The sequence below is a fragment of the Entelurus aequoreus genome, linkage group LG07 (assembly GCF_033978785.1).
Source record: "Entelurus aequoreus isolate RoL-2023_Sb linkage group LG07, RoL_Eaeq_v1.1, whole genome shotgun sequence".
Taxonomy (NCBI): domain Eukaryota; kingdom Metazoa; phylum Chordata; class Actinopteri; order Syngnathiformes; family Syngnathidae; genus Entelurus; species Entelurus aequoreus.
The window spans coordinates 77,414,817-77,486,905 of record NC_084737.1 but is presented as its reverse complement, the minus strand read 5'-3'; positions in this window follow the sequence as shown (position 1 = coordinate 77,486,905).

Here is a 72,089-nt window from a genome sequence, read left to right as displayed (position 1 = left end):
AGTTTTTCGCTAAGTAGAATCACAGCGGACCTGGACATTGGAAAGTTCTCTTGCCGTCTGAGAAGTGTTGTATCCCAAATAGCTGCAATCGCTTTCTCTTAAGGTATTCATGTGGGATTTCCACAAGCGTTTGTACATGCAGAAGAATGAGAAACACGGGCATGCCTGGATGACTCGCTTTCATATTTCCAGTGTTTACCTCCGAGTTACGAAACCGCTTTATTATGAAGCTGACGTCACTTCCTGTGTGGGGCTCGGTCTTTCTGGCGTCACTTCCTCTCCGAACTCAGTTTGTAAACGATCAATGAGTCCATACAAAGCTAAGACCCGGAGATTCAAGAAATACACGGCACACTTAGCCGTGTAAAAATTTGTCCGAGGAGGGGGACCTTGAATGCTGCTTTAGTGTGGCTGAAACGGGGCTTAGGCTAAATAATTATTCGTTTTAGGGGTTGACGACTTAGTGTAGACATAGTCAGAGAGTCCAGCGCCTCCTTAGTGTAGACATAGTCTGAGAGTCCAGAGCCTCCTTAGTGTAGACATAGTCTGAGAGTCCAGAGCCTCCTTAGTGTAGACATAGTCTGAGAGTCCAGAGCCTCCTTAGTGTAGACATAGTCTGAGAGTCCAGAGCCTCACGTTGAACATGACATTTACGCGTCCTGTGATTGGATACTTATGGAGACTGTTAGCGGATGAATTTGAGAACACAGAGTTGAGAGACAGTTGCGATAGCCAATCAGATCTCAAGTTGTTGACAGTAACCTACCTAAGTAGCCTGATGTTAATGATACTGTGATTGGATACTCACTTTAGGGGTTGACGACTTAGTGTAGACATAGTCAGAGAGTCCAGAGCCTCCTTAGTGTAGACATAGTCTGAGAGTCCAGAGCCTCACGTTGAACATGACATTTACGCGTTCTGTGATTGGATACTTATGGAGACTGTTAGCGGATGAATTTGAGAACACAGAGTTGAGAGACAGTTGCGATAGCCAATCAGATCTCAAGTTGTTGACAGTAACCTACCTAAGTAGCCTGATGTTAATGAGACTGTGATTGGATACTCACTTTAGCAGGAAGCGGGAAGTTTTTGCGCCATAGCCCGGGGGTTTGACCACCGGCGGGCCCCGGGGCCTTAATTTCCCCAGATCTGGACTCGAGGCATACACAACTCACATTTGTTTTTCTGCATTTTGAAGCTCTACTTAGAACATTCTTAAGATCAAACAGTGAAAAATGTGAAAAATTAGCATTTTTTCAACTGGTCTGAAAAGTGAGATCAGGGTTGTTAAACATGATATCGCACAGCCCAAGTAGTCAAAGTCTCAGACTGACCCAGATACCGATCCGAGCATATCCGATTCCTTTCCTCTTCAAGCTGCCATGACAATACTTGAACAAGACATACAGTCAATTTGCACTATGACTGTAGTTTCTCCTGCCTGTAAATTCTATGTTATTTGCAGTTTAATCTATCTTTCTATGTCTATCAAAAAACAACAACATTCATCTATTCTGCCACAGTCCATTTTCTGTCCTTCACGGAGTGTACAATCATGTCTTCCACGACCTCTGCTATTGTCTGGCAAAGAAAATGTCACTCCTGTTTTCTCACCAGACACGTTTTTTTCCCGGAGTGGGCGTACAAGCGATGTGTATTTGACCCCGGTAAACATAAACTGAGGCTAACCTCCATTATGCAAGCTTCTAAAAGATCGCAGCGTTTAGTGTCATTCCTTCTGCTAAGTGAACGTCCTCAGACGCCAGCTTTCTTCAGGCCTCTGCCATTTCTCTCCAAGTATTACTTTGAAGTTCTTTCCTCACGCACAACCCGGCTTTCCGCTGTCAAGCGGGATTTGCATTTATGATGAGAATAATTTTGCTTCCTTCCTCTTCATTCTTTAGTGGGGGCACTAAAAAACAATCTAACCCCTTTATTAAGTTCTTCCAGTTTTTTAGTGTTCTTTTACACTAAAGTTTTGTCTTGTCAGTTTTGTACCGTTTATCCATTAAGAAACACGTGAAACCTGATTGATAAAATAGTACAAAATAACTAGAAATGGTGCCTGAATGCTGAAATACGCAAGCTGAACTGAAATATATGTACCAAGTTATATGACTTGTCCAAAACTGGCCAAAAAGTTAGCATGCTAACAGTTAGATTGTGTCAAGTACCAAGTTACCGTATTTTTCGGACTATAAGTCGCAGTTTTTTTCATAGTCGGGGGTGCGACTTATACTCAGGAGCGACTTATGTGTCAAATTATTAACACATTGCCGTAAAATATCAAATAATATTATTTAGCTCATTCACGGAAGAGACTAGACGTATAAGACTTCATGGGATTTAGCGATTAGGAGTGACAGATTGTTTGGTAAACGTATAGCATGTTCTATATGTTATAGTTATTTGAATGACTCTTACCATAATATGTTACGTTAACATACCAGGCACGTTCTCAGTTGGTTATTTATGCGTCATATAACGTACACTTATTCAGCCTGTTGTTCACTATTCTTAATTCATTTTAAATTGCCTTTCAAAATACTCCTGAGCGACTTATACTCCGAAAAATACGGTATATGACATTAATGTGTACGCACACAAAATTGGCTAACGTTACAATGTGTCACGTACCAAATTATATAACTCTAGCTGGCTAGAAAAGATAGCATGCTAACAACAGTTTGCATGTGTCAAGTAGCAAGTTTTATGACTAGCGTGTTAACGCGAGCGTGCTAACAGTTAACATGCGTCAAGTACCTCGCTATATGACTATGAGGTGTATGCCTACGGGATTAGCTAATAAAACAAACAAAAGAATGCTAAAAAAGTTAGCATGCTAACATAACAGTTTGAATGTGTCAAGTACCAAGTTTTATGACTCTTAGATGTAGGCCTGTAAAATTTGTCAAAAAAGTTAGTGGCCTAATGTTGGCATACTAGCATGTTAACGCGAACATGCTAACAGTTAACATGTGTCAAGTACCTAGCTATATGACTATGAGGTGTATCGGTTAAGAAATGTGTAAGCATTAATACTTTTAATTGACTCCAAGCATTACGGAAACTTCTCCAGAATAAAAAAGAAGATAGCCCATTTGTCCCGACAAAGAAGAATGTTTTGATGGTAAATGGTACCAAGTTCAAGTGCCAAGTTCAATGATTTTGAGGTGTATGCCTGTAAAATTTGCCAAACAAGTTAGTTTTCTCATTTTAGCATACTAGCGTGTTAACGCGAGCATGCTAACAGTTAACATGTGTCAAGGACGTAGCTATATGACTATGAGGTGTATGCCTACGGGATTAGCTAGAAAAAATAATAAAATACTAAAAAAGTTAGCACGCTAATGTTAGCATACTAGAATGTTAATGTACACATGCTAACAGTTAGCATGTGTCAAGTACTAAGTTATATGACTCTAAGCAGTATGCCTATAAAAATGTTCCAAAAAAGTTAGAATGCCAACATTAGCATTAGCAAGGTGGAACTATTCCAATCGGTTGAGAAATGTGTAAGCAGTAACACTTTTAATTGACTCTATTAAGGAAACTTCTCCAGAATAAAAAAGTAGATAGCCTATTTGTCCTGACTAAGGGAAGAATGAGTGAGAAATGTGGGAATTGCACAAGTTTTAAAAGTAGCCCATTCATTTTTAATGGGAAAAATGTCCCAAAAAATGTGGAATCTGAGAACACTGGAAATTTTGGGAAGAAAAACAAGTAGCACACCTCTTTTGAATGAGTTGAAAGTTTTGTAAATCAGTTTCAAAATAATCGAATTTTCAGCTTTTAACACAAGGCCCATTTTATTCGTAGAGCACGATTCGTACACAAGGCAATTTAAAGTGCAACAATGATGTGGTATGCCTTGGATCACGGGCTGTCCCTTCTCCATACATTTCCTACACAATTTGATGTTGGTTTCATCCGTCCAAAGAATTTGATTGCAGAAAATTTTTAGACATTTTGGGCGAGGTTCATGAATATTACCAGTAGGTCGTAAACCATGAGACACAATGGCGTCTTTGGATTGTAGATCCATACCATAATCCTATTCTTGACATACAATGACCTTTCTTTCAGGTTTTCGCCAATGGTTTTCCTCTACCTCAGCTCTGTGGTCCCCTCCATTTGGTACCTAGAGCTGGACCTGGTGCAGGCCCATCAACAGGAACACAACATCAGCATTTCACCTATTATTCCGTTATTTGATCAAAGTATGCACATCACTAAGGTAGGTGCCTTGCCACAAAACACATTTTTTGTGACCTGGCTAACAATAGGATAACTCAGCAGCATACCTTTCCTGGGTGTGCCTTATCAACACATCGAGATTATGTTCAAATATGCTGCACGGTATAAGGAAACTAGAACTCTTTGATGTCCAGTTCTTTATGCAGATTTGGGATTTTTTAATAATTTTATTTGCAGTGTTAGTTACTATTAAAAAGCAATTCATTACAGTAACTTTTTACTGCCCTAACAAGTAATAGATTACTAACATAATTACTAATGTAATTAATACAATTAATTACTAGGGAAAGCAATTATAGTGTTACTTATTTTAAACCTTCAAATATCTTGCGTGTGCAGTTTTTCGTTAGAGATGCAACAATTAACGTTATTATTGATAAACCGCCTCTAAACTTTTATAAAAGTTAGTATTACAGTTTCAAACTAAAGTTAGCGTAAAACTTGCACTTGGACAAACTCACAAAGGTGATACGGCTCATCTCCTGAAAAGGAAAGCTGGCGTACCAATGAGCTTAAATACTAGCATGAATACTAGACACGTTACCAGCTTTCTCCATTTTAATCTTACTAAATAAAAAGATTTAAACATTAATATAATTGGTGTCTGTTTAATTGTTTTATTTAAAAAGAAATCAGAATAAAACTTGGTTAAAATATTTCATCCCGATGAATTTGGTTGGTTTAACGACAACGTCGTTAGCAAGAACATTTGTATCCTTTTCAAGAGGAGTCAGCAGTCAGAAGGACGACAACTATAGTCCTGTTCTGAAGAAAACCTGCAGGTGGAATGGGACTTCGTGGAGCTGCCTTGGACCTCGAATCTTTTTGTAAATAAATAAAAAAACTAAATACAATTTTAAAAAGAGGTTTGTCAGGTCAATGCTGCGCATAGAGGATAAGTCATGCATCAGCAGTCAAGGGAAGCTTTTGTAACCTGTAACCTGTTTTGAAAAGGTTTTATTATAATTAATATAACAAATAATACATTGGAAGAACCGTGTTGAATCGATTCTGAATCGAATCGTCACCCCAGATATCGGAATCGAATCGGATTATGAGGAGCCCGAACATTCCCACCTCTACGATTTTGGGGGGAATTTTGTCTGTAGACATATTTTTTAGGTTTTAAAACTGATAGTTGCCAATGTTGTTAGCATAGATTGCGACGTGACCGCAGACTTGCAGAGACGGCAGTCGGAATGAAGGTACAAGTATACAAATTGATGGCGAGTGCAGCTAGTGAATGCACAAGACACAACAAGAGGAAAATAAACACAGAGAACATTGGGTACAGGGGACAATGATCCAACCATGTCTAGAAGACAGGTTAGGCATAAATAGGGGCCTGATTGGCAACCAAGAACAGGTGTGTCCCGGTTGCCAATTCAGACAGGTGTGGAAGTCAGTAGCAGAGAGGGGAAGTGAACTTACAAAATAAGAGCACTGGACAGGAGCACAGTCCAACAACTGTCACAGAGGTCTTGACAACAAATACTGATTCCAGTGACTGTCCCATGTTTACTTTTATTTTTGCTTTTTCCTCCTTGAAGGCTTTTAATGGGCTGGATGCAGAGATTTGGGTGGCCGGTCTAGAACAGACCATGCTCATCGTGTTGGTGATCGGTCGCTGGCTGATGCCCAAAGGCGACATGTCCCGTGACCAACTCTCCCAGCTCCTCTTGGTCTATGTGGGTCTGGGTGCAGATATTCTGGACATCTTTGACACTTTCAAGGAACCTGAGGTGAACGAGAACCAAATGGTGGTCATTGTTGGCTTGGGCCTCTTCACGTGGGCTCTCATGCAGTTCCCCTTGGTGCTTACCCAAAAGAGCACCAACGCCCGGATTAGCAGGGGACGCATCGTCTGCTGTACCGATACCAAGTCCTGTTTAATTTCCCTCTGCCCCAGCGAAGTGTGGAGCTTGCTGCTCACGGTGGGATTCCAAGATGGACCCTTCATGCTCTACCGCGTTTACTTGATGGTGGAAGAAAAAGTACTCAACCAGCTCATGATTTATTTCACCTGCAAGAACATCCTCATCGTCCTCATTGAGGTCTACCGGATGTTTGTGGTCAAGTGGGAGCATCAGGCTGCCCAAGGGGAAGGCATGTTCGAATTGTGCGGATCCATGTGTTGTCAAAAGTCAAGTAGGCAGGTGGAGGAGGGTCTGCAGGAGTACAGGGTGGAGGAGAGTGATGACGAGGAGGAACTGGGGAGATGGGCAGGACGGGGACCATGGGACGGGGAGGACGAGAGCATACAAGAGGAGGACTGGGGGAATGACCTGGACGTGGGCCCAAGTGCAGGGGAGGTGGTCGAAGAGGAAGAACAGGCGGGACAAGGGCCACAGGAGAGGAGGGGGGAGAGGGTAGAAGAGCAGGAACAGGCGGGACGGAGGACACGGGAAAGGAGAGGGGAGAGGGTAGAAGAGCAGGAACAGGCGGGACGGAGGACATGGGAGAGGAAGGGGGAGAGGGTAGAAGAACGGGAACAGGCGGGGCAGAGGGCACGGGAGGGGAGGTGGGAGAGGGAGGAAGAGCAGGAACAGGCAGGACGAGCGCCACGGGAGAGGAGGGGGGAGAGGGTAGAAGAGCAGGAACAGGCGGGACGAGCGTCAAGGGAGAGGAGGGGGGAGAGGGTAGAAGAGCAGGAACAGGCGGGACGAGCGTCAAGGGAGAGGAGGGGGAAGAGGGTAGAAGACCAGGAACAGGCGGGACCAGGGCCACGGGAGAGGAGGGGGGAAAGGGTAGAAGAGCAGGAACAGGTGGGACGAGCGTCAAGGGAGAGGAGGGGGAAGAGGGTAGAAGAGCAGGAACAGGCGGGACCAGGGCCACGGGAGAGGAGGGGGGAGAGGGTAGAAGAGCAGGAGCAGGCGGGACGGAGGACACGGGAGGGGAGGGGGGAGAGGGTAGAAGAGCAGGAACAGGCGGGACGGGGGCCACGGGAGGGGAGAGTGGAGAGAGTAGAAGAGCAGGAACAGGCGGGACGGGGGCCACGGGATGGGAGTGGGGAAAGGGTAGAAGAGCAGGAACAGGCGGGTCAGAGGGGACAGGCGGGACGGGGTGCACAGGTAAGACGGGGGGCCTCATGGGCCAAAGTGAGAGACCATGTCAATAGAACAAACACCACAAGGACAGGGAGAAAGCCTTCACTTGGAACTGGAACTGGGAAACCTCATGCTTTAAAAAACCTCTCCAAAAAAACACGCTTTGTTTGATTCACCCACACTGTTTGGTATTTATGTATAGTGTGAATAAAAATACAACTTTTTGTTTGAATATTTAAAAAAAAAAAACAGTTATTGAATGTATTATTATTATTGTACTGTATTGCTCTTTTTTTGTATGTTAGTTAACAATAATTTTGGGTATTAGTATTACCACTTGTAAATACAAAAACATTTAAATGATTATAATATTTGTTTTGTCTTGAAAAAAATCTCCAATCGTGAATAAAACAAATCGAATTGATGTATTTTGATGTCTGCTGGAATTTTTTTTTGTTGATTGTTTTTTTATGTTTCTGAAAAAACTTCTTGCAAAGTGCATTTTCTTGCCTCTGGAACATTCCAGCGCACGCTCGTACATAGTCCCAGTCTCTCCCAGAGCGCACCTAAAAAAGTGGTTTCCGCTGTAGATCGCATTGCAGGACTGCTTTTAAAATGAGAAAAAAAGGAAGACAGAGGGGGGAAATGTGGGGACAAGAGGGGGAGATATTTATAAAACAATCTTGCCTTTCTATCTACTTCTTCCAAACGAATCGTTTGAAATGTGCACAATTGTCGACATAGTGCTGAAATATATTGTGTACAATTTTCTTATATGATTGTGAGCTAGCATGTGTTTGTGTTTGGTCACAGAATCATTTAGAGGACTATTCTACTAAGGTCAAAAGTGCACATGTCCATCACAAACTCTCCAGAGAGCCGTGGCTCTCACCCCCAGGAAATTGGAACCCTAAAGGAATGCAGGTTTGGATTTTAGGAGTGATAATAAAAACATTAGCAACATCTGGTAGGAAACCCCCACAGGTAGGAGTAGAGGATAGGGGTCTGAGGTCACCCGACTCAAACTGATCAGAGAAATAATGTCAAGGAAAGATTGACTGACCAGACTGACCGGCCCTAGAACAACAAAGAGTAAGGGTCTTCGTGCAAAAGGTAGTTAAGGACAGTTGTCCAAGAAGACAGTAGAAGAGTGATCAGGCTCATACTCTTTCTCCTGGAGCTGCAGCTCCAGTCTGAGGCTCTCTGAAACAAATAAAGCTTTTTGTTCGACGATTCCTCGTTGGCGTCTACTTGGCTCATCACCCCATCGCATTTTCTTGCCTCTGGAACATTCCAGCGCACGCTCGTACTTAGTCCCAGTCTCTCCCAGAGCGCACCTAAAAAAGTGGGTTCCGCTGTAGATCGCATTGCAGGACTGCTTTTAAAATGGCTGATGGAAGTTGTTCATGTCTGCTCCGGGATTCAAAACACAGCCAAACGCCACAGGTAGGACCAAGATAACATTAATGTGCAGTCAATGAGTGCCTCTATGGTGAAAGCCTCATTTAAACAGGGCGGTCTGCACCATTTTATCAATTGTACACAGTCTTAGTAGATCACACGCTACATGCCCACTAATAATACTAAATACACACAATCTTAGCTTGCACACACTCTTCAGCACGTGGTATGTGGATCTTAGTAGATCCGGCTCCAACGTATGTTAAATACATATACATATCTTCTTACTGTTAATATAGAAAAACTGGGCATATTTCAGACATGCAAATAGTGATTATTCACGATTAATTACTATGTTAATTGTAATTAATGTGATTGAAAATGTTAAGCCTTTAAAATCAAAATACAATTATACAACATTCTTCTTACAAATGGCAATTAATCATGATGAATTAATTTGTAAACTGATTAATCAGCTAAGTTCCATTAAAGCTGCGAGCCCTCGCCCCCGTTGCACCGCGAGGTTCACGCAAGTCGACCGGCGTGGATATCACCACATGGGCCCAGGAACACTTCAGAAAATCGCTGTCAGTAACTACAGTTCGTCGCAACATCTGTAAGTGCAAGTTAAAACTCTACTATGCAAGGCGAAAGCCATTTATCAACAACACCCAGAAACGCCGCCAGCTTCGCTGTGCTCGAGCCCAACATTTTGGCATCCCAAAATTTTTGGTGGTGGGTCAGGGCATCGGGAAGGACGTGACCGCGAGCGTCATGCGTGCCGGCCGACTTGCGCAAACTCTGCGGTGCAACGGTCGCGAGTGCCCGTTTAATGCTGCTTGCAGCTTTAATCTGAATTTTTAAAAATCTTTTGACAGCCCTAAAAATTATTTTAAAAAATAAAAATATTGCACATAATTATAGATGCAAATGGTGAATAATCATGATGAATACATTTGTAGACTGTAATTCATGTGATACATTTTTTTATCATTTGACAGCCATAAAAAATTTAAACCAAAGAAAAATGTAACTCCATTCTAGTTGCAAATGGTGATTAATCATGATTAATCAAATTGTAGACTGTGATTAATCCAATTTTTATTTAAATATATATTTTTACATCCCTAAAAATAATCAAATGAAACATAAAACTGCATTATATTTGCAAATGGCGATTAATTATAGTTTGTTTACTTTAGGTAATGTAATGAAACAATTGATTGTAATCATTTATCAACCCTCAAAATAATAACACAATGACAAATATTACACCAGCATTCTAGTTACAAATGGTGATTAATCATGATTAGTTAATTTCAATAATTGGTAGATGGTGATTAAGCTGATAAAACAGTTGAATCATTTGATAGCCATAACAATAATACAATAATGAAGAATATTACACTGCATTTTAGTTGCAAATGGTGATAAATCATTATTAATTAATTTATAGACTGATAAATCTGATGAAAAATTGTAATCATTTAACATCCTGAAAATTAATAACAAATATTATAATATTGGTAATTAACCATGATTGATTAATTTATAGGCTGTGATTAATGTCATAAGTTTTTGTTATCATTTGCCAGCCACAAAAATTATAAACAAGAGAAAAAACTAAGCCCATTATAGTTGGAAATGGTGATTAATCATGATTAATCAAATTGTAGACTGTAATTATTCCAATTTAAAAAAAATAAAATACAATTTACATCTCTTAATATAATAAAATGAAACATAAAACGGTGGTGATTAATCTAAAGGATATTGTTTACTGTGATGAAACGTTGATTGTAATCATTTATCAACCCTAAAAATAATAAAATGATGACAATTATTACAACAGAACTACCAGTTACAAATGGTGATTAATCATGATTAGTTAATTTCAATAATTGGTAGATGGTAATCAAGTTGATAAAACAGTTTAATCATTTGATATCCATAGTAATACAATACTGAAGAATATTACACTGCATTTTAGTTGGAAATGGTGATTAATCATTATGAATTAATTTATAAACTGATAAATCTGATAAAAGTGTGTAATCATTTAACAACCGGTAAAATAATAAAAAATATTATAGTATTGGTAATTAATCATGATTAATTAATTTATAGGCTGTGATTAATTTGATAGGAATATAATTTGACAGCCCCTAAAATAATAAAGTAATGAAAAATATTACACAGGATTCTAGTTGCAAGCAGTGATTAATCATCCATCCATCCATCCATTTTCTACTGCTTGTCCCTTTTTGAGGTCACGGGGGGTGCTGGAACCTATCTCAGCTACAATCGGGTGATTAATCATGATACCTTAGTTTGTAAACTGTGAACAAATTGATAAACAATAGTATTATTTCAAGCCATAAAAAAATACAATAATGAGTATTATATTGCATTCTAGTTGCAAATGGTGATTGACCATGGTTAATTAATGTGTAGACTGTGAATATTGTGATAACAGTGTGAAAAAAGCCTACAGTGATGATGCATTTTCTAGCTATTTTAGCTGACCATGTTGAGGAGAGAGCAAGTGGATCACCATGAGATGGCAGTGTTGCCAAGACAACCGCAGCATCACACGCATGCAGGCTGCAGTGTTTGAGCACAAGGCTAGGAAGGAGAAGACAAACCAGTAAGACAGTAGCAGCATGGCAACGTTTCCGCTGTATATAGCGGGACTTGGGAGGAAAAAAAGTCTCCTGTGGGCGATGACACAAAGCACGGGCGGAAGATAGTTGTCCATTAAAGATGTAATCACCTGTAGGCAATGAATGAATGTAATCAACAGACTGGAGACACTTTAAACCAGGGGTCACCAACCTTTTTGAAACCAAGAGCTACTTCTTGGGTGCTGATTAGTGCGAAGGGCTACCAGTTTGATACACACTTAAATAAATTGCCAGAAATAGCCAATTTGCTCAATTTACCTTTCACTCTATGTTATTATTAATAATGAATGATATTTACACTTAATTGAACGGTTTAAAAGAGGAGAAAACACGAAAAAAATGATAATTAAATTTTGAAACAGTTTATCTGCAATTTCGACTCTTTAAAATTCAAAATTCAACCGAAAAAAAGAAGAGAAAAACTTAAAAAAAAGAATTTATGGAACATCATTAGTAATTTTTCCTGATTAAGATTAATTTTAGAATTTTGATGACATGTTTCTACACTTTGTTAGAATATATAACAAATTGGACCAAGCTATATTTCTAACAAAGACAAATCATTATTTCTTCTAGATTTTCCAGAACAAAAATTTTAAAAGAAATTCAAAAGACTTTGAAATAAGATTTAAATTTGATTCTACAGTTTTTCTAGATTTGCCAGAATAATTTTTTTGAATTTTAATCATCATAAGTTTGAAGAAATATTTCACAAATATTCTTCGTCGAAAAAACAGAAGCTAAAATGAAGAATTAAATTAATTTATGTATTATTCTTTACAATAAAAAAAAAAAAAATACTTGAACATTGATTTAAATTGTCAGGAAAGAAGAGGAAGGAATTTAAAAGGTAAAAAGGTATATGTGTTTAAAAATCCTAAAATCATTTTTAAGGTTGTATTTTTTCTCTAAAATTGTCTTTTTGAAAGTTATAAGAAGCAAAGTAAAAAAAAACAATGAATTTATTTAAACAAGTGAAGACCAAGTCTTTAAAATATTTTCTTGGATTTTCAAATTCTATTTGAGTTTTGTCTCTCTTAGAATTAAAAATGTCGGGCAAAGCGAGACCAGCTTGCTAGTAAATAAATAAAATTTAAAAAATAGAGGCAGCTCACTGGTAAGTGCTGCTATTTGAGCTATTTTTAGAACAGGCCGGCGGGCTACTCATCTGGTCCTTACGGGCTACCTGGTGCCCGCGGGCACCGCGTTGGTGACCCCTGCTTTAAACAGAAGTAACAAGTAGAAGGAGAGCAAAAACTACATTTTTCCAAGGCTGGCTTCCCTCTCGAGCTCCGTCCGCATGTTTCAGAGCATTTGTATGCAGTCTGAAAAGACATTCTGGTGATTATGCGGGGGAGTTGTTTAAGTTTAACGTGATCAGCTCCTAAAATGCAAGCCGGGGGGGATGCCTTTGAGAGCCTACAAGGACAGATAAGTGTTGCGGTCTTAAGGTTTTGAGCCAGTTTAGCAGGATAAGAGCTTATAGCACAAACCTCCTCCTCACACCAGACAATACCTCTCCTTTCAAAAAAAAGGAGGGCCGGGACACAAAACCTCCCACGCTTATGGATGACACTCGCCGAGCGGGGTGGGCATGAAATGAAGAACAGCGGTGGCGCTGAGTGGCTCTTCAGCCGTCAGATGGCCTCTCCGGCGTTGCTCTGCATTCCTGTGTGTCAAATTCATGTACTTCACCTCTGCAAAACGATGAAGGAACCAATGTTCTCAATGAGGTACTCAGCACACTGCAAAAACTAAAATCTAAGTAAGATTAGATATCTCAAATAAGGGTGATATTTGCTTATTTTCTGTCTGATAAGATAATTCTTCTCACTAAGCGGATTTTGTGTTAGAGTGTTTTACTTGTTTTAAGGGTTTTGGTCCTAAATGATCTCAGTAAGATATTACAGCTTGTTGCTGAGATTTGATGACCTATATTGAGTAAAACATGCTTGAAACTAGAATGTCAACTGTTGCAAAGCTGTGTCATCAACACTCACAAGTTTAAAAGTGCTTTTTTAAAGTAATCATTTCTTAATTCAAGCATGAAAAAAAAAAATCATGACTTTGACACAATTGTGTCTCATATTAAAACGGATGACAGCCAAATGGACTTTGCTGTTTTATTTTCAATGAAACAATAGAAAAACGTACTCATATAATAATACCGATATTATTAGTGAGAATATACTTATTTTAAGGTATTTTTGGGTTCATCAAGGTTAATTTGACTTGTTTTGGAAAGTCTTGACAAGCCAAATTTTCTTGTTCTATTGGCAGATAATTTTGCTTATTTCAAATAAAATACCTCTAATTTTTGTATCTTTTATTCTTGTTTTTAAACACTGACTTTTTGCAGTGCAGCCGCAGTTCTTCCCTGGGAACTGATACGATTAGGAGATATAGTTCCTAAACTTCAGGAGAATAACAATTATCGTTTCAATATGGTAAATGGTAAATGGTAAATGGGTCGTACTTGTATAGCGCTTTTCTACCTTTTTAAGGAACTCAAAGCGCTTTGACACTATTTTCCACATTCACCCATTCACACACACACAGTCACACATTCACACACTGATGAATATAGTGACTTAAAATGGCTCTATCATCTAAAACCAACTTTTCGCACATATTGGTTCCTGCTTTTGTGCATTCGGGATATGCATTAGTCCCAAAACGTTGAAATTAAACTGTGGAGGCATTGCAGAGATATTTATTTATTTATTTATTTATTTATTTATTTTTGTCCTGTCCAGCTTCTCAGGCAAATCATATAGCAGATGTAGATGCCCATATCGGCTGTTCAGATTTACTTTACAAAAGAGAAGTGTAGGATACTTCTCTTGTTGCCTTATTTGTATTTGACTTTACTAAATGTATTTATATTATCATTTGGTGCAGCCGGGCCGGAGCAGGAGGGGATAGAAAGAGAAAAAAAGGAAGACAGAGGGGGGACATGTGGGGACAAGAGGGGGAGATATTTATAAAACAATCTTGCCTTTCTATCTACTTCTTCCAAACGAATCGTTTGAAATGTGCACAATTGTCGACATGGTGCTGAAATATATTGTGCACAATTTTCTTATATGATTGTGAGCTAGCATGTGTTTGTGTTTGGTCACAGAATCATTTAGAGGACTATTCTACTAAGGTCAAAAGTGCACATGTCCATCACAAACTCTCCAGGGAGCGGTGGCTCTCACCCCCAGGAAATTGGAACCCTAAAGGAATGCAGGTTTGGATTTTAGGAGTGATAATAAAAACATTAGCAACATCTGGTAGGAAGCCCCCACAGGTAGGAGTAGAGGATAGGGGTCTGAGGTCACCCGACTCAAACTAATCAGAGAAATAATGTCAAGGAAAGATTGACTGACCAGACTGACCGGCCCTAGAACAACAAAGAGTAAGGGTCTTCGTGCAAAAGGTATTTAAGGACAGTTGTCCAAGAAGACAGTTGAAGAGTGATCAGGCTCATACTCTTTCTCCTGGAGCTGCAGCTCCAGTCTGAGGCTCTCTGAAACAAATAAAGCTTTTTGTTCGACGATTCCTCGTTGGCGTCTACTTGGCTCATCACCCCATCACACGACCATCAAATATAAAACAACATCACCAATTGGGAACATCATCGCCGTATTATCCATATATGGCATAAATATACCCAGACTGCCTTGCGTGCGTCCGCCACTTTCAGTTTAGACGACAAAATGCCCAAGATTCCACTCGAAGATCAAAAATGCTGTTGTTGGTTGAATTACCCAACACAGGACACTATTCAAACCTTCAGTCTCATCTGAAGAAGTAAGACGTCCCTGGCTAACTTTTTTGTTTCGTGGCAATGTGCCTTTAAGAGGTCGCTTAAAGAAAAGTCTTGCTTCAACCGCAGGCCTTCAAAAAAAGATGGATTTTACCTTTAATGGCGGGCTCGGGGACGGCTATCTATGGCAATGGAGCAGACAATGAAATGGTAAGTAATAACAGTAGGTTATACATTTGTTAGATACTTTAGCAATGTTAGCTGGGTTTGTTGTGTAGCTGGCTTAGCTTTCTAATGTAAGACAACTGAGTCTTACAAAATAAAGAATAACTTTTAATTGGATCAGTGCCTACTGATTTTGGCAATGGACCAGTTAGCGTTGTATGATGTTATTACGTTGCATGCATACCTTATGTACTTCTTAAAGGCCTACTGAAATGCGATTTTCTTATTTAAACGGGGATAGCAGGTCCATTCTATGTGTCATACTTGATCATTTCGCGATATTGCCATATTTTTGCTGAAAGGATTAAGTAGAGAACATCGACGTTAAAGTTCGCAACTTTTGGTCGCTGATAAAAAAAGCCTTGCCTGTACCGGAAGTAGCGTGACGTGACAGGTTGTGGAGCTCCTCACAACTGCACATTGTTTACAATCATGGCCACCAGCAGCGAGAGCGATTCGGACTGAGAAAGCGCCAATTTCCCCATTAATTTGAGCGAGGATGAAAGATTTGTGGATGAGGAAAGTGAGAGTAAAGGACTAGAGGGCAGTGGAAGCGATTCAGATAGTGAAGATGCTGTGAGAGGCGGGTGGGACCTGATATTCAGCTGGGAATGACTAAAACAGTAAATAAACACAAGACATATATATACTCTATTAGCCACAACACAACCAGGCTTATATTTAATATGCCACGAATTAATCCAGCTAAACAAACACCTCCCCTCTCCCGTCCATATAACCCGCCAATACAACTCAAACACCCGCACAACACACTCAATCCCACAGCCCAAAGTACCGTTCACCTCCCCAAAGTTCATACAGCACATATATTTCCCCAAAGTTACGTACGTGACATGCACATAGCGGCACGCACGTACGGGCAAGCGATCAAATGTTTGGAAGCCGCAGCTGCGTACTGCTTTACACATACAAATTAAACAAGATGCTTATGGCAACATTCTGGGTGCGTACTCACGGTACCGCGTCTGCGTATCCAACTCAAAGTCCTCCTGGTAAGAGTCTCTGTAGTCCCAGTTCTCCACAGGCCAATGGTAAAGCTTGACTGTCATCTTTCGGGAATGTAAACAATGAAACACCGGCTACGTGTTTGTGTTGCTGCAGCCGGCCGCTAATACACCGCTTCCCACCTACAGCTTTCTTCTTTGCTGTCTCCATTGTTCATTGAACAAATTGCAAAAGATTCACCAACACAGAATACTGTGGAATTTTGCGATGAAAACAGACGACTTAATAGCTGGCCACAATGCTGTCCCAAAATGTCCTCTACAATCTGTGACGTCACGCGCAGGCGTCATCATACCGAGACGTTTTCAGCAGGATATTTCGCGCAAAATTTAAAATTGCACTTTAGTAATCTAACCCGGCCGTATTGGCATGTGTTGCAATGTTAAGATTTCATCATTGATATATAAACTATCAGACTGCGTGGTCGGTAGTAGTGGCTTTTTCAGTAGGCCTTTAAGCCTCTGTTGTTTACAATTTAAAGTAGCTGCGCAGCGTAGTTGTTTACATAATCTAGAATATAATTTATTGTTAATATACACATGTATACGTCCAGGATCTAGCATTAGAAAGTTGAACTTGGTAGAAGTTCAACCATAGCCAGCGTGTATAGTTGCAGACTTGTACGTCAGCCGGGCTTTCTTCCTCTCTCTCGTCCGCCAGCATCTTCGCCGCCTTCCTTGGTGTCGACAACAAAACTCACGGTGAGCCGCTGGATCTCGCCATATCATTTGGGATGTCGTGCCACTTCAAATTTTTCAAATAGGGTGCACCAACAATTGAAGTTTTGCCATTAATAGCATGAAAAAGCAATTTTACAACACATAGCACCCGTACAACAGACATCTGTAGAGGTGACATTAACGAAGCAGCATGTGGAAGAAAACATGGTTTTTGTGTCCAAGCTGCTTCTTTCCAAGTCACTGGCGAGTGTGAGTGACAGGAAGAAAAGCTGTTGCTCGCTTGTAGATGAGTCTTTTGGCACCACCTGCTGGTTTGATTGTGTGAATCTACAATAATTTCGGAACTGTAAGCCTCTACTTTTTTCCCATGCTTTGAACCCTGTACTTTATACAACACTGCAGCTAATATATGGATTTATTAGCGGGCTCCACGCGCCGCTAATAAATATAGCCTCGTCACATCAGACCAATGAAATCACCGAACAACGGGTCACTGTGGACCAATGAAATTCTTCACATACACCACCGTTCAAAAGTTTGGGGTCACCCAAACAATTTTGTGGAATAGCCTTCATTTCTAAGAACAAGAATAGACTGTCGAGTTTCAGATGAAAGTTCTCTTTTTTCTGGCCATTTTGAGCCTTTAATTGACCCCACAAATGTGATGCTCCAGAAACTCAATCTGCTCAAGGGAAGGTCAGTTTTGTAGCTTCTGTAACGAGCTAAACTGTTTTCAGATGTGTGAACATGATTGCACAAGGGTTTTCTAATCATCAATTAGCCTTCTGAGCCAATGAGCAAACACATTGTACCATTAGAACACTGGAGTGATAGTTGCTGGAAATGGGCCTCTATACACCTATGTAGATATTGCACCAAAAACCAGACATTTGCAGCTAGAATAGTCATTTACCACATTAGCAATGTATAGAGTGTATTTCTTTGAAGTTAAGACTAGTTTAAAGTTATCTTCATTGAAAAGTACAGTGCTTTTCCTTCAAAAATAAGGACATTTCAATGTGACCCCAAACTTTTGAACGGTAGTGTAAGTCAAAGGCACTCTCACACAATAATTCAGTCAGCCATTTAGCGCGTTATGGACTCACCTCTGTCATGGAGAAGAAACAACAGAATTCACAAGACGCAGACGCAAAGCCAAAGGCGACTTAGCAGGCCATAGAAAAAGGAAATAGCCGGCTGTCCACAAGGTTGCAGAGTGTGTTTATAGGAATTTTCGACCATTCTTCCAAAAGCGCATTGGTTTGGTTACACACTGATGTTGGTCGAGAAGGCCTAGCTCTCAGTCTCCGTTCTAATTCATCCCAAAGGTGTTCTATCGAGTTCAGGTCAGGACTCTGTGGGGACCAGTCAAGTTCATCCACACCAGTCTCTGTCATCCATGTCTTTATGGACCTTGCTTTGTGCACTTGTGCACAGTCATGTTGGAAGAGGAAGGTTGGGAGCATGGAATTGTCCAAACTTTTTAGGTATCCTGGAGCATTCAACGTTTCTTTCACTGGAACTAAGGGGCCAAGCCTTGAAAAACAACCCCACACCATAATTCCTCCTCCACCAAATGTCACACTCGGCACAATGCAGTCCGAAATGTACAATTCTCCTGGCAACCTCCAAACCCAGCCTCGTCCATCAGATTTCCAGATGTAAAAGTGTGATTCATCACTCCAGAGAAGGCGTCTCCACTGCTCTAGAGTCCAGTGGTGACATGCTTTACACCACTGCATCCCACGCTTTGCATTGGTCTTGGTGATGTATGGCTTAGATGCAGCTGCTCGGCCATGGACGCCCATTCCATGAAGCTCTCTGCGTATTATACATGGCCTAATTGGAAGGTCACATGCAGTTTGGAGCTGTGTAGCAACTGACTGTGCAGAAAGTCGGCGACCTCTTTGCACTATATATATATATATATATATATATATATATATATATATATATATATATATATATATATATATATATATATATATATATATATATATATATATATATATATATATATAAGGGGTGTGGGAAAAAAATCGATTCTCATTTTTTAAAAATCGATTTAAAAAAAAAAAAAATTTCATTGTATTTCTTTTTATTCTTTTATTTCTTTTATTTTTTTATTTTTTTTTATTTTTTAAATCAATTAATCCAACAAAACAATACACAGCAATACCATAACAATGCAATCCAATTCCAAAACCAAACCCGACCCAGCAACACTCAGAACTGCAATAAACAGAGCAATTGAGAGGAGACACAAACACGACACAGAACAATCCAATAACAGTGAAACAAAAATGAATATTATCAACAACAGTATCAATATTAGTTACAATTTCAACATAGCAGTGATTAAAAATCCCTCATTGACAATACATTAGACATTTACAAAAAAACGAAAAAAACAAAAACAATAGTGTCACAGTGGCTTACACTTGCATCGCATCTCATAAGCTTGACAACACACTGTGACCAATATTTTCACAAAGATACAAAAAGTCATATTTTTGGTTCATTTAATAGTTGAAACAAATTTACATTATTGCAATCAGTTGATAAAACATTGTCCTTTACAATTATAAAAGCTTTTTACAAAAATCTACTACTCCGCTTGCATGTCAGCAGACTGGGGTAGATCCTGCTGAAATCCTATGTATTGAATGAGTAGAGAATCCTTTTGAATCGGAAAAATATCGTTCTTGAATCGAGAATCGCGTTGAATCGAAAAAGTAGTAGATCTTGCTTTGGTTTTTGGCTGAGACCAGGAATCTTGGGTTTGAAAAGGTTGGTGATCACTGGTCTACTGTATCAAAAGCCAGTGCTTAGATCCATGAGAACCAACTCTGAGAGATTGTTATCATCTAAATTTCACCTGATATCGTTTAAAATCTTTAAAAGTGTTGTGTTGGTACTGCAGTTCATCCTAAAACCAGTCTGAAGTATTTCTAAAATATAAAATCCGTTTAAAAATGCCATTGACATAATTAAACAATTTTTTTACTCAGGTAATTTCGATAAACACGGGAAGTTATTAAAAAAATTTGGCTTTACAGACTTGTGCAGCCAACATATGTATAAAATAAACAATTTCCAAAAATTAGGTGGGTGCTGTTCTATTATATCTATGTTATATTCCGGAAATTACACTTTTATAGGCTTTTTCATGGGAAAATCGTATATTCGGCGAACACGGTTATACTTTTAACTTTCGACAAGCTACACACTGCCGCCCCCCGCTGTTAGACTTAATCACTGCAGCCTAAATCATTGGCCTTATAAAGTTGTGTTTACATAAGTCAAAACCTGTACCTTCTACACAAAGTCATGCCAGAGTCCCAGGGGGTTAAGAATCTTCCCCAGCACCTGCGCTTTGGCGCCAATGTCAAATCTTTTGTGACAACGTGATGAAGGCAACACAATGGTATGATGAAAAAGGCACTTTGCTTGCGAAGAGAGCCCTTTTCCTCTTCAGATTAACGGCATGCTTTAACAAGATTGTGTGGGCATGTGGGAGGATGGGGATGTCAGCTGATCCACGGGCTGCCCTACATAGATAGAGTGAGTGAGAGGAGGAGAGCGTGGAAACTGAAACCCTGCGACTCGCCTGCACATGGATTTAAAAAAAAAAAAAAAAAAAAAAAAAAAAAAAAAAAAAATTCTTTAGCCTTCTGTCTGTTCACACGAAGAGAGTGATGGTGCCTTCAGGTGCTCCTCTGTGCATATTTTTGATTGCATAAATGAATAAAACCCTGCGGAAAGCTCAGGTTTTCCATATGATGCACACAAATACATTCAAAAATGGTGTGCATGGACAATATTTTATTTCAAGATTAGTGAGAGTGTGCTGTTTTTTGTTTTTTTTTTAGAATTAGCAGAATATGCCAAATCTTCACTGTGCTATTATGCTAAGCTGCACTGATAAGTGACTACTTTTGGTGGAGATATCGTGATGCTGTGGGGCCGTACCTCCATGACTGAAAAAACAAACAACAACACTCGTCGTCATTTTAGACCATCTCAATGCAGGGACGTATGGAGATGAGACTGTGCGACCGGTAGCAATCTAATATCTCCACGGTCTGAGACGGAACTCCATCTTACAAGATGACAAGGCTCACGCCCCGCAGGGTGGTGTTAATCAAAGGCTACCCCGAGAGCGGTGGTTCTCCAACTTTTTTCACCAAGTACCACTTCAGAAAACACTTGTCTCTCCGAGTACCACCATAATGACCAACATTAAAATATAGTAGCGTAACAGGCCTAAGCATTCATTATAAACAACACACCCAATTTGAACAGTAACACTGTTTATAGGAAAATAAAACACTGTACTTTAATAAAATGATTCGCGCCCCCAGGAAATTGGAATCCTACAGGAATGCAGGTTTGGATTGTAGGAGTGATAATAAAAACATTAGCAACATCTGGTAGGAAGCCCCCACAGGTAGGAGTAGAGGATAGGGGTCTGAGGTCACCCGACTCAAACTGATCAGAGGAATAATGTCAAGGAAAGATTGACTGACCGGCCCCAAGGCTAGAACAACAAAGAGTAAGGGTCTTTGTGCAAAAGGTATTTTTGATTTGATTGATTGATTGAAACTTTTATTAGTAGATTGCACATATTCCGTACAATTGACCACTAAATGGTAACACCCGAATAAGTTTTTCAACTCGTTTAAGTCGGGGTCCATTTACGGACAGTTGTCCAAGAAGACAGTAGAAGAGTGATCAGGCTCATACTCTTTCTCCACCCAGAATGTTGAAAGAGCCATATTGGACCAAAAATACAAAAAAGTAATCGGTCTAGAGCCACAAAAAATTCAAAGACTTATATAAGTCTTATAAAGATGGCAACGCATGATGTAAGTGTCTATATTAGCTATATTAGCCTACTATCAAAATGACTATATGTCGCAGGCTGACGCAAATCTTCTTTGACAGGAATGTTGAAATGTAGTATTTATTCTACACTTTTTTACAACATTGGAAAACATTAGTAAACTTCTCAAAAGGTTAAATAACTCCTGGAAATGACTGTCTTAAATTTGCCAAAGGTATAGATATGTGTGTCCAAGTTAAAGGAAACGGCAGGCTGTCTTCTTCTAATGGATTTATTACAATCTTTGCAAGCTGGCTAACGTTTGCTGTGGTCTGGAACAACATGGTAAAGTTTGCTGTGGTCTGGAACAACATGGCACACTAACAACTATCAGAAATGCAGCCAATATTTGTCAGGTTCAAACACTGATGACATCTATTAAACAACACAAGAAGCAAGAAATTAAACAGAGACAGAATTAAATTTGGCTCAGTTGAGGAGAGACGTCTGGACTGTACTCTTGCACAGTCTCACCACGCTCTGACGAAAGATTGTACGCCTCCTCTTTTATTTGGACTTTCCCTGATTACATGGCAACAGCTGTTTCTAAGGGAGGGGGGTCGTAAACAGCCATCGCCTTTGATTACAAACACTTCAAAGAAAAGGTCGTAAAACAGTTCAAAGAAACGGTGCCTGGAAAGGAGTCTGGTCCTCTCCGCTTTGTAGTTCTCTGGTCAAGACAATATCTTTCTGTTGATTACAATACATCAAAGAAACAGAACACCTTCATGTTGCTTCCCATCCTACACAGTGGAGTTTTACAAGCCTTCTTCTTGGTAGGATCAAAGACAGCTTTTGTCTTCTCGCCGGGAACTCATGGCAACACAAAGTTTTGTGATAACTTAGATACAATTATTCTGACAATATTACATACAGATAATGTGTCATGACACATGCACATATAAATTAACATCAGTAAAGGAAATTAAATGAGCTCAAATATACCTACATCAGTGTTTCCCATAAACTGCCAAGATACCTGTGGCGGTGGGGGCGTGGCCATGGGCGTGGTTATGGGCGTGGTCACCATGACATCATCGAATAATTTGCATAATTTACTACAATGATATGATTTTCTCTAAAAAGGCTAAAAAAATGTATACTTACTAATTAATAATAACAGTTTTGTTTTAAACGTGCATCCATCCATCCATCCATCCATCCATCCATCCATCCATCCATTTTACAATATAATTACAACACTTTATGTACATATTTATATACAGATTTGAATAATAAGTTATTCACTGAAATATATTTATTAATTGTGGTTCTTACAAAAAATATATCTTATAAAATATAAAAGCTAAAATGTCTCTTAAAGCTCTGCCCCTTTAATTAGTGCATACTAAATAATTTAACTTTAGCCAACTACTACAACCATATTATTTACCAGCAACATAAAGTGAAACAGAGGCAGAGGTGTCCTGCCACAGTCAGTAACAAATAAACAGAAAACAGTAGTGGTCAAATACAAATAAGGCAACAAGAGAAGTATCCTACACTTCTCTTTTGTAAAGTAAATCTGAACAGCCTATATGGGCATCTACATCAACTATATGATTTGCCTGAGAAGCTGGACAGGACAAAAAAAAACAAAACAAAAAAATAAAAAACATTTTTTATTAATTTTTTTAAATTTGTGGCGGACGTAATTCTTTCGTGGTGGGCCGCCACAAATAAATGAATGTGTGGGAAACACTGTACATACGAGGCATATGATTAGCACTCCATAACAAGTCCATAACATCAACTAAGCTCACTTTTGTGCATTCACGCACAGTGTAAAACGTTTGGTGGACAAAATGAGACAAAGAAGGAGTGGCATAAAACACGTCTTTCTGTGGCGGCGTCGGAGAAAGCTATACATGTAAACAAACTGTTGAGTCACAGTCCACACAACGGTGAGTTCAAGGGCCGCTGAAATTTGGTAGGACAAAACGGCGCTCGCCAAATCCTCTCATCAGTGAAGCATAAACACAAACATATCAAATAGTGGGCTTTCTAACAATTAGGAAGGTTTGTGTCCTGTTTCTCCTCCTACAGAGGAGTATTTTTCACCCCATTTTTTTTCCCATTCATTTTTGAAAAAGCTCCATGGAGCCACCAGGGCGCCGCCCAAGAGCCGCATGTGGCCCTTGAGCCGCAGGTTGTGGTACAGCACAGGTACCCCAGTTTGAGAATCCATGCTGTAGAATATGGTGAGTCCAAAGGACTGAGCGCGTGTAACAGCGACCAATACATAAACCTCGGCTGACTTGTTGAGGAGGGGGTTGCCGTCCCACAGCAGTGTGAGGCCGGGCTGTTGTCGCTGTTTTTAAAAAATGACTCAATTATACAGTTGTGTCCTCCTTCATTCCATCGATCGTCCCTCAAATGCAAAAATCCTCACAAATCAGGTTTTATTGATAAAAGGGGGACAAAGACACGATAAGACATAAGCGGTTTCATGCAGGTTTGAATCATATCTAGCAGGCTTTGACTTAATTCTTGTCTTAGACGCACAAACTACCCATTGGGTACGACAAAGATAGCGCTCAAAATCCAAACAAAGGCTGAGATCCTGCAGCTGTGACACGCGAGCCACTTAAACCCCCCCCCCCCACTCATGACAACGTGAAGTGTTGTCTCCACAGGCCACCAATTTCCCTATTGTGTGTCAACCAGACAAATAGTCCAAACATGCCAAGCTCATCGGCCTTATGTCTAGGAGATAAACTCATTAAAACGGAAATGTTGGAAAGCGGGAGATCAATGTGTCACCTGAGATTAGAAATTTGTTTAGCATGTAAACACTTTGTGTAACGTATGAAAGAGCATATGAATTATAGGGTTGCCATGTATGGAAATTCCTGTATACATAAGACCACCTCATTTCTAAGACCCGTTTTCGTGAACAAAAAGAAAAAAAGGAATGCTGTACATCTTCGCTGTTACGATTAGTGCATGGTTACTGTCGGCGCAACCCCAGGATGCAGACATGGCAGGCAATGTGCATGCAAGAGGGCCCTTGACAATGAGGCAATGCACTAAAAATGCAGGGACACAGATTAATAGCGGCGTCCGTCTGTCGACATTGGGCATAATGAATAGCTCCTGATTAGTGTAGTAGAATTTCTGACCTTTGAACTATATTTCATGTCTGTCAAGAATGTACGCTCATTCAATTTCTCTTCTATTGTGTGCCATTGAATGGACCGGGTGTGGGACAAAAGTGAATATTAAGTCGTGACAACCTGTCTACAGAATGTTTTGATTGTCTAAGTATGATTAAGGGATTCAAGGATGTTGCAAAACAAACATGTGGAAGACGCACAAGGAAAAACAGACTGACGCACGAAGAAACAGATAAAAATGCCCAGGAGACCAGGACTCGAGAGAGATTGCTTTTTGTCAGTCCTCCGGAGGACGGCCGTTGGTTTGCAGGGACAAAACAATCCAACTTATGCACTTTTGACTATGAGTAAATAAACTTGTACTAAATTCACTTTTGTTGCTGTTTAAGCCTTGGACAATCCACTACACGATTACCCAGAGGGGATCTTTCTCATTGCTAATCAGGCACAGGTGTGAAGATCAGCGCTCAAACCAGAAGTGAAGTGGCTGGGAATAAAAGGCAGACGAGAACTGGAACGAAAAGAAAAAAGAAAAAAAAAAAAAAAAGATCGCTGGAGAGGATCTACCCACAAAACATAGCAACAAAAGTCCAACATGAATTGATTAAGGTGGACATTGACTTAAACAAGTTGAAAAACTTATTCGGGTGTTACCATTTAGTGGTCAATTGTACGGAATATGTACTGTACTGTGCAATCTACTAATAAAAGTTTAAATCATTCAGTCAATCAATCAATGAGTAATCTTCGACAATCACTTACGGTACAATGTCTGCTCTCACTGGTCTGCTGACAGATTGGATTTTCATATTTTCCTACTTAGATGAAGAATTCATTATAATCCTCACATAGGTAAAAAAAAAAAAAAAAGGTGGTTGCAAACGGACGTCTTTTCGTGTCTTTCTCACCATCTATATGTTGTATATGTTGAATGTCAAAGATGAAAAACTTCTCGTTTTATGGCCACAACCTTCTACTATACAAGTGAGATACATGACTTATAATCTATACTGAACACAAATATAAACGCAACACTTTTGTTTTTGCTCCCGTTTTTTCATGACATCTAAAACTTTTACTACATACACAAAATAACTATTCCTCTCACACTGCAAAAAGTCAGTGTTCAAAAACAAGAAAACAAAAAACAAAAATTAAGGGTATTTTATTTGAGCTAAGCAAAATTATCTGCTAATAGAACAAGAACATTCGGCTTATCAAGACTTTCCAAAACAAGTAAAATTAGCTAACTTCAATAAACCCAAAATTACCTTAAAATAAGTATATTCTCACCAATAACAAGTGCACTTTTCTTGGTAGAAAACAAAAAGAGACCTTTTTGCTCAATATGTTAAAAAATATTCTTAAATTAAGTAAATGCCATTATCTTGACATAATGATATGCGCTCTGCATCATGATTTTTTTTTTTCATGCTTGAATAAGAAATTATTACTTTAAAAAAGTAGTTTTATACTTGCGAGTGTTGATGACACAGCTTTGCAACAGTTGATATTCTAGTTTCAAGCATGTTTTACTCAAAATAGGTCATAAAATCTCAGCATCAAGCTGTAATATCTTACTGAGATCATTTAAGGCACATCTGTGCAATAATCATGCTGTTTAATTAACATCTTGATATGCCAAACCTGTGAGGTGGGATGGATTATCTTGGCAAAGAACAAATGCTCACTAACACAGATTTAGACAGATTTGTGAACGATATTTGAGAGGAATAGGTCTTTTGTGTATGTAGTAAAAGTTTAGATCTTTATGTTGAAATCATGAAAAATGGTAGCCATAACACAAGTGTTGTGTTTAAATTTTTGTTCAGTAGAATGCATAAAAAAATTAAAACATATGTGTTCTTGTCTTACGTAAGGATTGTAAATGATGGGCAAAATTAAAAAAAAAAAGGTGCAGTTCCCCTTTAAAGACGAGATTGTGGGGCTGTAGAGAAAAAAAAAAGTGAGATGTTGTAAACTGCGTTTACTACAAAAAATGGACCTATGGTACGTCACACTGATTTAAAAGTTTTGCAATGGGAAATATACAATGAAAATCAAGCCTTTTTTTAAAGATGTAATTATTGCTTTTTGACACTGAGAAAGAAAAACACTTTGTTTTTACCTTTTCAAAATACAATTCAGATGAAACAATTGTTTTTGGTTTGCAAGGCAGTTTTCTGTCCAAGTGAGAAAAGACAGACTGTTAATAGTATACATTGAAAAAGACACACAACACAAGAAGTTGGACCAGTCAGTCCCAAACCACAGATGATGCATTGTTGAAATATTAATTTCCTCCTTTGCCATCCCCCAGTTTGCCTCCGAGCTGGGAGAGCTGCCACTTCATTCATTTCCAATTTAAAAGAGGGCCCGAGGTCATAGAGGCCAGGGCATGTTGGGACACCAGTCCTAAAAGCGGAACCACCAGCAGTCACAGAAGTCGTCTGCCTGGACGACTTAATAAGGGAAGTCCGGAGACCAGGCCCGGCCCTAACCAATCTGGCGCCCTAGGCAAGATTTTAGGTGGCGCCCCCCCCACATCGGCAGTGAAGTGTATATACTCACAAGAAACCGAATAGCTTTGTCTTTGACCTTTTTTTTTTACTTAAAGAAAGCAAATTAACAATCAGAATAGTTAACAAGATAAAAAAAAATATGGATGAATAAATGAATACAAAAAATAAAAAATGAATATAGGAAATACAATATTTTTTACATACATAAACACACAATAAAACGTGTCAACAAGTTGCATAAAATAAATTAAAAATACAATATAAATAAGGCACTGCACAAAACAAGATATCAAACCAGTATGACTTTAACAACTATATTACAAAAAAAGGGGATCCTACAGAGTTCTCTATTAGTGCTTTTTAATATTGCATTAACTAGAATGACTTACAAATTACTGTACACCAGGGAGTACTGTAATTACCTAACGTTACATTATTATTTTCCATAACAATTTAGCCCCCTCCACAATATTAACCCGACGTTAAAACAGAACTAGCTATTTATTGATTAGCAATTGCCGAATCATGTAACATTAGCTTAATGCTAAAAAGCCAGGTTACTATCACATTCTGTAACAGACAAATAATTTCATGTAGGCTAACGTTACCTACCTGCTACCTCTGTCTTTCTCTCGTTTCTCCTCTTCTTTTCTCTTTTTTCTTCCCTGGGCACCTGACAGTTTTGGCCGTTTTGACATCTTGTGTTGATTTTTTGATGTGGTAAGAGTCATGATACGGGAAGGGAGGGGGTGCACCATGTGGGGGGAGGGGGGGGCGTAATGTTGTAGCAAATAATATTTCTATTAAATAGGCTTTACTTTGCATTTTAATTAACGTGGGATTATTTTATGTATTTAGAAATAATCGTTTTTTTTTTTTTCCTCCAACATTTGTGGCACTGGCGTGGCGCCCCCTGATGGACGGCGCCCTTAGCATTTGCCTATACGGCCTATGCCACGGGCCGGCACTGCCGGAGACCGCTCTCAACTAATCGCGTGTGTGGCTTTAGCTCAAGTATTGTATGTCCTGTATGTCTTGTGATCGCCCCACAGTCCTAAATCTGTCCTGCTAAAACCGGCTTTGGAGCGCCAACATGTTTTTTTTACCCGAGAAAAGAAACCTAAGATCTTGTTGATAAGAGAAAAGCAATAGAAATATGCTTGAGAGAAACATAAGACTGACTAGGTTGGCTTTAAGGCCATTTCCATTTCCAAACCGCAAAGATGGGCTGTTAATTGGAAGCAAGCGATAATTGGAGAGAGGCTGATATCTCAAGAATTAGAAAAAAAACCCCACCTTACTGGTTATCATCATGAGATTTAAAGAAAAAATGCAATTTTGGGGGAACTTTGACTATCATTCATAATTCTTATGTAAGACAAGAACACATGTCTTTCCTTTAATCCATCCATTCTTTCCTTTTCCGTGCATTGTAAATAGTTAAAAAAAAGAACTGATAGCTGTGCTAGTGGGGTGGCACAGCTGCGCCCAGCCAAGCCGCAACCTCCTGCTTGACCACCACCACCTGTCCTTCGGATTGCCAAGCCACAACCCCCAGCCAGGCCACCGCCGCCAAGGTCACGGCTAACATCAACCCAGGTAAGCCTGCAGATGCCGCCATCAGCGGAAAAACATGAATAGAAGAAGAAGAAGAGGAGAAAGAAGAACAAAAACAAGAAGAAGAAAACAGAAGAAGAACAAGAAGAAGAAAAAAATCCAAGAAGAAAAAAAAGAATAAAAGAAAAAGAACAAGAACAAGATGAAGGAGATTAAGAAGATGATGAAAGATGAAGAAAGAAGTTGAAGAAGAGGAAAATGAACATGAATAAGAAGAAGATGAAGAACAAGCAGAACAAGAAGTAAAACATGAATAGATGAACAAAAGAATAACAATAACAATAAGAGGAATAAATTAAAATAGCAACAGGAATAATAATAACAAGAACAATAACAAGAAGAAGGAGATGAAGAAGATGATAAAAAAAGAAGAATAAGAACAAGAAGGCGGATGAAAAAGAACAACATGAAGAAGAAGATGACGAAGAAGACGAAGAACAAGAAGAAAAACATGAATAGGTGAACAAAAGAAGAACAAGAGAAAAAAGAATAACAAGAAGAAGAAGAATAACAAGAACAGCAAGAAATATAAGAACAAAAAGTGGAAGAAGAACAAAAAAAATAAAAATAAAAAATACAATTAATGAGAGAACAACAACAACTGCATGAAACACAACATGAAGTAGTAGTAGTAGTAGTAGTAGAAGTAGTAGGAGTAGTAGGAGTGGTTGTAGTAGTAGTAGTAGAAGTAGTAGAAATAGTAGTAGTAGTAGTAGAAATAGTAGTAGTAGAAGTAGTAGAACTAGAAGTAGAAATAGTAATAATAGTAGTAGAAGTAGTAGTAGTAGAAATAAAATAAATCGTAGCAGTAGTAGAAGTAGAATAAATAGTAGTAGTAGTAGAAGTAGAATAAATAGTAGTAGTAATAGTAGCAGAAGTAGAATAAATAGTAGTAGTAGTAGTAGTAGAAGTAGTATAAATAGTAGTAGCAGTAGTAGTAGAAGTAGTATTACTAGTAGTAGAAGTAGAACAAATAGTAGTAGTAGTAGTAGTAGTACTAGTAGTAGAAGGTTGTAGCACCAAGTCTAGAAATTGGTCAATTTTGATGATTCGAGCCAAGTCCCCCGACAAGATGGATAGGAAGCCTACAGTACATACATAAATACATACATATAAACATACATACATACAGTACATACATACATACATACATACATACATACATACAGTAAATACATACATACATACATACACTACCGTTCAAAAGTTTGGGGTCACCCAAACAATTTTGTGGAATAGCCTTCATTTCTAAGAACAAGAATAGACTGTCGAGTTTCAGATGAAAGTTCTCTTTTTCTGGCCATTTGGAGCGTTTAATTGACCCCACAAATGTGATGCTCCAGAAACTCAATCTGCTCAAAGGAAGGTCAGTTTTGTAGCTTCTGTAACGAGCTAAACTGTTTTAAGATGTGTGAACATGATTGCACAAGGGTTTTCTAATCATCAATTAGCCTTCTGAGCCAATGAGCAAACACATTGTACCACTGGAGTGATAGTTGCTGGAAATGAGCCTCTATACACCTATGTAGATATTGCACCAAAAACCAGACATTTGCAGCTAGAATAGTCATTTACCACATTAGCAATGTATAGAGTGTATTTATTTCAAGTTAAGACTAGTTTAAAGTTATCTTCATTGAAAAGTACAGTGCTTTTTCTTCAAAAATAAGGACATTTCAATGTGACCCCAAACTTTTGAACGGTAGTGTACATACATCCATCCATACAGTACATACATACATACATACATACATACATACATACATACATACATACATACATACATACAGTACATACATACATACATACATACATACATACATACATACATACATACATACATACATACATACATACATACATACAGTACATACATACATACATACATACATACATACATACATACATACATACATACATACATACATACATACATACATACATACAGTACATACATACATACATACATACATACATACATACATACATACATACATACATACATACATACATATAAACATACATCCATCCATACATACATCCATCCATACATACATACATACATACATACATACATACATACATACATACATACATACATACATACATACATACAGTACATACATACATACATACATACATACATACATACATACATACATACATACATATACATACATACATACATACATACATCCATACAGTACATACATACATACATACATACATACATACATACATATAAACATACATCCATACAGTACATACATACATACATACATACATACATACATACATACATACAGTACATACATACATACATACATACATATAAACATACATCCATACAGTACATACATACATACATACATACATACATACATACATACATACATACATACATACAGTACATACATACATACATACATACATACATACATACATACAGTACATACATACATACATACATATAAACATACATCCATACAGTACATACATACATACATACATACATACATACATACATACATACATACATACATACATACATACATACATACAGTACATACATACATACATACATACATATAAACATACATCCATACAGTACATACATACATACATACATATAAACATACATCCATACAGTACATACATACATACATACATACATACATACATACATACATACATACATACATACATACATACATACATACAGTACATACATACATACATACATACATATAAACATACATCCATACAGTACATCCATACAGTACATACATACATACATACATACATACATACATACATACATACATACATACATACATACATACATACATACATACATACAGTACATACATACATACATACATACATACATACATACATACATACATACATACATCCATACAGTACATACATACATACATACATACATACAGTACAGACAGTACATACATGATGTCATCTGAGGAGTGAGGATCCTCATTATGGGATGTGGGTGTAGACCAGGGGATGTGGTTGTGAGTTTGTAATGCCCTCTGAGACACTTGTGATTAAGGACTATATCAATAAACTTGGATTGATTGAACATTAACATTAATTGGAGCACAAGAAGCGAAGTATAAAGACATGTCAGTACCTCACCAGATGAAATATGCGTGTCATCAGTACTTCTCATAGCAGAGGGTTTAGTAATAAATACTTGCGGATTGAAGTGGGGCCGTAATGGCAGCAAGTGTTCCCAAGTGACGGAGCACAATCAATGGATGCACCACAGATGGAGAGTGAGAAGCGTGTTCCTGCTAATGGCCTCGGCCAATGAGCTGTGCTGCAATACAAAGCAGGATAAGACACGCAAAGCTTTTTTCCCTCCACCCTGCGCATTGTTTTGGCTCCAACTCCAGCCATTCGCCGTCTCATACCCGATCTAAAGTGAGGAGCACATGCCGTGAAAGCGTGCGCAGAACCCGGACTGTTGCGCGACGTCATCCACAACAACGTGGAGGCTCTCAGCGTGCGTGCATGAAGCTGGAAATGTTATGGCGGCCGTCCACTGAATGATGAGCAGTGATGGCTTTCACAAGCAATTACATGAGCCTTGACACACCGAGTGCTTTATTTGTTTCTTACAGGCGGGAAATAGACGCTTGTGTTTTGATGCGAGGCGGCAATCTTCTGTCAGACCAAACATCGTCTTCTCGCAAGACACAAAATAACCATTTCATCCAAAATGCATGAAGACTCGCAACATTTTTATGTTCATTATACAAATGGTCTCATTTTATGTTCCGTAGTTACACACTCATACATTATTAACACTATCAAGTGAAAAGAGAAGTATTTACCAAGTAAGACGTCCTTACATGGACGGAAAACAACATCACTTTTGTTCTTTTTGGTTAACTTTTTAACCTTCCTTACGTTCCCCCGTGAGGCAGACTCTTCTGGTGGCATCATTAAATGTGCCCGGCGAGAGCTTTGAAATAATAATGCGTCAGGCCAAAAATAGATATTCACTTAGTATTACTTTCTTTAAAGGCCTACTGAAAGCCACTACTACCGACCACGCAGTCTGATAGTTTATATATCAATGATGACATCTTAACATTGCAACACATGCCAATACGGCCGGGTTAACTTATAAAGTGCAATTTTAAATTTCCCGCTAAACTTCCGGCTGAAAACGTCTATGTATGATGACGTATGCGCGTGACGTCAATGGTTGAAACGGAAGTATTCGGACACATTGTATCCAATACAAAAAGCTCTGTTTTCATCGCAAAATTCCACAGTATTCTGGACATCTGTGTTGGTGAATCTTTTGCAATTTGTTTAATGAACAATGAAGACTGCAAAGAAGAAAGCTGTAGGTGGGATCGATGTATTAGCGGCTGGCTGCAGCAACACAACCAGGAGGACTTTGACTTGGATAGCAGACGCGCTATCCGACGCTAGCCGCCGACCGCATCGATGATCGGGTGACGTCCTTCGTCGCTCCGTCGATCGCTGAAACGCAAGTGAGCACGGGTGTTGATGAGCAGATGAGGGCTGGCTGGCGTAGGTGGATAGCTAATGTTTTTAGCATAGCTCTGTGAGGTCCCGTTGCTAAGTTAGCTTCAATGGCGTCGTTAGCAACAGCATTGTTAAGCTTCGCCAGGCTGGAAAGCATTAACCGTGTAGTTACATGTTCATGGTTTAATAGTATTGTTGATTTTCTTTCTATCCTTCCAGTCAGGGGTTTATTTCTTTTGTTTCTATCTGCAGTTAAGCCCGATGCTATCATGTTAGCTCCGTAGCTAAAGTGCTTCGCCAATGTATTGTCGTGGAGATAAAAGTCACTGTGAATGTCCATTTCGCGTTCTCGACTCTCATTTTCAAGAGGATATAGTATCCGAGGTGGTTTAAAATACAAATCCGTGATCCACAATAGAAAAAGGAGAAAGTGTGGAATCCAATGAGCCCTTGTACCTAAATTACAGTCAGAGCGAAAAAAGATACGTCCTGCACTGCACACTAGTCTTTCACTCTCACGTTCCTCATCCACGAATCTTTCATCCTCGTTTAAATTAATGGGGTAATCGTCGCTTTCTCGGTCCGAATCGCTTTCGCTGCTGGTGTAAACAATGGGGAAATGTGAGGAGCCTTTCAACCTGTGACGTCACGCTACTTCCGATACAGGTAAGGCTTTTTTTTATCAGCGACCAAAAGTTGCGAACTTTATCGTCGATGTTCTCTGCTAAATCCTTTCAGCAAAAATATGGCAATATTGCGAAATGATCAAGTATGACTCATAGAATGGATCTGCTATCCCCGTTTAAATAAAAAAAAATAATTTCAGTAGGCCTTTAAAACATTTATTCAGTATTCTTTAACTTTAGAAAGTTTTATGGTTGAAACCGATAATGATGCCAAAAAACATAAAAAAAGATGGGAAGTCCTCAAATGCTTATTTTGACATTTTAATTTTGTTTATAGATTATACGCAATCTGTTGTTGTGTTCCCTAACTTGAATGTACATAAATGAAGGTGTGTGTTGCTGAGCCCGACCTGGACATAATCTGGACTGTATCCATCCCCATCCATTTTCTACCGTCTGTCCCTTTCGAGGTCACGGGGGGTGCTGTAGCCTATCTCAGCTGCATTCGGGCGGAAGGCGGGGTACACCCTGGATATAAATGCTTATTTTGAAAATGTAATTTTGTTTACAGATTATATACAATCTGTTGTTGTGTTCCCTAATTTTGAGTGTACATAATTGAAGGTGTGTGTTTCTGAGCTCGACCTGGACATAATCTGGACTGGACCTGGTTTTAAGAACCCTTTGAACAATCTAATTTCATTGACAACCTAGTCTGGTGAAGATAAGGTCCTTTTTAAAAAAAAACAAACAAAAAAAACATTTTCTTGAATAAAAAAGAAAGTAAAACAATATAAAAACCGTTACATAGAAACTAGTAATTAATGAAAATGAGTAAAATTAACTGTTTAAAGGTTAGTACTATTAGTGGACCAGCAGCACGCACAATCATGTGTGCTTACGGACTGTATCCCTTGCAGACTGTATTGATATATATTGATATATAATGTAGGAACCAGAATATTAATAACAGAAAGAAACAACCCTTTTGTGTGAATGAGTGTAAATGGGGGAGGGAGGTTTTTTGGGTTGGTGCACTAATTGTAAGTGTATCGTGTGTATTTTATGTCGTATATTAAAAACAATAGATAAATAAAATAAATAAATAAATAAATAATAATATGTCACTAAAATACCTAATCTTTTTTTTTACTAAATGTATTTGTTCTTTCCGTTTCGACAGAAAAAAATACACGTTTTGCATGCACTTGCATATATTTTAAACTTTGATATTTTCTAACAATGCAACAAATATAAAACTGTCGTACATTTCAAACCATTTTTTTAGTTAAAATACAAATAATAAAAAATATTGACTTTTGATTTCGCAAGTTTTTAATCACAGTTTACACTGTAAATATGGCGATAGATTTTACAGTAAAAAACTGGCAGCTTAGTTGCCAGAATTGTCTGTAAAAAAAAAACTATAGTACCATTTGTTCATTTACAGTAATATGCTGTAAAACCACTGGAAATTTTACAGTCAAACTGTAGCAACTGAGCTGCCAGGTTTGTTTTACTGCAAAATATTTTTTTTACAGTGTATGTAAAAAAATATGATAATCAAATAACCAATTGTATTATAATATTAAATGATATTATAATATTATATAACTATACATCTATAATCATACATTATTCACGATTAAAATTGGCACTTGAAGGCAGCGTTACTGCGATGTGGCCCTCAGTGAGAATGAGTTTGACAGTGTACATTATAGGTAACTTCCATTAGTCTAGGGGTGTCAAACTCATTTGAGCTCAGGGGCCGCACGGAGGAAAATCTGTACACACGCGGGCCGGACTATTAAAATCATGGCATTGAAACTAAAAAATTAAGACAACTTCAGATGGTTTTCTTTGTCTTACTTTGGCCAAAAATAGAACAAACACATTCTGAAAATATTACAATAAAAATATAGAAAAAAAAGTACCGGCAGCGGTACAGTTTTGATCCATGAAGGAAAGAAGAAAGTGAACAAATGTTTATAACTGAATACATTTTCATATTCATAAAAATTTGTTTTCTTTTGTATTATTTTTTTGGGATAAATGAAGTAACGTTTACGACAACCTTTTTCCAAAACACAATATAGAATGTGAGATACAACAGGATAATGTATACATTTATCATTTGTTTTCAAAACGCTTACAAAAAAGTGGGACCCGAAAAATGTACTGTGGGACCCCATTTTTTGGTCAGGAAGTGTTGATGATGAACCCCAGGATGCAGAGATGGAAGGCTTCTTGCAGGGAAGACATTATTTTAATGTCCAAAAATTGCAGGGAAAACACGAACCAGGAACTAGGAACCAGGGATCAGGCAAACTGGAGACAGCAAACAGGAACCAGGAAACAGGACACAAGGAGAACTGGAGACAGCATACAGTCTACAGCATACATCATACAATACTCCAGCACTGACAGGAGGGCGAGGCGGGTATACATAGTAGCCGGCTGATTGACACCAGGTGTGGCCAGGCTGCCAATCAACCGCAGGTGAGGGGAAACACTGCTCAGGGAGACAAGCAGGAAACTGAACAAAAATAAGAGCTCTGACAGGAAATAAAAACACAAACACAGAGGAAAAACTAAAACATAACCAAACTGTCAGTGACAAGCCTGACATTGTTATGACTTGATGGGGTACCTGGGGCCCCATTTTGAAAATTCCTAGCGCCAAAACAGCAGCATGCGGCTGTGGCCTGCGGGCCGGTTCTAATACCATCAATCAATCAATCAATCAATCAATCAATCAAAGTTTACATATATAGCCCTAAATCACGAGTGTCTCAAAGGGCTGCACAAGCGGTCAAGTGAATACTAATACTAATCAAATATCATCCCGGGGGCCATAAATAAGTCATTCGTGGGCCTTGACTTTGGCACCCCTGCATTAGATGCAAGACAAAATGAAAGCTTTTTTTTTTTTTTTGCAAAAAGACAATAAAACATTTATCAGAATTTCAAAAGACAGCAATCCAACGACATTTGTTCCAATAGCAGAATGATCATAGAGCTTGTAAAAAGGCATAAAGGGTTCATAACATTTAACAATAAACTGCCAAAAACCTTGAAAATGTTCTATTCAGTCTACTCTTCATACTTTGTTGATGAAATCAGACTAAATTCCAGGTATGCTTTTTTTTTTTAAACCAATGCTCAGGGCCGGCCCGTGGCATAGGCCGTATAGGCAAATGCTAAGGGCGCCGTCCATCAGGGGGCGCCACGCCAGTGCCACAAATGTTGGAGAAAAACAAAACAAAACAAAACAAAACAAAAAAGTTGGTACTATTATTTTTAAATACAAAAAATAATCCCACGTTAATTAAAATGCAAAGTAAAGCCTATTTAATATAAATATTATTTGTTAGAACATTACTAGTTCTGTTTTAACGTCGGGTTAATATTGTGGAGGGGGCTAAATTGTTATGGAAAATAATAATGTAACGTTAGGTAATTACAGTACTCCCACCTTACATTCCTCAGGGACATTTGTATTAGATCTTTTAAGCAGGTGTTTTTTGTTTACATTGTTATTGCCTACTGGTTAGCTAATGTTTGCCCTGCAGGTAATAGTCACTTTTCCACCCCTTTATATATTAGGTATAGTTGTAAGCCTAGTTGTTAAATTGCACATCATTAATGTTAATTAAGCAATATCACATGAGAAGGAATGCTTTTTTTTTAAATTTGAGCGCTGCTGTGATTCGGTTAAAGATAATCATAACATAACATTCTCATAATAAGTTAATTTGCTTTCTTTAAGTAAAAAAAAAGGTCAAAGACAAAGCTATTCGGTTTCTGGTGAGTATATACACTTCACTGCCACCTAAAATATTGCCTAGGGCGCCAGATTGGTTAGGGCCAGGCCTGCAAATGCTTGACTTCTCTCCCACGACATCATTTTTCTGCCCTCCCAGCCGCTGGCAGCTAAAAGCAAAGTGACGAGGTGATAACAAATCAAATTGGTCATCTGCCCTTTCTTCCCTGCCGCTCTTGAAGGACCTTTCCAAGTTACCTGTGGGAAGACATTTTTTTTTGTCCTCAGTCCATCTGCTGAGGAGATTTTTTTATTTTTTTATTTTTTTTTTGCATCTAAAAAGTCACTCAAACTATGACATTCATGCTTGTTTTCTCCCCGGAAATATTTCCTGGGAGAGGACGGGGCCAATAATGATGTGTTGAGTGAGCGTCCTCACTGCAACCTCTGCACTGCAAACATTCACCGGCACATCGGGGACTTAAAGAGCGGTTATTGGGATAATCAGCTTGTAAAGTCGAGTTAATAGCTGCTACGTTTCCGATCTGCACACTGCAGTTCGCTACCTTAGTCATACTTTTTATCAAGTGATTTTTTTTAGCAGGGTTGCATGAGGTACCTATTAGAGATGCGCGGATAGGCAATTATTTCATCCGCAACCGCATCACAAAAGTCGTCATCCACCCGCCATCCACCCGAACTAACATTTTATCAAAACCACAACCGCCCGCCACCCGCCACCCGCCACCCACCCGTTGTTATATATCTAATATAGACGATGCAAGGCATTAGTGAGGTTAGAAAGCTTTTGCCTGTTAAAGAAAGGAGACTGATCCAATGCAGCAGAGACATTCAATGCGTGCCACGCTTTAATATCTCTTGGCCACGCATTAGAGCAGGGGTCACCAACCTTTTTGAAAGCAAGAGCTACTTCTTGGGTAGTGATTAATGCGAAGGGCTACCAGTTTGATACACACTTACATAAATTGCCAGAAATAGCCAATTTGCTCAATTTACCTTTAACTCTATGTTATTATTAATAATTAATGATATTTACACTTAATTGAACGGTTTAAAAGAGGAGAAAACACGAAAAAAAAATGACAATTAAATTTTGAAACATAGTTTATCTTCAATTTCGACTCTTTAAAATGCAAAATTCAACCGAAAAAAAGAAGAGAAAAACTTAAAAAAAGAATTTATGGAACATCATTAGTAATTGTTCCTGATTAAGATAATTTTAGAATTTTGATTAAATGGGTTAAAATGCAATCTACACTTTGTTAGAATATATAACAAATTGGACCAAGCTATATTTCTAACAAAGACAAATCATTATTTCTTCTAGATTTTCCAGAACAAAACTTTTAAAAGAAATTCAAAAGACTTTGAAATAAGATTTAAATTTGATTCTACAGATTTTCTAGATTTGCCGGAATAATTTTTTTGAATTTTAATCATAATAAGTTTGAAGAAATATTTCACAAATATTCTTGGTCGAAAAAACAGAAGCTAAAATGAAGAATTAAATTAAAATTTATTTATTATTCTTTACAATAAAATACATTTACTTGAGCATTGATTTAAATTGTCAGGAAAGAAGAGGAAGGAATTTAAAAGGTAAAAAGGTATATGTGTTTAAAAATCCTAAAATCATTTTTAAGGTTGTATTTTGTCTCTAAAATTGTCTTTCTGAAAGTTATAAGAAGCAAAGTAAAACAATTTATGAATTTATTTAAACAAGTGAAGACCAAGTCTTTAAAATATTTTCTTGGATTTTCGAATTCTATTTGAGTTTTGTCTCTCTTAGAATTAAAAATGTCGGGCAAAGCGAGACCAGCTTGCTAGTAAATAAATAAAATTTAAAAAATAGAGGCAGCTCACTGGTAAGTGCTGCTATTTGAGCTATTTTTAGAACAAGCCGGCGGGCTACTCATCTGGTCCTTACGGGCTACCTGGTGCCCGCGGGCACCGCGTTGGTGACCCCTGCATTAGAGGCTAAGAGATATTAATGTGTGATAATATTATTTATCATTATTATAATATTGTCATTTCCATTAAGAAAGTGTTGACTATTATTGTTATTTTTTTTCCCTGGTCTTTAGTACCGTATTTCCTTGAATTGGCGCAGGGAATATAGTATTCGCACGTCTAGAATTACTGCCGGGTGAAACTCGTTCCTCAAAATAATTAACGCATGCTTGGCCTTATCGCCGGTTCATTATTAGCGCCGGATCAAATTCGTTTCGCAAAATATTAATTTTATTATCGCATGTCTATAATTTTTGCCGGGTCAAACTCGTTTCGCAAAATATTTAGCATATGGCTGAAACATCTGCCGGGTCAAATTCCTTACGTCACGAGTGACGCTTTACCTGTCCTCATTTTCAAAATGGAGGAAGCTGCTTTCAGTAGTTTGCAATCGCACAAAGGAAAAAAGATAAAGAGCTATTCAGTAGGATTTAAGGTCCAAGCTATTGAATACCGGTACAATATGCTAAAAAGAACAGTAAGCAGCTATGTTTTATTAATATACCGTAGCTGCGTGTGTCAAATACTGTATGAGTCATTAAACCTCCTGGTGGTAGAGGGCGCTGCCGCGCTAGTGATCCTTCTTGCGGCTTCCGGTACTGCAGAAGAAGTGACAACACGCAGCAAGAGATTTTTTTTTTTCTTTTTTTTCTCTCGCCTGAACTTTTACTTTTAACATGGAGGATTTCATACCGGTATCTAAAATAAAACAGTTTTCTAAACTGGACTTTCAATCGAAGCAGGAGGTAATAATTAAAGGAATATCTCCATCGAGACAGAGAGACTTTTAAAACTGAAGAAAGAAAATAATGAAGACTTCTATAACCAAGTTATCGATGCTTTTGGTCAGAAGGAGCTGCAAATGGACTCCATTTATAAGTACAGGTAAGACCATAATAACGTTTTTTTTTTATTAAATGTGCTTTTCATGATGGTATGCTTACATCACACTCAAAGCGCACGCCTAAATTTACCGCATTCCTTTTGGTAAACGCCGGAGTGAGAAGAGGTTTTAAAATAATTACCGCATGCACGGCCATCCTGCCGGCTTCCGGTAAACGCCGGAGTGACAGGAGGTTTTAAATTAATTAGCGCCCCTATTATTATTATATTCAAGGAAATACGGTATTCCCTTTTTTAGTTTGTCGCATATCACGTTTGCTGCCGGCGTTGCCATGTTTTAATTTTTTTCTTCTTCCTCTGTTGTGTTGTGTTGTGGTGTGCTGTGTCACGCCAAATTTCTTCCCCCTACAAAAACTCCCCCCCTCTTACGTCATTGACAGCGTTCGATAGCACTTCGGCTTTGACTGCCCGTCGCTGGAAGGATACTTCGTCTTTGACAGCTGCTGGAATCTGAAGAAATCGATTATTGGTTTTTTTTGTACAGGCGCGAAACAGGACAGTCGCGTGCCGGTTAAGGACCGCCGGCAACTTTGTGACTTTATTGGACGCAGCCCCGGAAGTAAATGGCGGGGAAGGTTTTTGTAGGGGGAAGAAATTTGGAGTGACAGCTGCAGCAGTGCCTGATGAATAATTGCCTGTTTCAAAGAGTGCTGCACGTTTTTCGTATGTGGGTAACAACATTTAACGATGTATATATATTTCCGAATTGGTTCAACCGCCACCCGCCCGAATCTATTTAAAATGTATTTTTTTCGTCATGCATCCGCCCGACCCGCGGATTATCCGCGGACTCCGCGGTTGTGTCCGCAAACCGCGCATCTCTAGTGCCTATACATAACGTTACGTTAGTCAATGTATCACACACAGTAACGTAACGTTAAAGGGCGGTCAGCAGAACCGCGTATTTTAGCCACCTACAAAAAGAGCAAACATAGTCCAATAAAGGTCAGTTAAAATGTATACTATATTAAGAATATGTGTACATATTGCATAGGGCCCTGACATCTAAAAAGTACAACTCTGTGCATTGTTAAGTTCATGTATTTGTTATGGTTTTCATGTGTACGCACACATCAACACACATACAGTATGAGATGAGATCAATGAGATAAGGTAAGAACAGGATATAAACTGCTGTGGAACTAGTTACAATGCAATATGCCATGGAAATACAATGTTAACACTTTTGTGCAAATAAGTACAGTTGCACTTGTTTTTTCAAATGTGTTTATTATGTAAATGTTTAAAATGACTTTTTAAAGGCCTACTGAAACCCAATACTACCGACCACGCAGTCTGATAGTTTATATATCAATGATGAAATCTTAACATTGCAACACATGCCAATACGGCCGTGGTAACTTATAAAGTGCAATTTTAAATTTCCCGGCAAACTTCTGGTTGAAAACGTCTATGTATGATGACGTTTGCGCGTGACGTCAATGGTTGAAACGGAAGTATTCGGACACATTGTATCCAATACAAAAAGCTCTGTTTTCATCGCAAAATTCCACAGTATTCTGGACATCTGTGTTGGTGAATCTTTTGCAATTTGTTTAATGAACAATGAAGACTGCAAAGAAGAAAGCTGTAGGTGGGATCGGTGTATTAGCGGCTGGCTGCAGCAACACAACCAGGAGGACTTTGAGTTGAATAGCAGACGCGCTATCCGACGCTAGCCGCCGACCGCATCGATGATCGGGTGAAGTCCTTCGTCGCGCCGTCGATCGCTGGAACGCAGGTGAGCACGGGTGTTGATGAGCAGATGAGGGTTGGCGTAGGTGGAGCGCTAATGTTTTTATCATAGCTCTGACGAGGTCCCATAGCTAAGTTAGCTTCAACGGCGTCATTAGCAACAGCATTGCTAGGCTTCGACAGGCGGCACAGTATTAACCGTGTAGTTACAGGTCCACTGTTTGGTTCGGTGTCTCCTGATAGTAGTATTGTTGATCTTCTGTCTATCCTTCCAGTCAGGGGCTTATTTCTTTTGTTTCTACCTGTATTTAAGCACGATGCTATCACGTTATCTCCGTAGCTAAAGTGCTTCACCGATGTATTGTCGTGGAGATAAAAGTCACTGTGAATGTCCATTTTGCGTTCTCGACTCTCATTTTCAAAAGGATATAGCATCCGAGGTGGTTTAAAATACAAATCCGTGATCCACAATAGAAAAAGGAGAAAGTTTGGAATCCAATGAGCCCTTTTGTCTAAGTTACGGTCAGAGCGAAAAAAGATACGTCCTGCACTGCACTCTAGTCCTTCACTCTCACGTCCCTCATCTACGAATCTTTCATCCTCGCTCAAATTAATGGGGTAATCGTCGCTTTCTCGGTCCGAATCGCTCTCGCTGCTGGTGTAAACAATGGGGAAATGTGAGGAGCCCTTCAACCTGCGACATCACGCTACTTCCGGTACAGGCAAGGCTTTTTTTATCAGCGACCAAAAGGTGCGAACTTTATCGTCGATGTTCTCTACTAAATCCTTTCAGCAAAAATATGGCAAAATCGCAAAATGAACAAGTATGACACATAGAATGGATCTGCTATCCCCGTTTAAATTAAAAAAAAAATCATTTCAGAAGGCCTTTAATAGTGCTATTATGAAGTGCAATTTTCCCCCCTGCAATTACAAATGCACTTGTTCTAATAAATAAATACAGCGTTTTAAAAGCATACACAATCTGTGTAAATATATTAGTAGGTGGTTAAAAGGACTTGAAAGGACTCAAACCTCAAAATGCAGGACTTGGGACTAGACTTGAGACTTTCCAGTCTTGACTTTGGACTTGACTCGGGACTTGCCTGTCTTGACTCGGGACTTGACTTGATACTTGTCCATGGTTTGTACTTATGGTATCCTTGTAATGTGTACTGTCTTGTGATTTATGTATTCTCTTGTATCATGACCTGTTGAATGTCTACTGTATTAACCTGCTTTAGGACAAAGGATGAAAATGAACTATTGTGCTAACTCCGGCATATTTACATTAGACTAGAATAAAATAGAAAGTACTTTATTGATCCCTGGGGGAAATTCAGCAACACAGTTCGCTCACAATAGACAATAAACACTTAGGTATTTTGTACATGTGAATAATATAAATACAGTCTATTATACAGCATTATTCACATGTGAATAATATAAATACAGTCTATTGTACAGCGTTATTCACATGTGAATAATATAAATACAGTCTATTATACAGCGTTATTCACATGTGAATAATATAAATACAGTCTATTATACAGCATTATTCACATGTGAATAATATAAATACAGTCTATTGTACAGCGTTATTCACATGTGAATAATATAAATACAGTCTATTATACAGCGTTATTCACATGTGAATAATATAAATACAGTCTATTATACAGCGTTATTCACATGTGAATAATATAAATACAGTCTATTATACAGCGTTATTCACATGTGAATAATATAAATACAGTCTATTGTACAGCGTTATTCACATGTGAATAATATAAATACAGTCTATTATACAGCGTTATCCACATGCGAATAATATAAATACAGTCTATTATACAGCGTTATTCACATGTGAATAATATAAATACAGTCTATTATACAGCGTTATTCACATGTGAATAATATAAATACAGTCTATTGTACAGCGTTATTCACATGTGAATAATATAAATACAGTCTATTATACAGCGTTATTCACATGTGAATAATATAAATACAGTCTATTATACAGCATTATTCACATGTGAATAATATAAATACAGTCTATTATACAGCATTATTCACATGTGAATAATATAAATACAGTCTAATATACAGCATTATTCACATGTGAATAATATAAATACTGTCTATTATACAGCGTTATTCACATGTAAATAATATAAATACAGTCTATTATACAGCATTATTCACATGTGAATAATATAAATACAGTCTATTATACAGCGTTATTCACATGTGAATAATATAAATACAGTCTATTGTACAGCGTTATTCACATGTGAATAATATAAATACAGTCTATTATACAGCGTTATTCACATGTGAATAATATAAATACAGTCTATTATACAGCATTATTCACATGTGAATAATATAAATACAGTCTGTTATACAGCATTATTCACATGTGAATAATATAAATACAGTCTAATATACAGCATTATTCACATGTGAATAATATAAATACAGTCTATTATACAGCGTTATTCACATGTGAATAATATAAATACAGTCTATTATACAGCATTATTCACATGTGAATAATATAAATACAGTCTATTATACAGGGTTATTCACATGTGAATAATATAAATACAGTCTATTATACAGCGTTATTCACATGTGAATAATATAAATACAGTCTATTATACAGCGTTATTCACATGTGAATAATATAAATACAGTCTATTATACAGCGTTATTTACATGTGAATAATATAAATACAGTCTATTATACAGCGTTATTCACATGTGAATAATATAAATACAGTCTATTATACAGTATTATTCACAAGTGAATAATATAAATACAGTCTATTATACAGCGTTATTCACATGTGAATAATATAAATACAGTCTAATATACAGCATTATTCACATGTGAATAATATAAATACAGTCTATTATACAGCGTTATTCACATGTGAATAATATAAATACAGTCTATTATACAGCATTATTCACATGTGAATAATATAAATACAGTCTATTATACAGCATTATTCACATGTGAATAACATAAATACATTATACATTTAAGTACAGTCAAAAAGGAACATATGCATTATACAGTCATTGTTGTTCTATGTTGATGAATTTGCACTGTCCTAATTCAAATGAATAAAAAAACAAATAAACATGTAAATAAAATAAATAAACAAATAAATGCATGGTCCAACCCGCTCGAACGCCGCGACCATCATCGAGGATATAGATGATCTTTTTTCAAGGTGTGAAAGGAGCTTTTATTAGGAAACGGAGTGTGATAACTGAGTGGTGTAGTGAGAGGTGTTTTGCATCTAAAAAGTCACTCAAACTCCGACATTCATGCTCGTTTTCTCCCCGGGAATATTTCCTGGGAGAGGACGGGGGCCAATAACGATGTGTTGAATGAGCATCCTCACTGCAACATCTGCACTGCAAACATTCGCCGGCACATCGGTGCCTTAAAGAGCGGTTATTGGGATACTCAGCTTGTAAAGTCAAGTTAATAGTTGCTACCTTTCCGATCTACACACACCAGTACTCTTCTTTTTAGGTCAGGATGCAGGGGTGGGGAACCTATGGCTCTCGAACCAGATGATACCAGTGATAGTCACACACAGACTAGGTGTGGCGAAATTATTCTCTGCATTTGACCCATCACCCTTGATCAGCCCCTGGGAGGTGAGGGGAGCAGTGGGCAGCAGCGGTGGCTGCGCCCGGGAATTATTTTTGGTGATTTAACCCCCAATTCCAACCTTTGATGCTGAGTGCCAAGCAGGGAGGCAATGGGTCCCTTTTTATAGTCTTTGGTATGACTCGGCCAGGGTTTGAACTTACAACCTACCGATCTCAGGGCGGACATTCTAACCACTAGGCCACTGAGCAGGACATTTTTTGGTCCATCCATCCGTTTTCTACCGCACCTGTTCAAGGTTGCGGGTGGCTCAGCCAATCTCAGCTGTCCTTCAGGGTATTATTGGATGACGAGGTCGCCCCACGGGTCATTGTGGGGTCAAGAGGTAAACTTCCCTTCCCTTCATGTAGCGCAATTATTTTATTTATTATTGGTTAGTTGTCAGGTTCAAACACTGATGACATCTATTAAACAGACGAGAAGCAAGGAATCATGCAGAGACAGAGTTAAATTTTGCTCAATTGAGGAGAGCCGTTTTTTGGGCTGTACTCTAGTTACAGTTCCAAACTACGCTCTAAAGTCTAGCCCACGTGCTTCCTCTATTTATTTGGGAGGTCCCTGGTTACATCACTGAAGATGTCGCTGAGGGAAGGATGTAATCTCGTCAGCTCCAGTTAGACACAATATATTATTATACAAAAATGCAAATGTGTGATACTCGTGACTGATTTTTTTTTTAAACGTGATGTTCCAGGCAATCTTATTTTCAGTGGAGGTATAAGATAGTCAAATATAAGTTTTGCTTCAGCCTATTCCTTTTTCGGTCATTCTTTTTATTTTTATTTTATTTTTGTGTGTAAATGTGTATGATTGTTAAATATGTATAATCTGTACTGTTAAACTGGTCACACAAAATGGTTAATGGTTGATGGTTGATTATATGACCGAAATAAACTTATTACATTCATTCATTTCATATCGCCTTGTCTCTGCTCTGTCTGCGTCGCGGTACTCGATGTTCGGCCTTGGCAGTCAGCAGGCCGATTTTGGAAACAAACACTGATACGAGACTGGCTTGCAATCTTTTGGATTGCCAGCTTTGCACAGACAAAGAAAAATACAATTTCAGCACAAGTGATAATAACTATAGCAACGGCCCTTAAGCATAAGAGTTGTGTGATAATAGATACATTATTATTTAGAATAACAATGTTATTAAAAATAATATGAAAATTATTATTTTTGGTCTTACTTAAAAAGGCACGCATTTAGTTGTATTCAGTGTTAAAAAAAACATTACATGGCTCTCATGAAAATACACTTGAAAATATTTGGCTTTCATGGCTCTCTCAGCCAAAAAAGTTCCCGACCCCTGGCCTGATGCAAACCAAACACAATTTTGGAGGAAAAATATAATATTAAAAACAAAAAAAGTCTGGCAAAAACCTTGTGCTTCATGCCATGCAAGAAAAGGAAAAGTGTTATTGTAACAATATAATTGTGCTACTAGTGTGAGTGTGTGTGTGTGTGTGTGTGTGTGTGTGTGTGTGTGTGTGTGTGTGTGTGTGTGTGTGTGTGTGTGTGTGTGTGTGTGTCCTGACCTGCAATACAGCTGTATTAGGTCATGCCATGGCAAAGATTCCGGCTTTCAATTTCATTTTCAGAATGAAGCTACAATGTACAAGGGCAGTGGTTCTCAAATGGGGGTACGCGTACCCCTGGGGGTACTTGAAGGTATGCCAAGGGGTACGTGAGATTTTTTTTAAATGTCTGTCAAAAAGAACTGTGAAAAGAAATGCAACAATGCAATATTCAGTGTTGACAGCTAGATTTTTTGTGGACATAAACTTAATATTGGTAGAATATTGATGTTAAAGATTTCTTTTTTTGTGAAGAAATGTTTAGAATTAAGTTCATGAATCCAGATGGATCTCTATTACAATCCCCAAAGAGGGCACTTTAAGTTGATGATTACTTCTATGTGTAGAAATCTTTATTTATAATTGAATCACTTGTTCATTTTTCAACAAGTTTTTTGTTATTTTTATATCTTTTTTTCCAAATAGTTCAAGAAAGACCACAACAAATGATCAATATTTTGCACTGTTTTACAATTTAATACATCAGAAACTGATGACATAGTGCTGTATTTTACTTCTTTATCTCTTTTTTTCAACCAAAATGCTTTGCTCTGATTAGGGGGTACTTGAATTAAAAAAATGTTAACAGGGGGGTACATCACTGAAAAAAGGTTGAGAACCACTGTACTAGGGCAGTGGTTTTGTCCAAGTACCACCATAATGACCAACACTTAAAATACAGTAGCGTAGTATGCTTAAGTATTCATTAAAAACAAAGCAGAGGTTTTATTTATATTTAATATTTGTGTGTGTGTGTGTGTGTGTGTGTGTGTGTGTGTGTGTGTGTGTGTGTGTGTGTGTGTGTGTGTGTGTGTGTGTGTGTGTGTGTGTGTGTGTGTGTGTGCTTGTTCAGTTTTGACATTTAGGCTTGCTGTAATGTTGTGTTGTTTGGATGAAAAAAATAGACTGTTGAGCTATTACCTCCTTTTTATGTTGGTAATATATGGTTTAAAAAAAATAAATAAATAGAAAAAAAATAAATAAAAATAAAAATAAAATAACAAAAAAATAAATTAAAAAAAAAAAAATTTTTTTAAAAAAAAATAAAAATAAAATATATATATATATATATATATATATATATATATATATATATACAGTCGCAATAAAACGTTTACGTACACTTGTAAAGAGCGTGGCTGTCTTGATTTTTCAATAATTTCTACAACTCTTATTTTTTTGTGATAGAGTGATTGGAGCACATACTTGTTGGTCACAAAAAACATTCATGAAGTTTGGTTCTTTTTATGAATTTATTATGGGTCTACTGAAACTGTGACTAAATCTGCTGGGTCAAAAGTATACATACAGCAATGTTAATATTTGTTTACATGTCTCTTGGCAAGTTTCACTGCATATATATATATATATATATATATATATATATATATATATATATATATATATATATATATATATATATATATATATATATATATATATATATATATATATGTATATACAGTATATACTGTATATATATATATATATACATATATATATATACACAGTATATATATATTTATATATATATATATATATATATATATTTATATGTATATACATATATAATATTTTTATGGGAGACTATGCTTCACTTTACAAACTTTTGGGTTGGCAAACCATGTACAACAACCAATTAAGTTTGTATATCGAGGTTCTACCGTCCACTCAAAAACTAATCAGATTCATTTTCAGGAGCAAAATACATAACTTTCGGTGAAATTTTGGTCATCTGGGTTCCTTAATGTCACAATTATGGGACTAAATTTAGATCCAACACATCTGGCAGCTTGGGCAGGTTAGTTCATGCTGCAGGTGTTAGGAGCCAGGTGTCGCAGTTTAGCAGCCTGCTCCTCTGGGATTGGTCGGTTTGTTTAACCCAGAGGAGCAAACATGCTGTCTCAAAAGGCTTCGCCAAATGGTGACTTAGCCTGGATCCTCAACCTGTGAGCAGAGTGAGCATCATTAGTCCAGTTTGGATTCAGGTGTCTGCTGGTCCTTCTGCGCTGTCACACAAACGGGTGGCCAGGACAGGCCATTACACTTTCCGAATAAGAGCAGAAGCAGCATTGTGTCACAACACGACAGTGTTGCTGTGCATTGACAGCTTCACCATCCTGCTGTTGACTGCTTGGTCGACGATGCAGAGTTTATTCTCTGGGTTTGGTTGAAATAATGACATTATGTAGGACATGGGCAGCCAGAAGCTCTTTTGGTTTCTCTTTGGAACACTTCAGAGAGTGAACAGAGACGATCTATTTCAGGAAGTGGGTTAGTGGCGAGGAGAACAACCTCCGTTCAGAGAAGAAATATGTTTCACACATTAGGATATTTGTTATTGAAACATGAAGCCCTCGGTCCTGCCAAGTCTTCATGTTGAGCTTAAATGGCTCCTACTTTGATCATTTTACGGGCTTTTAAGACGATATTGAGAGCTCTGTTGTACGTCCTCCTTGACACATGTGGTTCAAACATGAAAAGCAAAGGAAACGATAAGAATTAATTATTGAATGGACTTTTTACGGTTGCTTCTTCTAATTGGAGGCGGGGGCCCATAGCACGACCCCGCTGCTCGTTGAGAAGAGCGCTATGTGCGTTCATGTTTGAGTTTGAGTTTGACTTTGAGTTTATTAAATTATCACAATTTCCAATTTCTCTTTTCAACATGTTCGAAAAGGAGTAGGAAGAAGCAGAGCTTATTAAATCCTACCCCTTTTCTCTTACATAACAAATTCTTTTTTATCCAAAACATACACTACCGTTCAAAAGTTTGGGGTCACCCAAACAATTTTGTGGAATAGCCTTCATTTCTAAGAACAAGAATAGACTGTCGAGTTTCAGATGAAAGTTCTCTTTTTCTGGCCATTTTGAGCGTTTAGTTGACCCCACAAATGTGATGCTCCAGAAACTCAATCTGCTCAAAGGAAGGTCAGTTTTGTCAAGTCAAGTCAAGTCAAGTCAACTTTATTTATATAGCACATTTTCAACAACTTTTTAGATTGAACCAAAGTGCTTTACAGGTTAAAAAAGCATGGAGCAAACAAAAAAACAAAAAACAAACAAAAAAAAAAACTAAGCAAAACAAAAAACAAACAAAGAACATAAACAATGAGTGTGCTAAACAAGATAGTGCAAATGCAATACGGTAAAAGGGGTCGAATAAAAACTGAAAAAAAAAAATATGCAGAATAAAAAAAAATAAAAAAATAAAAGTGCGACAAATTGAAAAATACAACTAAAGCGAAGGGGTGGGGGGGGGGACTAGAAATGGTGGCCTAGTGGGCGGACTAAGCTCGGGTCAAAGGCCAGCGAGAAGAGGTAGGTCTTAAGGAGGGTTTTGAAGACCCCCAGGCTCCGGGCTGACCTAATGTGGAGGGGAAGGCTGTTCCAGAGCTTAGGGGCGGCAACAGAAAAGGCTCTGTCCCCTCTGGTCTTTAGCCTGGATCTGGGGACCGCCAAAAGCATTTGGTCAGCTGACCTCAAGGCTCTAGACGAGGTATGGTGATGCAGCAGCTCGGTCAAGTATTGTGGGGCCAGACCATTTAGGGATTTAAAAACAATTAAAAGTAATTTAAAATCAATGCGGTGACGGACAGGGAGCCAGTGGAGTGAGGCCAGCACTGGGGTGATGTGCTCGCGTTTTTTGGTACTGGTGAGGAGACGGGCAGCCGCGTTTTGCACAAGCTGCAAACGGCGGAGTGATGCCTGATCAATGCCAGCGTACAGTGAGTTATTGTTGTCTAGCCGGTGTGTGATAAAGGCGTGGATAGCAGTCTCCAGGTCGCTCTGGGAGAGATAGGCCTTGGTCTTTGCTAGGGTTCTGAGATGGTAAAAGCTGGTACTAACCACTGAGCTGACCTGTTTGGTGAATTTGAAGGCACTATCAAAGATCACACCGAGATTTCTCACGGAGGATCGGATGTTTACACCCAGAGGACCAAGAGCACTGACAAACGAGACTGGAGATGTTTCGCCGAAGATGATTATCTCGGTCTTGCTCTCATTAAGGTTGAGGAAGTTAGCACTCATCCATGCTTTAATGTCAGTCACACAGTCAAGCAGTGGTTGAAGTGTGACCTGTCCTGTGGCCTTAAGAGGTAAATAGATCTGAACATCATCGGCATAACAGTGGAATGGGACATTGTGCTTGACCAGGATTTCACCTAAAGGTAGAATGTACAGTAGGAAGAGTATGGGACCCAGGATTGACCCCTGAGGAACACCACAGGTAAGGGGGGCCACCGAGGAGAGAAAGTCTCCTAGCTGCACAGAGAAACTCCGGTCAGTTAGGTAGGACTGAAACCAGCTTAGGGCTACACCTGAGATGCCCACGTACTGCTTCAGTCGTGACAGTAGAATCCTGTGATCCACTGTGTCAAAATGCAGCTGTGAGGTCCAGAAGCATCAGGATCACAGGACTACCAGAGTCAGCGGCCAGAAGCAGATCGTTTTGCACCCTCCGGAGTGCCGTTTCAGTGCTGTGAGATGTTTTAAAACCAGATTGGAATTTCTCGTGGATGTTATTTACAGCTAGAAAAGATTGTAACTGGACATACACTACTCTCTCAAGGATTTTGGACAGAAAGGGTAACTGAGAGATAGGCCTAAAGTTAGAAAGAACAGACGTGTCGAGATTTTTCTTTTTAATTAAAGGCTGCACCACAGCATGCTTAAAAGCAGCCGGGACATATCCGGAGGAGAGTCAGGTGTTAATCAACCATAAAATAGTAGGGCCAACTGAATCATCAATCAATCAATGTTTATTTATATAGCCCTAAATCACAAGTGTCTCAAAGGGCTGTACAAGCCACAACGACATCCTCGGTACAGAGCCCACATACGGGCAAGGAAAAACTCACCCCAGTGGGACGTCGGTGAATGACTATGAGAAACCTTGGAGAGGACCGCATATGTGGGTAACCCCCCCCCTCTAGGGGAGACCGAAAGCAACGGATGTCGAGTGGGTCTGACATAACATTGTGAAAGTCCAGTCCACAGTGGATCCAACACATCAGCGGGAGTCCAGTCCACAGCGGGGCCAACAGGAAACCATCCCGAGCGGAGACGGGTCAGCAGCGCAGAGATGTCCCCAACCGATGCACAGGCTAGTGGTCCACCCGGGGTCCCGGCTCTGGACATCCAGCACTTCATCCATGGCCACCGGACCTATGCAACTCCCCCTCGCAAGGGACAGGGGAGAAGAGGAGAGAAGAAAAGAAACGGCAGATCAACTGGTCTAAAAAAGGGGGGGTCTATTTAAAGGCTAGATTATACAAATGAGTTTTAAGATGGGACTTAAATGCTTCTACTGAGGTAGCATCTCTAACTGTTACCGGGAGGGCATTCCAGAGTACTGGAGCCCGAATAGAAAACGCTCTATAGCCCGCAGACTTTTTTTTGGCTCTGGGAATCACTAATAAGCCGGAGTTCTTTGAACGCAGATTTCTTGTCGGGACATATGGTACAATACAATCGGCGAGATAGGCTGGAGCTAAACCGTGTAATATTTTATACGTAAGTAGTAAAACCTTAAAGTCGCATCTTAAGTGCACAGGAAGCCAGTGCAGGTGAGCCAGTATAGGCGTAATATGATCAAACTTTCTTGTTTTTGTCAAAAGCCTTGCAGCCGCATTTTGTACCAACTGTAATCTTTTAATGCTAGACATAGGGAGACCCGAAAATAATACGTTACAGTAATCGAGACGAGACGTAACGAACGCATGAATAATGATCTCAGCGTCGCTAGTGGACAAGATGGAACAAATTTTAGCGATATTACGGAGATGAAAGAAGGCCGTTTTAGTAACACTCTTAATGTGTGACTCAAACGAGAGAGTTGGGTGGAAGATAATACCCAGATTCTTTACCGAGTCGCCTTGTTTAATTGTTTGGTTGTCAAATGTTAAGGTGGTTTTATTAAATAGATGTTGGTGTCTAGCAGGACCGATAATCAGCATTTCCGTTTTCTTAGCGTTGAGTTGCAAAAAGTTAGCGGACATCCATTGTTTAATTTCATTAAGACACGCCTCCAGCTGACTACAGTCCGGCGTGTTGGTCAGCTTTAGGGGCATGTAGAGTTGAGTGTCATCAGCATAACAGTGAAAGCTAACACCGTACTTGCGTATGATGTCACCCAGCGGCAGCATGTAAATACTAAAGAGTGCAGGGCCAAGAACCGAACCCTGGGGAACTCCGCACGTTACCTTGACATAGTCCGAGGTCACATTGTTATGGGAGACGCACTGCATCCTGTCAGTAAGATAAGAGTTAAACCAAGACAAGGCTAAGTCTGACATACCGATACGTGTTTTGATACGCTCTAATAAAATATTATGATCGACGGTATCGAAAGCGGCGAATCAAGGACTTCTTTGAGAAGGCGAGAGGGAAGGCTATCTGATGGGCAATATGTGGGCCGCAGGTGTTTGACTGCGTCCGAGAGGGAGGAGAGGGAGATAGGCTCAAACTGCTCGAAAACAGCAAGCTGGGGGAGCGGGGGGGGGGGGGGGAGGGAGAGGAGGAGCGGACGTGTCAGATGATCTGAGTGCAGAGATTTTGTCAATGAAGAAGTTGAAGAAACTTTCACAGAGGACAGGTGAGAGGACAACAGGTGACACATCACGGGGGTTGATGAGAGAATTGAAAACTTTAAAAAGAACTTGGGGTTTATGACTGTTACTGGAGATCAAGGTAGAAATATACTTTGTTTTCGATGCTTTTACGGCTCGCTGGTATTCAGACACGGAGTCCCGCAGGATTTGGAGGGAGACATGAAGCCTATCCTTCACCCACTTTCGCTCCGCGCGCCTGCAAGCGCGTCTGAGAGCGCGCGTAGAGTTATTTAGCCATGGTGTTAGAAAAGCTTTGCTACGTTTGGATCTAAGGGGCGCAACAGAGTCCAAAATATCAGTGCAAGCCGAGGTAAACATGGAAAAAATCTCGTCAGCAGTAAAATCACAGTTTACACCCAGTACACGGATTGAATGTCTATTGAAGGCAACTGAAAACATAGCAGCAGTTGAAGGGGACATAGCTGGAATTATTGCCAGAGCACGGGATTACCATTGTAAACAACATTGGTGAATGGTCGGAGAGAGACGTAGCACATATTTCATTTACAGAAAAAGATAAACCATAGGATACCACGGGATCTAAAGTATGTCCCTTTTCGTGTGTCGGGCCAATCACAGATTACATGAGGTCAAATGAATCAAGGAGATTCAGAAAATCTCGGGCCAGAGGTTTTGATTGGCAGCAAACATGAACATTAAAATCGCCGCAAATTACAATTTGGTCGTAATTCACCAAAATCCCCGATAGAAAATCAGCAAAGTGATGTAAAAAGTCTTTGTTGAATTTAGGTGGACGATATACCACTGCGCACAGAACAGGGGGAGACAGAATTAATTCAAAGAGTTGTAGTTCAAAACTAGCATAGGTAACGTGTGGAATCTGCCGACAAGTGAACGAAGATTTGTAAACAGAGGCTAAACCTCCTCCGCACCTGCCTGTAGTCCTGGGGGAGTTGAGGAAATCACAGTCCGGTGGAAGCAATTCGGAGAACGCCACGTTTGTAGCTTCTGTAACGAGCTAAACTGTTTTCAGATGTGTGAACATGATTGCACAAGGGTTTTCTAATCATCAATTAGCCTTCTGAGCCAATGAGCAAACACATTGTACCATTAGAACACTGGAGTGATAGTTTCTGGAAATGGGCCTCTATACACCTAAGTAGATATTGCACCAAAAACCAGACATTCGCAGCTAGAATAGTCATTTACCACATTACCCAAACTTTTGAACGGTAGTGTACATCAAATTAAATGTAAGTTCGAGTCAAATGGTTTTAAAATATTTTCACACAAATGTCTGCTTAGGACCCCAATTTAACCTGGTAACATCTAATAATATATTTCAATTATAACACTGTAGTTGTATTTTTAGAACATGAAGGCCTATGAAAAAATAAGCAGCAGACCATAAATAAAATAAATACAAGATGAATAAAAACTAAAATTCAATAAATCGATTAAAATTGTTTTTTAAATAACAAAAAAACCAAACATTAACATAATAAGGACATTTTAAGGGTGAAGGAAACTAAATAAATAAATAATACATGGATTTGTAGTTTTTTTTTTATTTTTTTACATAGAAAGTCACCATTAAAATTTACCCTTTACTTTAATATAAACGATGTTGACGCAGAGAAAAACTATTTACAATTTTTGAGCAAAATACTACAATGTTTATTGTTTTTTTGTGGGGTGAACTCTGACCTTTTTCTATTATCAGTCTGTGCACTGCAAAAACTGAAATCTCAGTAAGATTAAATATCTCAAATAATAATAATAATAATAATAATAATAATACCTGGGATTTATATAGCACTTTTCTAAATACCCAAAGTCGCTTTACACGTGTGTGTGTGTGTGTGTGGGGGGGGGGGGGGGGGGGGAGATTAAAACAACTTTATTAGGAAAAGAAACTAAGAAAAGAAAAAAAGAAGAACAAAAAAAAAAAAATAATAATAATAATAAAGAAACACCAAGGGCAGGGTCAGTTTGGAAAGGCCTAATGTGAAGAGGTGAGTTTTTAGGGTGGTTTTGAAGGTAGGGAGGGAGGGGGCATCTCTGATGTGCCTGGGGAGAGCGTTCCAGAGAGAGGGGGCAGCCACGGAGAAGGCCCTGTCGCCCCAGGTTCGGCGCCTGGTCTTGGGGACCTCCAGGAGGCCAGCATCACTAGACCTGAGGGAACGGGACGGAACGTGTGGCTGGAGGAGGTCAGAGAGGTAGGGTGGAGCCAGGTTATGGAGTGCCTTGTAGGTGGTGAGGGAGTATTTTAAAGGGGATTCTGTATTTGACAGATATTTCAAATAAGGGTGATACTTGCTTATTTTCTGTCTGACAAGATCATTCTTCTCACTAAGCAGATTTCATGTTAGAGTGTTTTACTTGTTTTAACGGTTTTGGTCCTAAATTATCTCGGTAAGATATTACAGCTTGTTGTTGAGATTTGATGAGCTATATTGAGTAAAACATGCTTGAAACTAGAATATCAACTGTTGCAAAGCTGTGTCATCAACACTCACAAAATAAAACTACTTTTTTAAAAGTAATCATTTCTTATTTCAAGCATGAAAAAAAAATCATGACTTTGACACAATTGTGTTACATAATTAAAACAGATGACAGCCAAATGGACTTTTCTGTTTTATTTTCAATGAAACAATAGAACATTCGTACTCATATAGTAGTGCAGTTGTTATTAGTGAGAAAATACTTATTTTAAGGTATTTTTGGGTTCATTGAGGTTAGCTAATTTTACTTGTTTTGGAAAGTTTTGATAAGCCAAATTTTCTTGTTCTATTGGTAGATCATTTTGTTCAGTTCAAATAAAATACCCCTAATTTTTGTATTTTTTTTTTTCTTGTTTTTGAACACTGACTTTTTGCAGTGTGCCGCTTTCCAACCATTGATGCTGGTAAACACTTCTATACTACTGTACATTTCCCATTAGAGGGGCAAGCAAAGAGTTGGTGCCTGCATGCCTGCACACCACGGTGCTTCAATCAGTAAACATTAACATATGGACCCCAGTCGTTGTTCAAAAGACGGCAGGATAACATTCAATTCAGAGGACTGCAGGTGTGCGGCATCCAATTAGTAGACGCGACGTGAAGTGAGAAATCTGGGGAATGCTAAATGCCCAAAAGATTTCAAGGAGACAATGTGAAGCATTTGTTGCAATGGGAAACATTTAGTCTATTCTGTAAAAAAAAAAAAAAAGGAAAAAAAATATGGAAGTCATGTGGTTTTATTGGTGTTATCGAGATATTTGCTCTCATAACGTTTAGTCGTGTTTCACAACCTTTATTCATCCGAGGCACATATTTTGAGTCAGAAACATATCACCGAACAAAAAAGGTTCTACCATTTACTGCAGGGGTTCTTCAACTTTTTGACTTTTTCACTACAGGATGGCCCACTCAAATATTAACACTGAATTTGTAATCTTAATCTTGATTTTAATTGTATTCAATAAACTTTAGGCTTAGGTCAGGGGGATTGAAAACAAATAAAAAATAAATAAAAAGTAAGGATGTCCGATAATGGCTTTTATGCAGATATCCGATATTCCGATATTGTCCAACTCTTAATTACCGATGCCGATATCAACCGATACCGATATATACAGTCGTGGAATTAACACATTATTATGCCTAATTTGGACAACCAGGTATGGTGAAGATAAGGTCCTTTTTAAAAAATAAATAAAAATAAAATAACATAAATACATTAAAAACATTTTCTTGAATAAAAAAGAAAGTAAAACAAAATAAAAACAGTTACATAGAAACTAGTAATTAATGAAAATGAGTCAAATTAACTGTTAAAGGTTAGTACTATTAGTGGACCAGCAGCACGCACAATCATGTGTGCTTACGGACTGTATCCCTTGCAGACTGTATTGATATATATTGATATATAATGTAGGAACCAGAATATTAATAACAGAAAGAAACAACCCTTTTGTGTGAATGGGGGAGGGTGGTTTTTTGGGTTGGTGCACTAATCGTGTTTTTTATGTTGATTTAATAAGAAACATTTTTTTTTAAATTAAAAAACGATACCGATAATTTCCGATATTGCATTTTAAAGCCTTTACCGGCCGATTATATCGGCAGGCCGATATTATCGGACATCTCTAATAAAAAGTACTAACCACATGTACTGCATAAGAAGGGACTCATAAATAACATAGGAACTCTACTATGATAATTAAAGTTAAAGTTAAAGTACCAATGATTGTCACACACACACTAGGTGTGGTGAAATTTGTCCTCTGCATTTGACCCATCCCCTTGTTCACCCCCTGGGAGGTGAGGGGAGCAGTGAGCAGCAGCGGTGGCCACGCTCGGGAATCATTTTGGTGATTTAACCCCAAATTCCAACCCTTGATGCTGAGTGCCAAGCAAGAGAGGTGATAATAACAATAACAACAGTAATAATATTACATAATTAATAATAATAATACAATTACCACATTTTTCGGACAATAAAGCGCACTTAAAATCCTTTTATTTTCTCAAAAATCGACAGTGCGCCTTATAACCCGGTGCGCCTAATGTACGGCATAGTTCTGGTTGTGCTTACTGACCTCGAAGCAATTTTATTTGGTACACGGTGTAATGATAAGTGTGACCAGTAAATGGCAGTCATACATAAGAGATACGTGTAGACTGCAACATGATGGCAGTAAACAACACCAAAACTTCAAATGTTCCATTGAGAATATAGAACATTACACACGGCGCTCAAAAATCAGTCAAAATGTTTTTAGTACGACTTTGGTAAGCCATGAAGCCGTGCCGCTTGATGGATTGTCGGCACATTAAACATACGAGTATTATTATGGTGTGTGTATAAGGACCGCAAAATGGCACCTATTAGCAGACATATTACCTGGCGTTTTGTTTCGCAATATTATACAAAACCAACTTTTCTTACCTTCTGGTACCTGCTGATGTGTATTTGGGATCTGCATAAGTCCTGAAAATGTGCGCGCGTCTGCAATTGTAGTCCGTGCCGACGCCGTAGTCATAGGCTTCTTCTTTTTCTCTACCTTCTTATGTGGCATCCATCTTTCGCTGTTGCCATTTCTAATATTAATTAGTGTAAAGTTCTTACTTATATCTGTCAGTAAACACGCTATCAAAGCGCTAAAAACATACCGGTATAGTGAGTTTACATTATTCAACCAAGGAACTTTAGTTATTAGAGAGTTCCAGTCAGACGTTTTTTTATGGGACACATTTCCGGCACTAGTGAGCCACGGATGAGGAGATGCTGCTCCGTTATTGATTGAAGTAAAGTCTGAATGTCTTTAAAACAGTTAGCGCCATCTTTTGACACTTCTTCCACTCCCAAAGATGACGGGGAGAAGACGCTGCCGAAGGTGAGCCACGTAAATAAGACCGCCCAGAAAACGACGCATCCTGACGAGACGCTCAGAAAGCGGCTTGAAGATGATCTGTAAAACATCATCTATGCAACATTTTGACCAGAGAACCACCATTACATGTTATGTAGACCACAAGGAAGTGTTTTACATTTAGAAAAAAATCATAATATGACTCCTTTAATGCGCCTTATGTATGAAAAAAGACTTGAATAGACCGGCTCATCGGCAGTGCGCCTTATAATCCGGTGCGCCATATGGCCCGAAAAAATACGGTATGTTTTGCTTGAATAAATAAAGTAAATGAATAATGAGCATGTTTCTTAACTAAACTCTCAAAAAAAATGTAAGCGCAAATGAACATAGAACTTTACCACTTTAGTCATAATTTTGGCACGAAAAAATTCTCCATGACACAGCTGATATATTTTTTGCCGGCCCTCTAGGGGGCGCTCGCGGCCCAACATTGGTTGAGAAACACTGATCTAGTGTAAGAACTTTGATCTACTCCTTTGGAATTCATGGATGAACAAAGATACGTTTATTTTCAGTCTGCGACGACCTGGTCGCATGGATGCGGGTGTTCGTTCTCTCAGAGATGCAGACGGGCTTCGGACACAGCTTGCAGGTACAAAAATGATTTATTTAAGAGATAACTAATACTGGAAACAAACAAAAATGTGCTCATAGCACTTAAAGCAGAAACCAAAGGAGCTAGCGTGGGAGCTAGAAGGTAAACACTAAACATACAGAGCCTTTAGCGTGGGAGCTAGAAGGTAAACACTAAACACACAGAGCCTTTAGCGTGGGAGCTAGAAGGTAAACACTAAACATACAGAGCCTTTAGCGTGGGAGTTAGAAGGTAAACACTAAACATACAGAGCCTTTAGCGTGGGAGCTAGAAGGTAAACACTAAACATACAGAGCCTTTAGCGTGGGAGCTAGAAGGTAAACACTAAACATACAGAGGCTTTAGCGTGGGAGCTAGAAGGTAAACACTAAACATACAGAGCCTTTAGCGTGGGAGCTAGAAGGTAAACACTAAACATACAGAGCCTTTAGCGTGGGAGCTAGAAGGTAAACACTAAACATACAGAGCCTTTAGCGTGGGAGCTAGAAGGTAAACACTAAACATACAGAGCCTTTAGCGTGGGAGCTAGAAGGTAAACACTAAACATACAGAGCCTTTAGCGTGGGAGCTAGAAGGTAAACACTAAACATACAGAGCCTTTAGCGTGGGAGCTAGAAGGTTACCAGAGCAGGAACAAAAGTCGTCAACTGTTGTGTGAACACAAACTACGACGCCAGGCCGACTGGCTGGGGAGGCAGGCTTTAAATAATAATAATATAAGTAATGAAAAACAGGTGCGCGTCGGGAACACCCGCGACAGGTGAAAGTAATCAGTTGCTACGGTAACAAACTCAGGTGCATAAACAGATACCAAAAAGGAGTCCAAGACTAGCAGAAAAACACAAATGAACCGAAAACCCAAACAGAAATATGATCCGGGCAGCGGATCATAACACAATCACCAAAGCATATTTCTTTGAAATGTTTAAATTGGATAAATACCAACCTGAGGATGTTTCTCAACACACCAATGGGCTGCGGCACAGTAGATGGCCATCACGGCCCTAAAATACTGTACGGCTTTAGCTACAATATCAATTATTAGTATTATTTTTTTTTCATCTATTCTTATTTCGTAATAGTTTTACATACAAGCAGTGCCTCCAGGATTTCGCAGGCTATTTTTAAATGATTGTTGCGGTCTAAAATGCTCAACTTTGCGGCAAAAGTTGCAACGGTTTAATATTATTTTTTTTGGAATAAGATTCAATGAATTTTTTTTTGTAACCTTAACGTCAAAAAGCACAGGATTGCAGCAAAAATTTAAAAAATACTGAATTGTTGTTTTACTCCTTTTACACCACACATACTTAAAAGTAGACACTACGGCAGGGGTGGGCAATTAATTTTTACCGGGGGCCGCATGAGCAACCCGAGCACTGCTGGAGGGCCACATCGACAATATTTCAATTCAATTTTGCTCAATATTATTTTTGATATATACCGTAAGATAAATAATAATAATAATAATAATAATTAATAATAATAGTAATACTTCAACATAGTGTGTGTAACATCATTCCATGACTAATATAAATAAATTAACATTAATAATACATGACAGTAAAATAAGCACACGTATGACTGAGGAGTCATAGTGTAACTTCGTGTGGTGTTTGAGTTGTCCGACTTTTTGTGTGGCCATAAACGCACCAGTGGTTTAGTGCTATGCGTGTTGGTGACAGATGACAAGTTGGTTTTGGCCTGGTTTGTACGGCAGAAAATGACTAGTTTTTCGAGATAGAATTGTTTTACTCATGTTTTTGGTGTGGTTATGTCCGAATATAAACAGTTTTGCTCAATAAAGTGATCGATATAATTCCTGTCCTCGAAGCATCTCGATAGACGTTACAATAATTGAACGGTGTTCAATTGAACGGTGTTGACGAACACCGTTAGGGCCGCTTGTTGTCACTGTCACTCAGGGTTGCATTGCAAAATTACACAGAATAAATGTGTTTATTTTGTTTAGAATTCAGATGGGATTTGATTTGGTGCGCGGCATATACTTGCTGTGCGCAGGGGACGCTTGAGCAGTGCGCAATTGCGCAGGCACGCACCTTAGAGGGAACGTTGCTTGGCAGTCCATGTCTTGTTGGAAACACGCCATTCGTCATCAACTTTTCTCTTTTTAGCATCTCGGGTGTAAACCGTGCATCACTTGTCGCTGCGTGTGCACCTTCACTCGCAGGTTACACACGGACACACGCCCATAAATAATACTTTTCAAAATAAAAGCAGCACAGTTGTATTGCGCGCACGACATAGATGTTTTTTCAACTTTATTTTGTAATTTGTGATTGCAGCTGTTCACATTCACTCACACGCATACGTCCACACGGAAGTAATACAAATAACGATTTTCAAAACAAAAGCAGCACCGTTGTATTGCACACTCGACATAGATACTTTTTTAAATGTATTTTGTAATTTATGATTGGCCTCACGCGGGCCGGACAGGGACGCACAAAGGGCCGGATGCGGCCCGCGGGCCGCAGAATGCCCAGGTCTGCACTATGGTATGGTAAAACCAGACACAGAGCTCATTTTCAATTCATTGTTTAAATATAGATAAACATAAGTTTTGATTAGTGAGTCGACATGTGCGTTTGAACGCCACTCTGCAGACAACTGTCATTGCTGGCTCTCAACAAAGGTAGACGCTTCCCTTCCCTCTCCCTTATCTCTCTGCTTTTACTTCTTTGTTTTGTCTCGTCTTACTTTCTTGGAGCCTCTTTCTGCTTTCCTCTCCAAAATCTAATCGATGGAATAGATGAACTGCCCTCTTGAAGAAATTGACGCTCAACGGGACGCTCAGGTTCGGGAAACTTTTTTTTCCTGGACACACGATGGACTCTTGAGAGAAGAGGAGTGTCGTGTGGCTGGCTTTTCTTTCAGTCAAGGACGTAGAAGACATTTACCTATTCGGAATCATGCTAACATGACATCTGCTGATTGGATAACATCTTGGAGAAGCTGGAGGCTCTACAAAGCAAAATTACGAATCATTTGAGGACCAGTAATAGACAGAGTGAAACGCTTTAGAGAAAAAAAATGTGTCTGGGGGCCGGTATATCTGATTTTTAGGAACACTACTACAAAACCTCACAATGATGTCTGATAGAATTCTAAAAACGTTATGACAGACTGCCTTAAAAAAAAAATATATATATATATTTTTTTACTGAATGAGACCCCCAGAATGTCCATCCATCCATCCATCTTCTTCCGCTTATCCGAGCGCGGGTCGCGGGGGCAACAGCCTAAGCAGGGAAGCCCAGACTTCCCTCTACCCAGCCACTTCGTCCAGCTCCTCCCGGGGGATCCCGAGGCGTTCCCAGGCCAGCCGGGAGAGATAGTCTTCCCAACGTGTCCTGGGTCTTCCCCGTGGCCTGCTACCGGTCGGACGTGCCCGAAACACCTTCCGAGGGAGGCGTTCGGGTGGCATCCTGACCGGATGCCCGAACCACCTCATCTGGCTCCTCTCGATGTGGAGGAGCAGCGGCTTTACTTTGAGCTCCTCCCGGATGGCAGAGCTTCTCACCCTATCTCTAAGGCGGAGGAAACTCATTTTCGGCGGCTCGTACCCGTGATCTTGTCATTTCGGTCATAACCCAAAGCTCATGACCATAGGTGAGGATGGGAACGTAGATCGACCGGTAAATTGAGAGCTTTGCCTTCCGGCTCAGCTCCTTCTTCACCACAACGGATCGATACAACGTCCGCTTTACTGAAGACGCCGCACCGATCCGCCTGTCGATCTCACGATCCACTCTTCCCTCACTCGTGAACAAGACTCCGCGGTACTTGAACTCCTCCACTTGGGGCACGATCTCCTCCCCAACCCGGAGATGGCACTCCACCCTTTTCCGGGCGAGAACCGTGGACCACCCCCAGAATGTATGTGAGAATAAAGAATGGCGCATGCTCTGCTGCGACAGCACTGACCATACCCTGTGTCTAGTGTCTTATGTACGTTTGATGTGCGTGCTTTTAAGTGTAACTGTCACATTGATTGTAGGCAAAAGTCAGACAGATCAGCTATGACAAGTTACAAGGTGATCGCCGCCTTTCTCACAATCTTATCGCTGATTTGCGATAGCCCAGCACTACAGCCCGACACCAACAACCGGCTACAGCCGAGATGAACTCCTGCTACAACAAGCCTCGCTGTGGAGTAACACCAAGCCTGCCGTGGTCATACTGTCAGAGCTTCGGCCGAGGAAAAGGGGAAGGCGTGGAGGCATCCAGAGGACGTCCCTTTAAACCTCCTCTGCCCACCATCATCATGTCCAACGTACGCTCACTCCGTAACAAGATGGATCTACTACACGCAAGATGCCGTTTTGAAAGGGCCTTCAGAGACATCTGTATCATCGCTCTCAGTGAGACCTGGCTGGACGAGTCGGTTCCCTGGACAATTTCACCATTGTCAGGTCCGACAGGACAAAGCACTCGGGGAAGACGCGAGGCGGTGGGGTCTGCCTTTACATCAACGACAGGTGGTGTACCAACATCAAAGTGCACCGTAAAGTGTGCACACCCAACCTGGAGTTGTTGACCCTGTCCCTCCGTCCCTTCTATCTCCCCAGGAAATTCCCCACTGTTGTGGTCAGCTGTATCTATGTAGCCCCCAGTGCTAACATCAACACAGCAGCAGAGCTGATAGCCGAGGATGCTAATGCCATGTTAGCTAAGTATCCCTGTGCTCCGCTGCTTTATTTGGGGGACTTTAACGGATGCAGACTGGACAATGTATTACCATCTTTCCAACAGTATGTGGACATTCCAACAAGAAGGGGAAACATATTGGACTTATGCTACGGGAACATCACCGATGCCTTCCGTGCCCATTCACACCCTCCGCTCAGAGCTGCTGACCACAACGTCATCTGTTTACTTCCGCCATACAAACAGGAATTAAAGCGCCACAAACCACACTGCAATAGTGCCCCCCAGTGGACGGAGGACGCTACCACTAAACACCAAGGCTCCCGAGCTTGTACCGACTGGGCCATTTTTGATGGTAGTCTGAATGACAGGGTCTCTATCATTACAGACTACATCAAATTCTGCATCAGCTCCAAAATACCAACTAAAACATTAAATATATATCCCAACTCCAAACCAAGGATTACCCCACAATTAAAACAGAGCCTGAGGGAAAAACATAAATCCTTCAGGCAACAGGACTGTGCCCGCCTCAAGGCAACAAATAGGAATTTAAAAAACGAGGTACTTAAAGCAAAACTGAAGTACAAAAACAAACTGGAAACCGAATTCAGCAGGATGAACACCAGGCAGGCCTTTCAGAAGGTGATAACCCTGACAGGATGCGAACCAAAAACATTATGCAAGAAACAATACCCAACAAATCCCCTATAAACATCACAGAACACTGGGAGCAATTAAAGGTAGCAATCAGAAAAGCATGCGTTAACTCAATTGGGTACAAAACCAGGAAACATGAGGACTGGTTTGATTAAAACAACACGGAACTACAACAGCTCATGACAAGAAAAAGGGAAGCTTTCATACAACTTAAGAATGACCCTAACTACTTTTTAAAGAAAAATCAGCATCAAGAAATCAAGAGTGATGTACAACGAACGATGCGAGGCATGACAAATAAATGGTGGCAGTCAAAGGCTGAAGAAATACAACTCTTAGCTGATAACAACATTTGCAAGGCATTCTTTACAGCGACAAAAGAGATATATGGACCATCTATACAAGGTCAGGTGCCCCTCAAGAGCAAAGACGGAGGTACCATTCTGAAGACCAACAAAGAAATCAACGAGCGGTGGCAAGAGCACTTTGAAGAACTACTGAACCAACAAACTGTCTATAACAGGGATGTCCTCAATGCCATACCCCAACAGACCATCAAAATGGACCTAGGAGACTTACCAACCCTGGAAGAAATGAAGAAATCCATCTCATGAATGAAAGCTGGCAAAACGGCAGGCCCAGACGGAATTCCAATTTAAATATTTAAGCATGGTGGAAACAAACTACAAGAACACCAAATTATACTAAAAAATTTGGAGCGAGGAAGAAATACCACTAGAGCTAAAGAATGCCAACATTGTGAAGATATACAAAAGAAAGGGTGATAGAGCAGAATGTGGCAATTACAGAGGCATATCACTACTTAGTACTGCCGGTAACATCCTGTCAGGAATCCTCAACACAAGACTTCAGACCATTGCTGAGGACATACTCCCAGAATCTCAATCAGGCTTTAGACCAAACAGAGGAACAACTGACATGATATTCTCAGTGAGACAACTCCAAGAAAAATGCATTGAACAAAATAAACCCCTCTATATGACTTTTATTGACCTCACAAAAGCATTTGACACTGTCTCCAGGGAACTACTTTGGGAAGTACTGGCAAGATAAGGAAGTCCTCCAAAATTCATCAGTATAGTCCGATTGATGCATGACGATATGACAGCTACAGTACTTGGGAATGGCCGTGATTCTGCTCCTTTTGAAGTAAAAACTGGAGTAAAACAGGGATGCCTGTTCTCCGAATTTGTCTCTGTTGTGATCCACATTGCATATTCACGAATATCAGCTGAGCTATTTCAAATTGCATTTCGGCTAGATAGACAACTGTTCAACCTGAGGAAGCTGCAAGCCAGAACAAAAGTTTCAAGGTCCACAGTGGTAGAATTTCAATATGCCAATGATAATCCAATAGCAGCCCGGAGTGCAGAAGATTTGCAAGTAATACTGGATGCATTTAAAATTTAAGTCCACAACTTGGACTTAAAATAAATGCAAAGAAAACACAAGAACTCTACCAACCATCGCCTAAGGACATCATCCTGCAACCACCAGCAATAAAGATAGAAGAAGTGGCTCTTGAAAATGTAGAAAGCTCCACATACCTTGGTTGTATAATGTCTTCAAATGCTAACATTGATGCAGAAGTCAATCACAGAATCAGGCAAGCTGCTGCAGCCTTTGGAAAGCTTAAGACTCCATCCATTCATCCATTTTCTACCGCGTATTCCCTTCGGAGTCGCGGGGGGCGCTGGAGCCTATCTCAGCTACAATCGGGCGGAAGGCGGGGTACACCCTGGACAAGTCTCCACACTCGGGTGTTCCAAAATCATGACATCAGACTATATACAAAAATCAAAAGTGTTCAGAGCAATTGTTATAACAACTTTGCTATATGGTTCAGAGGCATGGACAACATATCAAAGACATATCACAACACTTGAAAGGTTTCAACAGCGATGTCTACGCCAGATGATGAATATTAAGTGGCAAGATATGAGAACAAACATCAGTGTACTTGAACAGGCCATGCTTCCCAGTATACAGAGTACAATTGTTAAATACCAACTACGATGGACGGGCATGTCGTACAGATGAATGACGAAAGACTGCCAAAACAGATGTACTGTCAGCTCAATGAAGGGAAAATAAATGTTGGTGGGCAGAGAAAACCCTACAAGGATTGCTTAAAGAAGACATTGAAACAATGTGAAATATATACTACATACTGGGAAGACCTAGCAAAGGACATAATAACATGGAGAGTTTCAGTCGGTGAAGGAGTGACAAAGTATGAGGAGAAAAGAACATCTATAAAACTTGAAAAAAGGAGGAGAAGACTGGAAAGAAGAGTCATGGCAAAATGTATATTACCTGGTCTGATCTGTCCCATATGCGGCAGAAATTTCAAAGCTCGTATTGGCTTGTACAGTCACTACAGAGCACATCATTTTTAGGGACGATGGACCCCTATCTTCTAACAAGAAGAGGAGCCAGCAAGCAAGCACTGTCAGTGACCCGGAAACCCTCTCTAAAGACCTAAACACATTTTTCAACCGTTTTGATAATTTGGAATTCTCACCAGAGTGTCAGGACCTGCTGAGAGCCCTCCCACCACCAGACCCCAAGGAACAGGCTTCCTTCACAGAGGAGGAAGTACGGCGCCAGCTGAGCTGCTGCAAGCCAGGCAAGGCACCAGGGCCTAATGGCATTCCAGCCAGGGTGATCAGGGACTTTGCCATGGAGCTCTCCCCTCTCCTACACTCACTCTTCTGTCAATGCTAACGGACTGCAACAATACCCGACACTGTGGAAAACTGCAACCATCATCCCAGTACCGAAGAAATCCAGACTCACATAACTCAACCATTACCGCCCCATAGCCCTCACATCCATAATTATGAAGTGCCTGGAGAAACTGCTGCTCTACATCATCCTTCCAGTTGTCACCCCACACCTGGACCCCTCCAATTTGCCTACAGAGGATGCTGTGGCCTGCCTGCTGCATCTCCTCCTCCAGCATCTGGAATCCCCAAGCAACTTTGCCAGGTTCCTCTTCGTGGACTTCAGCTCCGCCTTCAACTCCCTACAGAAGCATTTTTTTTACTGATCCGGAAACTACACCATCTCAACATCCCCCCTCAGCTGATCCACCTCACCCACAACTTCCTCACCGACCGACTGCAAGCAGTAAGGGTGGGCTCGGTGCTTACCATCAACACCGGGGTCCCACAGGAATGTGTGTTGAGCCCTTTCCTGTACACACTCTACAGTGTAGAGTCTACACCAATGACTGCCGTAGCATCTCACCCGCCACAACATACTTAAAATACTCAGATGACACAGCCATTCTTGCACTCCTCTCCAACAGTCAATCCATCCTGGACTATCATAACACAGTCAAACATTTCACAGAGTCATGCACTGCCAGTTATCTGGAAATCAATGTCAATAAAACAGAAGCAATATGGTTCAACCCCCCTCAACTCAGCACCCCATCATCATGAACACTCAAACAGTTAAAACAGTTGACACTTTTAAATACCTGGGCGTAACCTTGGACAAAAAACTCACCTTTGATCAGCACACAACGGACATTCAAAAAAGAAGTCAACAAAGACTGTCAGCCATCCGTAAACTTAAAGGACTATACGTTGCACCTCACCTCCTGTTATTACTGCACCAACACATCGTTCAACCCATCCTTCTGTACTATTCCACATGTTTTTTCACTATGCTTTCCGTAACCAACCGGACCAAACTCACACGCATTACAAAGATACTGTGGCAGCTAAAATCATCGGCCTACCCACACCCAACATCTCAGATCTAAACCACAGGTCCATCATTCGACTGGCAAACACAATAGTCCAGGATATGACTCACCTACTACACCAATACATCATCCCACTACCATCAGGGCGCAGGTACAGTACTATCAAATTCCTTATGGCCCACCTCGGGAAAAGCCTTATCCCTGCAGCTATAACCGCCCTAAACAGCATGCCTGGCCGACCTGTCTGACAAGCCTGTAAATATGTTGGTCATGTATGATGTCTTTTTGTTATTTTTGTTCGTGATGTGTAATGTCTATCGTTTAAATGTACGGCAGTGAAAATGAATTTCCCCAACAGGGACCAATAAATCTAAATCTAAAAAAAAAATTTAAATGTGGGATTTACAATATTAACTATGAACGATAAAACACTGAATATTGATAACATATGAACGTCACACCCCCTCTCAAGCAAAACACAACAAAAATGCAAACAAACTGCAAAATATGAAAGTGAAGGTTATAAAAAACAAAACACCTACAATCTGATTTATCTGATATATCACTAAGCTTTAGAACTTTGATGTAAAAATCTCCTTTCACGTCTGTCCCTGACACCCGCATTTCAGGCTGGCCGCTCTGGAAACACTCTGTGGAAACGCTCTGTGGAAACGCTCCTCACTCACACTGCTTGGTGCCTGGTCTGAACTGCTGTGACTTAGATTACCATAGTAACTAATTATATTACCTTAGTAACTAATTAGATTACCATAGTAGCTAGTATATCATCCAAAAGCTCAGATTCCAACCATTGAAATACTTTGTATAGTTCAAGACTTACGGTCATTTGAAAACATCAGTGCACATCATAATGGCAGCTACACTTTCCATCTTATAGATCTAAAAACAATATTTTGGAATGTCCGGCGGGCCAGATTGAAAAGCTTTTACCCAGGTCTGATATACTTTAAGATGTATATACTTGTTTTTCTAGGTTTTTCCCATTTATTTTCCATTCTCCTTTTTATACTCTCCCTATTACAACAACTTTACAAACATCCCGTCATTTCTGAGACATGGAGAAAGAGTATAATATAATTAGCTTTCTCAGACATGTTGAGTTTTCCAGGCGTGTCCGAACCAAACAATTACAAATGTATCCTACTGTGTCCTTAAATCTGAATTTGAAATTTTATCCAGAGTCAAACTTTATGTATGCATTCATTTCCACAGAGAATGAGAACCCGAAAGAAGAAAGTCCCTCAGGGGTTCTTCTGACTTTCGACGAGAAGAAAATAGTCGGCCTGCTTTTTGTTTCTACTACTCTGTGCCATAAACAGCCTTAAACCTGTCAACTTCCTGCAGATAATGCTTTTTAGTTAAAGTGCCTTTAACGTTGCCCCAAAAGTATTCACTTTTCTTTCCGCGCCGTACTTCTCTTACAAGAGTGCAACACAACAGACGTTCCTGCTGATCCCTCCTTCAACTCCTCTATCCTCGTGTGAGCTACTGATTGAAAGTCTGACTGCCGGCACTGTTGGTTAGTTTGCTCCATACTTTGTTTTATGGTCTCAATTATATTGATGTGACTCCCCCATCTTTTTCCTGTCTATCCCAGAGGCGTTAGGTAGGCGAAAAACAATTATTTGTTCAAAAAACAAGGGATCAGCAAGAAGGATTCTGCGTGGATTAAGCCGTCTTGTAGCTGTGAGGCACACATGACAGCATGTGACGACTTAAAGGCCTCTTGATCATACATTGTATGAAATGCATCTGTGTATATTTATCCAGTGCTAAGCCTCTTTTGCTGGTTATGCAGTGCCAACGATATGTTTGAAGAAAGTCATGTATACATTAGAGCAGGCCTGGGCAAATAATTTTGCCTCGGGGGGCCAAATTTAGAGGAAAAAATGTGTCTGGGGGGCCAGTATATCCATTTTTAGGAACACTAATAAAAAACCTCTGTCAGGTTCAAACACCGAACTATCTATTACACAAGACAAGAAGAAGGAATCAAGCAGAGACAGAGTTGAATTTTACTCATGAGGAGAGACGTATTGGGCTGTACACTCAGTTACAGTTTCCCCCTACGCTCTAAGGTACAGTCCCACGTGCTCCTCTATTTAACATGTTAACCTAGTTAACATCACTGAGGCTGCAAGCAGCCCCAGTAGACACAATACCAGATTATTCAGAATGGAAATGTGCCGACACTCGTGATCTCGCCCTGTCTCTGTCCTGTCCGCGCCGAGGTACTCGATGTCCGTCCTCGGTTGTCAGCAGGCAGGGTCTGGAAACAAACTGCTGACACGAGACAACTCGCAAAGCAAGATTACCCGTTGTGTGCCTTTGCACGGATAGAAAAGTACAACTTCGGCACAGTTGATAATA